At 38.6% G+C, this 72089-nt stretch overlaps 2 protein-coding genes across 3 annotated transcripts; one reads left to right on the top strand and one right to left on the bottom strand.

Annotated features, from left to right (window-relative positions):
- Positions 1-8151: 8151 nt before the first annotated feature.
- Positions 8152-25843, bottom strand: EIF2S3 (eukaryotic translation initiation factor 2 subunit gamma). Its single transcript, XM_058535584.1, has 12 exons — positions 25737-25843; positions 25095-25158; positions 24003-24130; positions 23794-23915; positions 21062-21156; positions 19649-19807; positions 18470-18604; positions 16550-16644; positions 15968-16112; positions 13242-13411; positions 12480-12652; positions 8152-8576 (listed from the first exon to the last, which is right to left on the bottom strand). The coding sequence occupies exons 1-12, from the start codon at positions 25803-25805 to the stop codon at positions 8513-8515; spliced, it is 1419 nt and encodes a 472-aa protein (XP_058391567.1). The 5' UTR covers positions 25806-25843; the 3' UTR covers positions 8152-8512.
- An 11082-nt stretch (positions 25844-36925) lies between these two features.
- On the top strand, positions 36926-71889 carry KLHL15 (kelch like family member 15). 2 transcript variants are annotated; one of them, XM_058535582.1, is made up of 4 exons: positions 36926-36966; positions 37527-37726; positions 50036-50747; positions 66560-71889. In XM_058535582.1, the coding sequence occupies exons 3-4, from the start codon at positions 50043-50045 to the stop codon at positions 67667-67669; spliced, it is 1815 nt and encodes a 604-aa protein (XP_058391565.1). In that variant the 5' UTR covers positions 36926-36966; positions 37527-37726; positions 50036-50042; the 3' UTR covers positions 67670-71889. The 2 variants fall into 2 exon arrangements, with proteins under 2 accessions (XP_058391565.1, XP_058391566.1); XM_058535583.1 differs by lacking the exon at positions 36926-36966 and adding an exon at positions 43363-43413 and having other exon boundaries at positions 37320-37726.
- Positions 71890-72089: the final 200 nt, after the last annotated feature.

Genomic DNA, 72089 nt, shown 5'->3' with positions numbered 1-72089 from the left:
GTGTTTGTCTTTCTCTTTCTGGCTTATTTCACTTAACATAATACGCTCCAGGCCCATCCATGTTGTTGCAAATGGGACGATTTTGTCTTTTTTTATGGCTGAGTAGTATTCCATTGTATATATATACCACATTTTCTTAATCCAATCGTCAGTCGAGGGACACTTAGGTTGCTTCCACTTCTTGGCTATGGTGAATAATGCTGCAATGAACATAGGGGTGCATAAGCCTCTTTGGATTGTTGATTTCAGGTGCGTTGGATAGATTCCCAGTAGTGGGATGGCTGGATCATAGGGCATCTCTATTTTTAATTCTTTGAGGAATCTCCATACCGTTTTCCATAGAGGCTGCACCAGTTTGCATTCCCACCAGCTGTGTATGAGGGTTCCTGTTTCTCCACATCCTCTCCAACATTTGTTGTTTTTTGTCTTGGTGATTATAGCCATTCTAACGGGCGTGAGGTGGTATCTTAGTGTTGTTTTGATTTGCATTTCCCTGATGATTAGTGATGTTGAGCATCTTTTCATGTGCCTATTGGCCATCTGTATATCTTCCTTGGAGAAGTGTCTGTTCATTTCCTCTGCCCATTTTTTGATCGGGTTGTTTGTTTTTTTGTTGTTCAATTGTGTGAGTTCTTTATATATTATGGAGATCAACCCCTTGTCAGATGTATGTTTTGCAAATATTCTCTCCCAGCTGGTTGGTTGTTTGTTCATCTTGATTCTGGTTTCATTTGTCTTATAAAAGCTCTTTAGTCTGATAAAGTCCCACTTGTTTATTTTTTCTTTAGTTTCCCTAGTCTGGGTAGGCATGTCATCCGAAAAGATTCCTTTAAACCCAATGTCAAATAGTGTGTTGCCTATATTTTCTTCTATGAGTTTTATAGTTTCAGGTCTCACCTTCAGGTCTTTGATCCATTTTGAGTTAATTTTTGTGAATGGCGATAGCACATGGTCCACTTTCATTCTTTTGCATGTGGATGTCCAGTTTTCCCAACACCATTTATTGAAGAGACTTTCCTTTCTCCATTGCATGTCCTTAGCACCTTTGTCGAAAATTAGCTGTCCGTATATGTGTGGTTTTATTTCTGGGCTTTCAATTCTGTTCCATTGATCTGTGTGTCTGTTTTTGTACCAGTACCATGCTGTTTTGATTACTATTGCTTTGTAGTATGTTTTGAAGTCAGGAATTGTGATGCCTCCTGCTTTGTTCTTTTTCTTTAGGATTTCTTTAGCTATTCGGGGTCTTTTGTTGCCCCATATAAATTTTAGTATTCTTTTTTCTATTTCTGTGAAGAATGTCATTGGGATTCTGATTGGGATTGCATTGAATCTGTAGATTGCTTTAGGTAATATAGACATTTTAACTATGTTTATTCTTCCAATCCACGTGCATGGGATATCTTTCCATTTCTTTATGTCATCGTAGATTTCCCTCAATAATGTCTTGTAGTTCTCATTGTATAGGTCCTTCACCTCCTTGGTAAGATTTATTCCTAGGTATTTTATTCTTTTTGATGCAATTGTAAATGGTATTATCTTTTTGAGCTCTCTTTCTGTTAGTTCATTATTAGCATATAGAAATGCAACTGATTTTTGTAGATTGATTTTGTACCCTGCAACTTTGCTGTAGTTGTTGATTGTTTCTAACAGTTTTCCAACAGATTCTTTAGGGTTTTCTATATATACAATCATGTCATCTGCAAATAGTGAGAGTTTCACTTCTTCGTTACCTATTTGGATTCCTTTTATTCCTTTTTCTTGCCTAATTGCTCTGGCCAAAACCTCCAGCACTATGTTGAACAGGAGTGGTGAGAGTGGGCAGCCCTGCCTCGTTCCTGTTCTCAGAGGAATGGCTTTCAGTCTTTCCCCGTTGAGTATGATGTTAGCTGTGGGTTTGTCATATATGGCCTTTATTATGTTGAGGTACTTTCCTTCTATTCCCATTTTATTGAGAGTTTTTATCATAAATGGATGTTGTATCTTGTCAAATGCCTTCTCTGCGTCTATTGAGATGATCATGTGGTTTTTATTCTTTGTTTTGTTGATGTGATGTATCACGTTGATTGATTTGCGGATGTTGAACCATCCCTGCGTCTCTGGTATAAATCCCACTTGATCATGGTGTATGATCTTTTTAATATATTGTTGTATTCGGTTTGCCAATATTTTGTTGAGGATTTTTGCATCAATGTTCATCAGCGATATTGGCCTGTAATTTTCTTTCTTTGTATTGTCTTTGTCTGGTTTCGGTATCAGGGTGATGTTGGCCTCATAGAATGATTCAGGAAGTGTTCCATCTTCCTCTATTTTTTGGAATAGTTTGAGGAGGATGGGTATTAAATCTTCTTTGAATGTTTGGTAAAATTCACTGGAGAAGCCATCTGGTCCTGGACTTTTATTTTTTGGGAGGTTTTTGATTACTGTTTCAATCTCTTTACTTGTGATTGGTCTATTCAGATTCTCCATTTCTTCTTGGTTCAATTTTGGGAGGTTGTATAAGTCTAAGAATTTATCCATTTCTTCTAGATTGTCCAATTTGTTGGCATATAATTTCTCATAGTATTCTCTTATAATCCTCTGTATTTCCATGGTATCCGTTGTCATTTCTCCTCTTTCATTTCTAATTTTATTTACTTGAGCCTTTTCTCTTTTTTTCTTAGTTAGCCTGGCTAAGAGTTTGTCTATTTTGTTTATCTTCTCGAAGAACCAACTCTTTGTTTCATTAATCCTTTCTACTGTTTTTTTGGTCTCAATATCATTTATTTCTGCTCTGATTTTTATTATTTCTCTCCTTCTGCTGGCTTTGGGCTTTGTTTGTTCTTCTTTTTCTAGTTCTGTTAGGTGTAATTTAAGGTTGCCTATTTGGGCTTTTTCTTGTTTGTTAAGGTGGGCTTGTATCGCTATGAGTTTCCCTCTCAGGACCGCTTTTGCTGCGTCCCATATGGTTTGATATGGCATGTTATCATTTTCGTTTGTTTCCAGATAGTTTTTGATTTCTCCTTTAATTTCATCAATGATCCATTGGTTGTTCAGTAGCATGTTGTTTAATCTCCACATTTTTGTCACTTTCCCAGTTTTTTTTTCCTGGTTCATTTCCAGTTTCATAGCCTTATGGTCTGAAAAGATGCTTGTTATGATTTCAATCTTCTTAAATTTATTGAGGCTTGCTTTGTTTCCCAACATATGGTCTATCCTAGAGAATGTTCCATGCGCGCTTGAGAAGAATGTGTAGTCAGCTGTTTTTGGGTGGAGTGCTCTGTATATGTCTACTAGGTCCATCTCGTCCAGTTTTTCATTTAAGTCTAATATTTCTTTATTAACTTTTTGTCTGGATGATCTATCCATTGCTGTAAGTGGGGTGTTAAAATCCCCTACTATTATTGTGTTGTTGTTGATTTCTCCTTTTAGGTTTGTTAATAGTTGTTTTATGTACATTGGTGCTCCTATGTTGGGTGCATATATATTTATAAGTGATATGTCTTCTTGATGGAGTGTCCCTTTTATCATTATATATTTCCCTTCTTTGTCTTTCTTAACCTGTTTTATCTTGAAGTCTACTTTGTCTGATATGAGTATGGCAACACCTGCTTTCTTTTGTTTGCCATTAGCTTGGAGTATTGTCTTCCATCCTTTCACTCTGAGCCTGTGCTTGTCTTTAGTGCTAAGATGTGTTTCCTGAAGGCAGCATATTGTTGGGTCTTGCTTTTTAATCCATCCTGCCACTCTGTATCTTTTGATTGGAGAGTTCAATCCATTTACATTTAGGGTAATTATTGAAATATGAGGGTTGAATGTTGCTGTTTTGTCACTTATTTTCTGGTTCTTTTGCATTTCCTTTGTTTCTTGTCCCATTTGTTTTGGACTGCCAATTCAGTTTGGTTGTTCTGTCTTATGATTCTTCTAGTTTTCTCTTTGTTTATCATATGTGGTTTTAATTTGATTATTTGTTTAGTGGTTACCTTGAGGTTTGGGCGAAAAATCTTCTGTATGAGATAGTCCATTATCTGATAGCCTCCTATTTCCTTATACTAAGTCAATTCAGTCACTTTCCTCTTCCCCTTCTAAGTTGCTCTTGTTATACCTTATTCTATCTTGTGTTGTGGCTGTGTGTTTACAGTGATGAGGTTAAATTTATTTTTGGTGAATTTCTTCCTTTGATCTTTGAGTTTAGTATTTAAGTGGTTGCTAACCTATTCCGGTAAAGATCTACTATTTCTCTGATTTTGTCTACCTACTTTTCTCCTTACTCCAAGCTTTGTGTTCCCTTTCTCTTCTTGTTTTCAGGCCTGAGGGCCTTCTTGAGTATTTCTTGTAGTGGCGGTCTCGTGGCCATGAACTCCCTTAGCTTTTGTTTATCTGGGAGAGTTACTATTTCTCCATCATATTTGAAGGATATTTTTGCTGGATAGAGTATTCTTGGCTGAAAGTTTTTGTCTTTTAGTATTTTGAATATATCATTCCAGTCTCTTCTAGACTGAAAAGTTTCTGTTGAGAAATCCGCTGAGAGCCTGATGGGAGTTCCTTTGTACGTTATTTTTTGTTTTTGTCTAGCTGCCCTTAATATTGTTTCTTTGTCGTTGACCCTGGCTAGCCTTACCACTAGGTGTCGTGGTGAAGGCCTTTGTCTGTTAATATATATAGGAGTCCTGTTGGCTTCGCTTACTGGTATTTCCTGCTCCTTCCCCAGATTTGGGAAATTTTCAGCTATTATTTCCTTGAATAGGCTCTCTGTTCCTCTTTCCCTCTCCTCTCCCTCAGGAATACCTATAATTCTTATGTTACATTTTCTAATAGAGTCCGATATTTCTCGGAGTCTTTCTTCATTTCTTTTTAGTCTTAGTTCTCTCTCTTCTTCCATCTGGAGTATATCTGTATTCCTATCCTCTAAAGTACTAATTCTTTCCTCCATATTGTCAGCTCTGTTCTTTAAAGATTCCAGATTCTCCTTTATCTCCTCCATTGTGTTCTTCATCTCCATCAGCCCTGATAGGTTTTTCTTTATGATTTCAATCTCTTTTGTGAAGAAACTCCTAATCTCATTTAATTGTTTGTCTTTGTTGTCTCGTATTTCGTTGAGTGTTTTTATGATAGCTATTTTGAAATCTCTGTCATTTAGTTTATGGATTTCTGTGTCTTCGGGGTTGATTTCTGGGTGCTTGTCATTTTGTTTCTGGTCTGGTGATTTCATATATTTTTGCATTGTGGTTCCTGTGTTGGTTTTGATTTTCCTCCTCCCTGACGTGGGAGGCTTCTCGTTTGCCCCTCTTTATCCGCTCTCTGGGTTGCTCAGATGTTGATGGTAGCCCTGTGGCTCCTCTGAGCCCTCTGTGCGGGAGTTTCCCACTGGCTGAGAGAGCCCGAAGAGCTACAGTTTCCCGCCGAGGGCCGCCCCTCCCCCCTCTCTGGGAGCCGCGCGGACCGGATCGCTGATCTGATGGGGAGGGAGCGGAGTTCTCCTTACCTCTCCCCACTTCCTCCAGGGGCCCAGCACGTTCCGCTCTCAGATGTGCGGCAGTGTGGATCCCTCCGCTCCAGCTTTTGACTGTCTGGGATTCCGTTGTTGGTCTGTGGCTGTTACTTTTGTTGTATTTTGTGGGGGAAGAATTCACGGGAAAGCTCACTCCGCCATGATGCTGACGTCACCAGTCCTATGTTCACAACCCCACATTTTACCCTACTGAAACTTTTCACCCCACCAATGGCATTATGGAAGGACGTTACTGTGTTCCAAGGTTTCATCGTTAAAAATGCTGCTGATAGTTCTCTGTTAAGTAAACTACATCGTTAAGTTTCCTTCTCCACATTACCTACATTTAAAAATTTTTGAATTGTATCAAATACATCTTCAAGGTATGTTTTTTTCTTTCAACCTATAAAACATCCATGTATACACAAGAATGTATTATTCCCTTAATATATCGCTGGACTTAATTTACTAATGTTTGAGTATGGATTTTATACCTTTATCTGTGAAAATGGTCTCTGGTGGTTTATTTTTTTTGTTTTTGATAGTATTCTCTCCAGGTTTGGGCAGCAGGGATATAATAATTTTGAACAATTGCGTTAGGATATCTCCTTTTTTGTCCCCTTTTCGTTTCCTATATTCTGGAACAATTTAAATAATAGGAATTCCCATGCCTTGAAATTTGGCAGAATGTGTCTTGTGAGCTTGTAGAGCAGAGGTAATATTTTAATAACCTCAGTTTCTTGATTATCAATATTTTAAGAGTATCTGCTTCATTTTTGGTAATTTTTAAAATTTTTATGTATTTCCAGAAACACATCTATTTCACTGGAAGCTTCACCATATTAAGTTTTATGGGACTTCAGAAGTTTTATGAGAGTGCAGCTATTTGTACACTCTCATTAGAAGAAAAGTTCTTTTTCCTCTGCAAAAATCAAACACACAAACATCATCTTTGGAGGTTATATACAAAGAGTGAAATAGTGAAGAGAACTTTCTGGTCACCCTGGAAATCATCTGGATGTCAGATAGACTGTCCTCACACCCTCCCCATTTCTGTGAGACTAACTTTACGATTTATTATCGTAAAGTTGTACATACCATTCTCCTACAAGAAGGGTAACTCTGGCTGTGTTGAAAACAGACTACAGTAGGGCAAGTGTGGAAGCAGGGAGGAGTTACAGGGCTATTCTAGGTGAGAGCCACTGGTGGCTTTGACTAGGATGGTAGCAGTGGAAGTGCTGAGAACTGGTCAGATTCTGAAAACATCTTGATGGGAGAGCCAACAGGATTTACATATGCAATGTACTTTTGTCAATGACCACATTACAGGCAGATTCTCAACGAGGTACAACTTCTGCTGAGAATCACTGCACTGACTTCAAGTTCTATGAAAATAAGGCCCATTGTTTTCATATTTGTGTATTCTCATTTACACTAAGCACAGTGCTTTGCCAATTTGCTGAAATTCATGTGGATATTTGAAATAGACAAGAGACTTCTGGTTTCAGTTCTGACTTGAGATTAATTACAATAAATTAGTCAACTATTGCAAAGCTGCAGGTCTTAGGCTACTCCAGAATTTCTGGTAGAAGGTGATTACAAAACACATGGGGATATGTTAGATATAAAATTAATGTCTGGATTAGAATCTTGCTTTATTTAAACACGTTCTTCACGCTATAACACAACCCTTCAAAGTCAATCAAGTATGTAACGTTAATATGCTTCCTCAAAACTTATAAACTTAAATAACAACTCATAGCCACAGCTTCTAAACTTCTACAAGGCAGGAGTTTCAAGGCCCAAAAGAGCACATATCATGACTGTAGCATCAAGTCCCATATTAAATGCAAATTTAAGAAAAGCAAACTAGGGAGTATTACATCAGACTACCAAAACTCAGCAAGTTTCTGTGTTATTTGACACAGAATCTCTACTCTACTCTCTAAACTTGTTTCTCAACACTGGGGAATTTTAAAAAATATCAATGCCTGGGCTCCACTCCAAGCCAACTAAATCAGAATCTCTGTGAGATATCTATCTTTTTTTTTTTTTTTAACTTTCTCCAGAAATTCTAATGTCAGCCAGAGTGGAGAACCAATGCTCTAACAAAATCTTATGAAACAAAAAGATAAATAAAAAAGCACAGCACAGGAAAAGTGCAGGAACATGGAGAATAAGTTAAAAATCAAAGGGCTCACCCTTTGCTTTCTAACATCTTTTACCTCTTGAAAGGTCCAAAGATTACTCATATTAGAATCTATATCATAACCATACCAATTAAGCAGTTAAGAAAAAACATAAAATAAGGCCTGCAAAGATCTTCGTTACTTATCTAGAATCATCTGGTGTAACAGTATTTTCCAATGGGCCTAACCAATGCAGAAACAATCGCAGGGCATCACAGGGAGAGGGTGAGGAGAACTTCTGGCTCTAGTTTCCTGTGTTCCAGTCCAGGAAAAGTGGAAGGGGAGAGAAAAGGGTGTCCATGGGGAATGAGCACTCATGCTCTAAAGGATAATTTTCTTTGAACCTACTAATTTCTTTTTCACTCAAAATTGCAAAGATAAAGCAACATAATATATGAGGCAAAGGGAAGCTGGTCTTCAAGAATCCGTGTCTTCAAGTTTACTGGTACAACAATCCTTCAAGCCTGAAGCTACTCAAAGATGAATCATGAAAAATAAGAAGAAAAGTTTTATTTCAAACAGGTTCAGTGATACGTGTGCTACAGCAAAGGCTGGTTGTAGCAAACAGTTTCATTTCAAACCTGCATGATGCATATATTAGACATTATTTGGGAATGATTAATTTCTGGTAAAATGTAGATTCAATCCAACATTATGCCAATTTTTACATTTACTATAGGTCCTATTTTAGTACTAGAGGTTAAATTTTCATCACCAAAAAATGAGAATAACCTTACAGCTACTACTAAGGTAATGAGCTGTGAAATTAATTCCCCAGCATTCCTTTGAAAATATACCCCTAGGTTATTAAGAGAAGTTCCGACTTCATCCAAATGTATTATTTAACTGGAATTCTTCAGTCATCATCTACTGTTGGCTTGATTGTCACTCCTCTTCTTATTTGACCCCAACCAATTAAACTGCAAAATGAAAATAAAAGAAATCGTGAATTTTACATCCATTTCATTATCATTACCGCACAATCATATAACATAACTGGTTTTACTTGCCTATCTGCTAAATTTGAATTTGTTTCCAAAACCTGCCTTTCCATAAAAAAAGCTTACACTATCTTCTTAGATTCTTATACCCTGAAAGATGGGCTCTAGCCAGAACGAATGACAGGAAAAGCAAACAAAAGTTGCTGCTATAAATATGCTCCTCTTCACTCTATCAAAATATATCTACCCCTTCAGAACTGCCGAAGAGCCTTCCAGTCTGCCTAAGGAACCATGTCGACACACAAGCCACTTCAGTCTGATTTTTTTTTTTAAAAATCTCATTCTCTATCCTTTTCTCCTTGAAAAACGCTTTCTTACCATTCACAGCACCTCAACAGATCACAATGGCTTCAGCATGACCTTAGCTGGTAAAGGAAATTAAGAGAAGAACTAGAAGAGTGGATAGTCTATAAACAGATTACTCTCAACAGCAGAGGGACCTCTGCTCCCTCCTTCGATGTCTGCTCTAATCAATGACCAGGCTGGATTGCTACCTCAACTGTAGCTTCTAGAACAAAACTCAACTAAACATGGGTTAAAACCACAATTCTAAAGAATGTAAGGATCAATCAGACACTCTCATTTCTTTTAACGATTTTAACATACTTGCTAATTTTTAAGCAAAGTCTAAAATTTCATTTCGATAGAATCTTCTTATATTAGTGGGCAGACTCAAAAAGATCCTTTGTTTTAAAATCTGTTTTAATCTAGGAAATGTACCATTCTAACTAAGTGAGAATGATACATTCCATGTTGAGAGTTTTTGAAAGTTTACTGTTTAAGCCTATTTTAAAATAGCCAACCCTGGTGGTCTAGTGGTTAAGATTTGGTGCTCTCACTGCCACGGCCTGGGTTCGTTTTCCTGTCAGGGAACCACACCACCCGCCTGTTGGTTGTCATACTTTGGTGGCTGCATGTTGCTGTGATGCTGAGTGCTATGCCACTGGTATTTCAAATACCAGCAGGATCACCCATGGTGGACAGGTGTCAGCAGAGCTTCCAGACTAAGACAGACTGGAAGGACGGATTTGGCCACTCACTTCTGAAAAAACTGGCCACGAAAACCCTATGAATAGCTGCAGAGCATTAGCTGATATAGCACTGGAAGGTGAGAGGATGGTGCAAAACACCAGGCAGGGTCCCGCTCTGCTGTACACAGGGTTGCTAGGAGTCAGAATCAACTCGATGGCACTAACAACAATTTTAAAATACACTGGAGGGCCGGCCCTGTGGCTTGGCGGTTAAGTGCGCGCGCTCCGCTGCTGGTGGCCCGGGTTCAGATCCCGGGCGCACACCGACACATCGCTTCTCCAGCCATGCTGAGGCCACGTCCCACATGCAGCAACTAGAAGGATGTGCAACTATGACATACAACTATCTACTGGGGCTTTGGGGGGAAAAAATAAATAAATAAAATCTTAAAAAAAAAAAAAATAAATAAATAAAATAAAATACACTGGAAATTAGTATGTCTATAATAGCAAATAGTATAATACACAAAAGAGTAAAATCAAGCGGGCATAAATTACCACAAAGCAGGCTTACTTAGACAATAAAAAGTTTAACTCTGTCTAAATTAGAAAGTAATAATTCAGATCTTCTGAACAATAAGGATGAGAGACCATTATAGAGCACAGTATCATGGAAGCCTTAATAAGGGAGGTAGGTAGTGAGGAAAAAAACAGAGAGCCAAGGGTGATTTGAATAATTATGGGGACAATTAGGACACGGAATAGTCTAATTTAGAAGGTTTATATAAGACAAAGCAGGAGGAAACATAAAAGGCATTGAAGCAGGCTTCCAGAAAGGTTCTGAATGTCAGAAAGTAGTGAGAAGCTACTAGAAATTATTGAGCACAGTAATAACGTTTTAGATAAAAATGTTTTAGGAAGATTAATTTTGACTGAGCTCTTAAGTAACAAAGAGGCAAACTAGGAATCTTTTCCAATAACTTTTAACTGTGAAATGATAGTGGTATAGGCTATGATGAGGTCACACAGAATAGAAAGAAAAGGGCAGATTCAGTAACTAACCAGGGAAAGAGCAAAGAGTCAGGAGTCAAAGATATGTGTATGTTTTCTAGCACTATCCACCGAAAGGGCCTAGACACAATAGTACCTTAGGAGTAATGCACATACCTAGCACCCAGATCTTCATTTCTTTTTTTGTGTGTGTGAGGAAGATTAGCCTTGAGCTAACATCTGTCGCCAATCCTCCGCTTTTTGCTGAGGAAGACTGGCCCTGGGCTAACATCCGTGCCCATCTTCCTCCACTTTATATGGGACGCCGCCACAGCATGCCTTGACAAGCAGTGCATCAGTGCGTGCCCGGGATCTGAACCCTGGGCCACAGCAGCAGAGCACGCACACTTAACTGCTACACCAGCAGGCTGGTCCCACATCTTCATTTCTAAATACCATTTCCCAGTAAAAGGAACCAGGGTTCCTTAGAGAAATGGCCAACTCTAAACCGGAGCGGGGGCGGGGGTGTACAAGATGACTCTGGAACATCTTGTGGCAGAAAATAAGGAACTGTTAAAAAAAAAAAAAAATGATGGGGACATGTCAAAAGAACACACAAGCCAGCCTGAAAGGTCTCTACTGGACGAATCCTGGACAATTTGGGCATCAAAATAAATAAGGACAGTAATGACTCATAACCTATTGAATAAAATAGGACTTCATGAGTTCATACTTTAACTAGATAAGTAAATAACGGGGAAGAAAGAATGTCAAATGATAAATGAGGAGTGGTGGAGTTGCGGGGGAGGGAGTCACCATTCTGCAATCACTATAATCAAGCTCAATTCAGTAAGAATCATCAATGGATGGATGCTAAATCCAGGGAGGGTGGGATTTGATGAGGAGCAGGTTATTTGCATAGTCTCAAAGAGTCTCTCCACAGAATGCTTCTTAGTTGCAAGGTAAAAAAAAAAGTAACTATGTAGTGGAGAAACTAGACAACACCCTGATTGCATCATCAAAATTAATCTCAAGAAGGAGGAGCAGTCAGATATCATGTGCCTCTGGCTGTGATTCCCTGAGGAGACATCATCACCTACATAAGTATTCCAGCCAAGAATACACAACCTAAATCTAATCTTAGGAAACATCAGATAAACACAAACTGAAGAACAGTCTATAAAGCAACTAGCTTGTATTCCTCGAAATTATCAATGTCAAGTAAGACAAAGAAAGGCTGTGGAAGTTCCAGATTAGAGATCAAAGAGACATGAAAACTAAATGCAATACATGATCCTAGACTGGAGGGACATAGAGGACATTACTGAAACAAGAGATAAAACTGCAATATGGACTGTAAATTTCAGTATTTTATCAATGCTAAACTTATGAAGTGGTTATATAAAACAATATCCTTGTTTTTAAAAAATATACACGGAAGTGTTAAGAGATCAAGGTGCATGATACATACAATCTACTCTTCATATGGTTCAAAAAAAATTTATATATATATATATAGACACACACAAATAAATCTGTGTATCTGGGAAAAGGGAATCTAGGAGTTCTGTGTACAATACTTGTAATTTTCCTGTTAGGTTTGAAATTATTTCCAAATAAGTTTTTAAAAGCCAAAGGCAAAAGAAATATTGAACCTAAATTCCTTAGTTTTTGCATAGGTTGTGTCTATCACAAATCAGGGCTAGAAATACAGATTTCAAAGTCATACGAATAAACAGTTGAGAGTTAAAGCCACAACAACTTCTGCAGTCAAGGAAAAGTGTGTGTGTACACCACCAAGAACTTAAGGAAACTGATTGTGTCTGTTTTATTAGACAGTGACAAAGGCTAATAAACTTACCGCCAGTGTTTCTCAACTCTTCGGCTAAGGGCAATTTTTTCTCCTACTTCTGTGCACACAGGATTAGTCAAAACAATTTTGCCCAAATCGGCCTTGACTGCACTAACTCTTCCTCCTGTCGACAGGGATCCTATATTCACCATGAGCACTTCATTCTTAGACAGCTTTTGCACCTAGGGAGACAAATTGGGAAAAATAAAGCCCAAAATGAAGAAAATGCTTTCCAAATATGACTGCTTATTTTCCTAAATCCTTCCCAACAACAGATGTCAGCAATTTTCCATCTCTGCCAATCTAATCTCACTGAGACTTTAAAAAAAATCACATGGGTAATGGAATGTCATGTCACTGTCATACGTGACATACTTTCCCATTTTGTTTTACTTTAAACTGATTGCCATATACAAGTTCTCAATTTTCAGTAAGTGAAATTTATTCACCTTTTTTTCTTTTCTTTTCTTTTTTTTTTTTTTTGGTGAGGAAGATTGGCCCTGAGCTAACATCTGTGCCAATCTTCCTCTATTTTGTATGTAGGATACCGCCACAGCATGGCTTGATGAGCAGTGTGTAGGTCCACGCCCAGGATCTGAACCCATGAACCCCGGGCCCTGAAGTGGAGTGTGTGAACTTAACCACCACACCACTGGGTCAGTCTCACAACTTTTTTCCTTAATCTGTGTTAATTGTAGAAGAATGAATGTCAAAACTGGTCTTATCATCACTGTTACTTTTTTTGAAACAGGAATTACAGAAAGCACTTACCTTTGCTGCTTTCTTGTCTCCTTCAGTGCGTACACCTAGAAGCCGTCTCAGCAGGAAATAGGAGATTTCCAACTCAGTGAAGATTTCAGGTAAAGCTCCAACTGCTCCAAGTACTTGCCCCACCATTCTGTCAGCCCGGCACAAAGTGGGGTCAATTTTTGTTCCAACTCCTGATATAAAATAAGATATATATAGTCCAACTTTTTATTTCCTATAAAGCTATTTACCCAAAAACTTAAACAAGTACAGCATATACCTATACATCTTAATACACACTTACATTTTCATACTCATGTAATAGCTACATAGGTGTGACAAAATACTTGTTTTATCTGAAGAAACAGAACTGTAAACTCATGGGTTAGTTGGGCATTTGAGAACGGAAAGAGTCTCTTGATTTAAATTCTAAATAAAGGGCAAACCGAAATAATAGCCTAACTCAAAAATGAGTCTGAATATCATTAATGAAGGTTGAAAACACACAAAATTCATAATGAGTAGTTTGCAGAATATTTGCCTGCCATTTCTCTCCTGGAAGTCTGATCAAAAAGATAGCTAAGGGGCTGGCCCCGTGGCTTAGTGGTTAAGCATGCATGCTCCGCTACTGGAGGCCCGGGTTCGGATCCCAGGCGTGCACTGACGCGCCGCTTCTCCAGCCATGCTGAGGCCACGTCCCACATACAGCAACTAGAAGGATATGCAACTATGACATACAACTATCTACTGGGGCTTTGGGGAGAAAAAGGGGAAAAAAAAAAAAAATATAGCTGAGGGGGCCAGCCAATGGCATAGTGGTTAAGTGTGCATGCTCTGCTTCAGCCGCCCCAGGATTTGCAGGTTCAGATCCTGGGCACGCACTGACACACCACTTGTCAAGCCATGCTGTGGCGGTATCCCATATAAACTAGAGGAAGACAGGCACGGATGTTAGCCCAGGGCCAATCTTCCTCAGTAAAAAGAGGAGGATTGGCATCAATATTAGCTCAGGGCTGATCTTCCTCACAAAAAAAAAAAAAAAAGATAGCTTAAAGACTTCATATATGATTCCTGGGATCCATTTCAAAATACTTTAGCTGTTGTCTTTCAATGGGGAGAAGGAAGAAGCTATAAAAATGAAGCGGGGCCGGCCCCGAGACTTAGCGGTTAAGTGCGCGCGCTCCGATACTGGCGGCCCGGGTTCAGACCCCAGGCGCTCACTGATGCACCGCTTCTCCGGCCATGCTGAGGCCGCGTCCCACATACAGTAACTAGAAGGATGTGCAACTATGACATACAACTATCTACTGGGGCCCTGGGGAAAAAAAGGAGGAGGATTGGCAATAGATGTTAGCTCAGAGCCGGTCTTCCTCAGCAAAAAGAAGAGGATTACCATGGATGTTAGCTCAGGGCTGATCTTCCTCACCAAAAAAAAAAAAAAAAAAAAAAGGAAGCAAGACTGTATTGATAATTGTTGAAGCTGGGTGGTGGCTACATGAGGGTTATCATTACACTATTCTCTCTGCTTTTATGTTTGGAAAGTTCTATAAGTCAAATTAAAAAAAAACAAACACTTCTGGGCCGGCCCCGTGGCTTAGCGGTTAAGGGCGCGCACTCCGCTGCTGGCGGCCCGGGTTCGGATCCCGGGCGCGCACCGACGCACTGCTTCTCCGGCCATGCTGAGGCCGCGTCCCACATACAGCAACTAGAAGGATGTGCAACTACGACATACAACTATCTACTGGGGCTTTGGGGAAAAAGAAATAAATAAATTAAATTAAAAAAACAAACAAACACTTCCACTTTTCCAGAGTTTCCTTATTAAAAAAAACAGATAAAATCATATACAGTAAACTCTTAATTACAAGATAGAACAGAGAAATGAATTATACAGCTGAAAACCACAGCACCAAAAGACAAACTCCCTCTTCACCACACATTTCCTTCCTTAATCCAAAAGTCCAGTACCTCTAACTCTCACTAAATCTGGCCTTGTTCTAGGTATCTGCTAAGACACTACATTGTAAGGGACCAGAAAAATCCATAAATTACCTCAGTAACTTCCTACACAATGGAAGTTATCTTCTTTTATTTCCATCTCAGTGTAAATACAATATGACATGATTCAACTGACATTTGTGGGTAACTTTCCATTTGCAAAACATACATAAAAAACAATCATTTCTACACTAAAAACCATGTAGACACACATGCACACACAAAGTATAGTTAGGTATTTTAAATGCTAGGTCATAAAACGCATTTTGTTATTACTAACAAGGAGCTATTTTATATACTAACCCAAAATGTATTCTTCTTTAACCTTAAAAATAATTTTTAGAAAACACATGAAACCATTTCATGACCTAAAATCAACAGCTTAACCACATGTATGTTCCCCTACTCCATTCAACTATTAAAATATCCAATTAAGAATCTACAATATAGGCTAGCCCTGTGGCTTAGCGGTTAAGTGCGTGCGCTCCGCTGCTGGCGGCCCAGGTTCGGATCCTGGGCACGCACCAAACACTGCTTCTCCGGCCATGCTGAGGCCGCGTCCCACATACAGCAACTAGAAGGATGTGCAACTACGACATACAACTATCTACTGGGGCTTTTGGGGGAAAATAAATAAAATCTTTAAAAAAAAAAAAAATCTACAATATATCTTTTTGGGTAATCCATTTCCCATGAAAAGTACCATGAATATCCACAAATTAAAAGCGTAGGGATGAGAGGAAAATCCTTACCAATAAGACCTCCTGGAGCAGCATACTGAAGATCATTATGTTCTGCGAAGAGGGATACAATTTTGGAAAAGATTGGCTTACACATCAGTTTTCCTTCACTATCTTTGGAAACAATACCAGGTCTGACTTCTATCTCCTGGCCCACCTGTAAAAATATAAATTAGTAATTACAACTACTGTGGGACAACACAATTTCCATTTATATAGAAAAAGTCCCAACAGGAAGACCATAAAACTAAAAAGGCAACCCTTTCTCTATTTCAAAAATCACTATCAAAAAAAAAAAAAAAAAAAAAAAAAGATGTGGAAGACATCTTCAAAACCAGAACCACCCAACTGTTTCTAACTACCTACCACACAAGGCTATCCCCATATAAAATGTGCTACATACTCATAAAGAGCCTATAAAGTTAGAGGACAGACACATTCAAAAGACATAAAAGTAAACAAAGAAATCTCTATCAAGTATAGACACCATAAAAAAAATTTTATTTTTCAATTTGGAGTGTCCATACTATTTTCCTGATTAAGACAAGGGAAAACCAAACAAAAGAAAAACCGAACAACCAAAATCCAGTTTACCTTTAATACTCCTTTTAGAATACTACCACCAGCTACACCTCCCTTAAGGTCATCAACTTCACAGCCAGGTTTGTTGACATCAAAGGATCTAATAACTAAAAGAAAACAAAACAAATCAAGCCAATTCTGTTCATTTTAACTTTAGAAAAAATATTATTCTAAGTTAACTTTTCTAAAATAGTAGACGCATAAGATTTACACCAGAGGGGTAATTTGTGACAAACTCTAGTATTGTTACTCAACTAGGTTTACTGCAGCCTTACTTATGATGGAAAAATTAGAAATAACTTAAAAGTTCATTGATAGGATTATGGTACATTCATATTATGGAGTAACATGCAGCTATTAAAAAATAATGTTAGAGTCACATGTAATGATCTAGAAGGATAACCCTCATACACGGTTAAGAAAAAAAATAAAACTAGTTACAAAAATAACATGCATAGGATGATCCCACTTCCACAAAGAAAAACTAAAACAAGAAACATGTATGTTTACACATGATATGAAGAAAAAGAAAGGTGTGGGAATACTACACACCAACTGCTAATTTTGGTTACTTCAGAGCTAAGGGGCTAGAAGTGGCAGGCAGAGAGATCATTGTTTCTTTATATACCTCTACATCATATGACTTGTAAAATAAAAATTTAGTTTTAAAACTACAAAAGAGGGCCAGCCCCGTGGCTTAGCGGTTAAGTGCGTGAGCTCCGCTACTGGCGGCCCGGGTTCGGATCCTGGGCACGCACTGATGCACTGCTTCTCCGGCCATGCTGAGGCCGCGTCCCACATGCAGCAACTACCAGGATGTGCAACTATGACATACAACTATCTACTGGGGCTTTGAGGAAAAAAAAGGAAGAGAATTGGCAATAGATGTTAGCTCAGAGCCGGTCTTCCTCAGCAAAAAGAGGAGGATTAGCATGGATGTTAGCTAAGGGCTGATCTTCCTCACACACACACAAAAAAAAACTACAAAAGAACTATAGGACTACATGACCTACACTTAGGTCCCTGAGGGCAGTGACCCTTAACAAGAGGTATGCATCACAATCACCGAGGAGAACACTTCCCACAACACACAAGGGGCGCCGAGTGAAGACTTGGAGGGGCTCAAATGTCTGTTTTGAAAAGGCTCCTACATCTCTGTGTAGGAACCACAAGCTTAGATGATCAAATTATACCAATATTGGTACTATGAACTTAAATAAAAGTGCAAGGGACTTGAAAATCTTCATTAATGGTACAATGAAATCATTTGTATGGAAGTTCTACCATCCTGTTCCTTTTTTTTTTTTTTTAATTTTTTGTTTATTGCAGTAACATTGGTTTATAACATTGTATACATTTCAGGTGTACATCATTACACTTCTATTTCTGCATGGATTACATCACGTTCACCACCCAAATACTAATTACAACCCATCACCACACACATGTGCCGAATTATCCCTTTCGCCCTCCTCCCTCCCCCCTTCCCCTCTGGTAACCACCAATCCAATCTCTGTCTCTATGTGTTTGTTTGTTGTTGTTGTTATCTACTACTTAATGAAGGAAATCATACGGTATTTGACCTTCTCCCTCTGACTTATTTCACTTTGCATAATACCACTATCCTGTTCCTGAATGAAACATTGTAATTCCATAGAGAATACTGTATTACTCCATCTTGATTATACAACACACCATATACTGAGCACAAAAAGGTTAAACGTTCCTTCTGTATTCAGGACTCCACCCCTCATCAATGCAATCTAGCAGTCAGTACAACACAGAATTAATGGATTTCAAAAAAATTTTTATGGAGATTGTAATTTATTATCACCTCTGCAGAAACAGGAAAAATTAATAAACACCCTTAAAGGGGAATCACCAATGTGGAAAAGATCAAATTAAGAGTTAAAGACAAATCTTATCACTTACCAATAAGTCGGGGTTCTGAAGTAAAGTCTCTTGGAGGTACTGGAATTTTCTTTACTATGTACTCACAGACAACTTCAATATTGTATTTCAGCTGAGCAGAAATTGGAATAATAGGAGCTCCTTCTGCTACTGTACCTATATGACAAAATTCAGAAAGATCACAATTCTTCAGTTTTACAGAACTTGCTCTATACATGTTACATGAAACAGTTACGTTTACTAAAAGAGATACCTAAACATCCCTACGCAACTGCCAACAACAGGCAGAAAGTGATAATTCTGTTTAGAAAGGTGGTAGTATTCTACGTATGTTTTTACTCCTGAAAATGAATGCTATTCCCATTAAAGAAAAAAAATGTTAAAATATATTAACATATATTTAATATACTAAAATGATAAAACTGTTTAAAGGAATAAAATACTAACACTCTTGGGAAAGAGCACTTTACTAGTTGAAAGATTTCTAATAACATGTAATTAACCTCCCAATAAATGTCAAGATAAAATTACAGACTCTTTGCTAATCAAAACTGCTGGCACATATAATATTTGATCCTTATTAAGTACATGTCAAACAGGCTGGTCAAAGAAATGGACCAGACATAATTAGATTTTAATTAAAGTGACACATTCTTTTTCATTATGATAGAACTGGGTTCATAGGAAGTCAACCTTTCTAACAAGAAAAACCAGGCTAAAAGAGATGTCAACAATACGATGCATCTTGTGTTCCCTGAAATGAGAAACACTGTGCTGTTAGAGAAAGGGACACTAGGAAGATTAAATATTTAAATCACTTTCAGTTCCAATTTTCAAAGTAGCTACCCAGTAAGAATAAATGGTGTAATACTTATTTTTTTTTTAAATATGCTTTTGTTCATTTTACCATCACTGAGAAGGATTTTTTTTTAATCTGATTGCTAGTTTCCAGAACACAAATTCAGTTCTAACTTTTGGTGAGCAAAAATGTACTTTAGTTTATCAAATTCAGAAACACAGATTTCACTAGTTCTATCAGGTGGCTAACAAGCAGTAGGTAGAGAAAAATAAGACTTAAGACCCAGAAGTTCACCCTGTTTTAGATAACCTATTATATTAAAAGTTAATTTAACATCTGATATCTGGATTAAATGCCTCTCAAAGTGATTCATAGATTTATTAGATATTATGGCTTCTTACCTTGTACAAATGCAAGGATCTGTTCATATTGTTCTTTAGCCTGGCTTTCTTTTACCAAATCAATTTTATTTTGCAGAATCAAAATATGCTTCAGTTTCATGATTTCTATAGCAGCCAGGTGTTCAGAAGTTTGAGGCTGAGGACAAGACTCATTACCAGCTAGATGATGAATAAAAAAGATGCATGAGAATTAGCTAGAAATATTTGCCAGAACAGGCAAATCCATAAGAGACAGAAAGCAGATTAGTGGTTGCCAGGGGCTGGGGGGAAGGGGAATAGAGGGACTGTTTAACGGGCACGAGGTTTCCTTTTGGAGTGATGAAAACGTTCTGGAACTAGATAGCAGTGATGCTTGTACAACACCGTGAATATATTAAATGTCACTGGATTGTACACTTTAAATGGGCTAAAATGGTAAATTTTATGTTATGTGTGTTTTACTACCAAAAAAAAAAATTAGCTGGCATATAATAAAGGAAACATTTGAATGCCCTAGCCCTATTCAAGGCAAAAGTCTTGGACATCACCAAGCATCCACCTTTTGCCCCTGCTTCACCCTCTGTGCCTGCATTCACTGGAGCCTCCCATTCCTGGTCCTAAGCAAGAAGTTTGGAATCAACAAGTCTGGCATCTCAGGGTCTGCCCTCAGGTTTTGCTCAGGCATAAGGTATAGCCCTCTGGCTCTATCTAGTGTTAGAGATGTTCTGGCCCAGTCAAGATCCTGAGGGGCAGAGAGTAATTAAGAGGGGTTTCAACTTCAACTACCATCAGAGGCTACTATCTAACAATGGGAGGGAAGAACATAACTGCCAAGATAACCGACAGTGTATTATAAAGAAATAGGCATGTTTTATTGGGCACTCCAACGATCATCCTCCCTAGGCAGTGACATTCAGGTGTCCTGTACTATGTCCACTTGGCATACTTTTAAAAATTATATCTCACAGCAACAAAATCTCTCAACAGCTCACATAAGGAAAGTAGCACAATCCTAGCCCTGAAAACCTCAATTCAAGTCTAGACTTCGGCACTTATTATGAATGAGATTTACAAGTAAATAAAACCATTATACATCAATGTTGCAGCGAACAACTCAGAGACAAAAAAAAAAAAACCATATATCTACTTTTACATGTAAATATATAACTAAAATAATAAATCATTTCATGTGATCTAAGTGGGGAAAATGCACTACTGACTTTTTAAACATACATACTACTGTAAGAATTCCCACGAGATATCAGCCCTAGGTCTATCTGGTAGGCAGGGTGTCATCCTGGATGACATGTTAGTTCCCATTAATTTGACCCTTAGGTAACGGATATGGCTCTTAAAGGCCTTAGTTTCTCCTTAAATATTTCATCTTGGATATGCTCCACACTGATTCGTCCAAACCAATTCTGATGTATTTACCTATCAACAGAAGAGCTGCATCCATCACTGCTGCACCGTTCAGCATAGTAGCCATCAAAATATCGTGGCCAGGACAGTCAACAAAGGAAACATGTCTAACAATTGAGAAACAACAATCAGTCCTAAGATCAATCTATACTTCAATGTGCAAGTTATAGATTTCTTAAAATTAAATTACTTTAGGGGCTGGCCCCGTAGCATAGCAGTTGGGTTCAGCCCACTGCGCTTCAGTGGCCCGGGTTCACAAGGTCAGATCCCATGCGCGGACATACACCGCTCGTCAGCCATGCTGTGGCGGCAACCCACATACAAAATAGAGGAGGACTGGCACAGATGTTAGCTCAGAGCTAACCTTCCTCAAGCAAAAAAAAAAAAAAGAGGAAGATTGGCAACAGATGTTAGCTCAGGACAAATCTTCCTCACACACACAAAAAAAACAAAATAAATCACTTTAAATACAGAATATGAATATTACATATGAATATGGAATCAGAATATGGAATTAATTCTTACTGCTGTAAAGTCAAGTGGTTACAGGATTTAGCATTTCTAGACTTTGGAAATAAGATTACCTACTGGCTCAGAGTAAAATCACTGCAGATCATTACAAAGCTATGAAATTAGCTATGTGTAGAAATAACTGAAGGGACAGAAACTCCCAAATCCAATCAAAGTGAATATGGTATAGAATATGATATAGAGTGTATATCGGGAATGTCATTGATTTCAAAGCTAAAACAGTGTTAACAGAATGGGCATTGCCATCTGAAAAAATAATCTGTCAAAAATTTCTCTAGCATTTTGAAAAGCTGGAACTGCCAATCTAAACCGGAGACGGCAGCACTATTTTAACAAAACTATGCTACTCATTCAGAATCATTATTTTTAAAAATTGTATGCACACACTATCCTGATCTAAAACAGGAGTCAGCAAACTGCCCACTGCCATACCCACTCATGCACATCACATCTGCTTTCATAACAAAAGAGCAGAGATAAGTAGTTGCAACAGAGAACCTATGGCCTGCAAAGCAGAAAATATTTACTATCTGGCCCTTTACAGAAAAAGTCTGCTGATCCCTGATCAGGGCCAGAACTAGAGTGAGGCAAGTGAGGTCCTTGCCTCAGGTACAAAATTCAAGGGGATGCCAAAAAACCCAGTAATCAAAATAAATATTTAAAGTTTTTTAAAAATCAAAATTAGGGGCTGGCCCCGTGGCCTAGTGGTTAAGTTTGGTGTATTCCACTTTGGTGGCCCAGGTTTGGTTCCCGGGCATGGACCTATACCACTCATCAGCGGCCATGCTGTGGCGGTGACCCACATACAAAATAGAAGAAGACTGGCACAGATGTTAGCTCAGGGAGAATCTTCCTCAGCAAGGAAAAAAAAAAGAAAGAAAGAAAGAAAGAAAAAAATGAGTAATTTGAACCTGTCTCTATTTAAAAAAATGATATTCTGTTTATGACAATTTCTTTGCATTAATTTCAAAAGAATTGCATTAAAATACTATTTAGGGCCTGCCCGGTGGCATAGTGGTTAAGTGTGCACGCTCCGCTGCTGGTGGCCCAGATTCGGATCCCGGGCGTGCACTGACACACTGCTTGTCAGGCCATGCTGTGGCGGCGTCCCATATAAAGTAGAGGAAGATGGGCACAGATGTTAGCTCAGGGCCAGTCTTCCTCAGCAAAAAGAGGATTGGCGACAGATGTTAGCTCAGAGCTGATCTTCCTCTCTCTCTCACATACTCACACACTCTCTCACACACACACTCTAAATAAATAGATATTAAAAAAATAAATAAATAAAAAATAAAATACTATTTATCTTGATTACTGAGTTTTTTTTAGCATTCCCCCCTTCTTAAATTTTGGGTCTCACTCACCTCTCCCTAGTCCCAACTCTGCCCCAGGTCTAAAATTTCCTTGTGGGGCATCCCCAAACCCCATAAACATCACTAGGCGGATGTCAGTATCCTCTGATAAAGAACCAGGATATGCAACCATACTCAGAAAACAGATGGGTAACAAGCCCATGTATTTAAGAGGAGTAATTAAGTATAGCTTTGTTCCAGGCTGGCCCTGTGGCTTAGCGGTTAAGTGCGCGCGCTCCGCTACTGGCGGTCCAGGTTCGGATCCCGGGTGCACACCGACGCACCACTTCTCCGGCCATGCTGAGGCCGAGTCCCACATATAGCAACTAGAAGGATGTGCAACTATGACATACAACTATCTACTGGGGCTTTGGGTAAAAAAAAAAAAAAAGGAGGAGGATTGGCAATAGATGTTAGCTCAGAGTCGGTCTTCCTCAGCCAAAAAAAAAAGAGGAGGATTAGCATGGATGTTAGCTCGGGGCTGATCCTCCTCACAAAAAAAAAAAAAAAAAAAGAATGGCTTTGTTCCTCCCTTATCTAAGAAACAGAAATAACATTGTTTAAAAGAAATTTAGGAAGCCTGGCAAAAAGAATCCCTTAAATTCAATGAGCTGTGTTTCCCTCCCTTTCATTCTGCTTATGTGATACTTTTCCTTTGGAGAACTAGATGTAAGTATTTTAACTTAGGTTTAAATACCTGACTGCTCAAATTATTGTCATTATAGACAATAAAATCATAAAATAATGGAAAATCAGCAATTAGGTTCACTGTTTAACATCTCAGTTAAATATTTCAAAAAACACAAATCATAAGACAATAAAATATGAAGTGTCAAGTGTTTTTAGCACGGAAGTGGTTACCTGACTAATCTGAAGTTCCCTTTGGTCCCTGGAATGTCTGTAGGAAACTCATCGGGTGTACTGCTTCCACAGGATCTATAACATTCTGGCCGAGGACAACTTGGGTCGTCAAGTTTATAAATCTGAAAGTTCCAATCAAAAAAAGATTTAGATTTACCTGCATGTTCAAAAATTAAAGCTAGGTTCTAGTTTCACAGTACACAGCTCACCTTAGCATTAGCATATCCAAGTTTGATTGTAATGTTTCTTTCCAGTTCATTTTTGAACCTGACAGTGTGAACTCCAGAAATAGCTTTTACAACTGTGGATTTCCCATGAGCTACATGACCAATTGTACCTGTAGACAAAGTACAAAAAATTAATTCATGTGTACTCAATTACACCAGATGTTTTTTCAAATAGTGTTAAGAGTGGAAAACCCAAAGCCATAACTAACTGTAAATATCAATGTAAAACCAACAATTACTTTTGATTTTTCCTGCTATACATCCTTTCCTACTAAAAACTTATTCTGATACAGGACTAAAGAGAACTTTCTATGTAACTGACAACCTCGTTTAAAAACCATACTCACCATAATAAAAACTATTCATCTTATGTTTTTAATCACAGAAAACACTACCTTCATTTAAAATGAACATTCAATAAAAAGTACTTAAAATCTTATATATTAAGAAACTTTCCAGCATTTCCAGAGTGAAGTAAATAGGTATGATGAATCCTAACATAACAAAAATGAACGCATGAAAACAACCTAGATTTAATCACGGTAATGCTGCCAAGGGTAGCATATATCTTATAACTTTTTAATAGCCTTGTGGTAGAGCCTTACCTTTAACTAGGTTTTACTGTGCTGTTTGTACAGACTCTCAAATACCAAAAATTTACAGTCAACATAACTTCTCCTCTAAAGTTCTAGATGCCAATTAAGAAAAAAAAAATATTCTACTTAACAATAGTATAAATAGCAAATAAAACTTTCACAAACTCTGCCCTTGCAATAACCCTGTGTGGTCAGTACAGCTGAATTTTCACCTCTTCCTTAAACTGTTACATATGACTACATATTGCCTTACGCTATTAAACTTTTCATGTGTCTATATCTTCTCTTCTAGTCTATAAGCCAGGCACGGGAAACATGCTTCCCAAAAAATCTAGTAGGTGCTTTGCTCACAAGGGCTCAACATCTATTTCTTGAATATCTGCATCCTCATATAATTCAGGTCATTACACAAAGAGAGAGGTTAAAATTACTTGCAGGAGATCAAGCAAGGGAGGCCTCCAACCTATTCTTAACTTACCTATATTAATGGTGGCTTGTCTGCTGATAACTTCGTGTGAAAGTGGCGTCAACTTCGTAACATCCTGTAATCAAACATATTATTTTTATTCTAAATCGCTGTACGTAACACAAATCACAACTTTTTCTTCAACCATATTTGCTACCTACAGCTCGCCACTATCTGAACAGCTAGCTCTCTTCTACTTCTAAAACGCTTTTCCTGTATAAGCAATCTGGTACTCTGAAGACTGGGAAGCCCTAAGACTCCTTCATCGTTATACAAGACTACACCTCCGCTCACTGTGGGAGATGTGGAGGCCCGAAGCCCCCCAACCTTGACAGCATTAAGCACTGAGCACAATGTAGACATTTCCTTCCCAGACTTTAAGAAGTTAAAACCTCAATGACATTTAACACTATGACTTTCCAATCGAATGCTTCGGGGTCTCGAGATCTCACGATCTCACATCCCCAGGTCCAGCTCGTGGACCTGCGGAGGTGCAGGCGGCGGCGCGAGCGCGGCTTAACCCGGCGGGCTCCGGGGCTCCCTCCTACCCCACGCTCCCGACAGCTCGGCACTGCCTCGCCTCAAAGCCTCCCGGGACGCTCGGTCATCCCCACTCCTCAGCTCACTCCCCATCCTCCCACAGCGAAACTTTACCAAGGTGGCGAGATCCTGGCGAGAAAGATGCGGCTGCCCTAGAGTCACTCCAGCCTCGCCCCCAGCCATCTTGCCCGGAGAGGAAGGAAGTCGCGCCGGCTACTGCCTGACTGTACGCAGGCCCCCTTGTGCGGGGCGGGGCAGCGGAGGCGGGAAGGCTGACTAAGGCGCCGGCCTGGGAAAGGCGGGTGATCGGTGCAGCACGGGCCTCACTGCTTGGACTTCTCTCTGCTTGGGTTTATGTAGTGCCTGCCGGCAGGCTGACTACAAATCACGAGGCAAAGTTTTGGGATCCATTCGTCGCAGACCTGTTGGCTATTTGTGCAGGCAACGCTGAGGGCAGCCCCAGAAAAAGGCCCCTTGCTAGGCGGATGATGCAACCGACGCGCGCGCTGGCGAGCGAGAAGCCATTTCCGTTTCCCGTGGGGATAGCGGAACGAGTTTCCGGGAACCTGGGAATCTTATCTCGGTGTGAGGACAGACAGTGGGAATGTCTTTCTTTTCCGATACCCATAATTTAAAAAGTGAGGTCGGCTCGGGGTCTGGCCCGCCTGTAACTGGGCTGTTGGCCGGGAAGAGGCCGCGCTTTGAGCTGGCCATGCTTACGGCGCCGCGCGTCACCTGACGGGCCGCGGGGAGGGCGCCCTCGAGCGGAGGTTTGGTGAACTGCTCAGTGACCCAGAGATTGCGAAAGCAAAGTCCTTAACTTGTTCTCAGAGAGAGGTTTCTAGAGCCAGGGAGGCCGTCCGTGGTGGCGCTAGACTGCGTTCAGAAGGGAGTTAGCATAAGATAGAAGCTAGATGTCGTAAGAGCGCCCAGAGATTTTTTAAAAAGCCGATCCAAGAAAACCCACTTGTTTAGTGTTTAATACTAAATCAGTATTTTAAAATGTAAAGATTTTCGAGACTTTCTTAACCCTTTATTCATCGTGTGTTAAAAAGAAGTCGAGCAATTTTTGTTTCTCCCCATGCATTTCTATACTTTACAAATGTTCTATCATGAACAGGTATTCATTATTTATAGCCAGAAAAAAATGTAAGGAGAGGTGAATAAGAATTTAGGCTACCTGTGTTCATTGAATACTTAAGATTAAAATGAATATATGTTTCCTATCACATAAACTTAGGTACAACAGTTTTCTTAGGAAGCTATGTTTCAATAAACGCGTTCATTGGTTAAGTGAAGGTGGAAACTACAATATATTGTATTTGGATGGAGGCATTTAGTTCCTAAATTTAGAAACTTAGAAATTTATAAGTTTATAAATTGAGAATTCATCTTACATTCTAAATATTTACACCAGCCAATTCAAAAAACCCATTGAGTTGATAAAAATGTAGAATTAGTGGTGATGGTTGCACTACTTTGTGAATATACTAAAAACCAATGAATTGTACAGTTTAAAAGTGTAAATCTTATGGTATGTGAATTATAGCTCAATAAAATAATAAAATTCATTGATAAATAGAATATAATGTGCTTCATTGTCAGAAACTTTTATTGGACGTATAAACATCACAGAAAATGTTATTAATAAGATAATAGTAGTTAACAAATACTGGCACCGACTTAACAAGTATTAACTTGAATCTTCACGACAATCTGATGAGGTATATACTATTATTCCCATTTTACAAGTGAGGAAATTGAGTCCTAAAAAGATTAGATAACATGCCCACGATTCCACAGCTAATAAGTAGCAGAGCTGGAATTCATAGGCAATTACTGTTTTATAAAAATCGGTTTTATAGAGGTAAAATTTGCACACCATAAAATTCACCTGCTTTAAGTATACAATTCAATGATTTTTAGTAAATTTACAGAGTTGTGCAACCATCACCACAATTCAGATTTTGAATATTTCCATCACCCCAAAGAGATCCCTTGTGTGCATTTGCAGTCAATCCACGTTTCCATCTCTGGACCCAGGCAACCACTAATGGTCTGTCTTTATAGATTTGCCTTTTCTGGATATTTTGTATAAATGGAATCATACAGTATGTGGTCTTTTGCATCTGGCTTCTCTCACTTAGCATAATGGTTTTGAGGTTCATCTATGTTGTAGCGTCTATCAGTAGTAGTTCATTGCTTTTTATTGCTGAATGTAATTCCGTTGTATGGACATACCACATTTTGTTGATCCATTTACCAATTGATGGGTATTTGGATTGTTTCCACTTTTTGGCTATTATGAATAATACTGTTATGAACATTCATGTACAAGTTTTTGTTATTGTGAATAATGCTATGAACATTTATGTACACATTTTTATAAAAATGTTTTCATTTCTCTTGGTAAATAGTTGTGCAATTCGTGAGTCCTATGGTAAATCTATATTTAACATTTTGAGGAACAGCCAAACTTTTCCAAAGTGGCTGCACCATTTTACATTCCCACCAGCAATGTATGAGGGCTCTAGTTTCTCCACATCCTCACCAGCGCTTGATATTGTCTCTCCTTTTTATTATAGGTATTCTAATATATGTAGTTTTAATTTGCATTTCTCTAATGACTAATGACGTTGAGCATCTTTTCATGTAGTACTTATTAGCCATTCATATCTCTTCTTCGGTAAAATATTTAAACCTATTTTTAAATTAGGTTGTTTATCTTCTTATTGTCGAGTTGCAAGAGTTCTTTATAGGGGCTGGCCCGGTGGCGTAGCAGTTAAGTTCTCATGCTCCGCTTCTATGGCCCGGGGTTTGCCGGTTCGGATCCCAGGCATGCACCGCTTGTCAAGCCATGCTGTGGCGGCATCCCATATAAAGTCGAGGGAGATGGGCACAGATGTTAGCCCAGGGACAATCTTTCTCAGCAAAAAGAGGAGGACTGGCAACAGATGTTAGCTCAGGGCTAATGTTCCTCACAAAAAAAAAAAAGAGTTCTTTATATATTTTAGATACAAGTTTTTATCAGATACATGATTTGCAAATGTTTTCTCCCAGTCTGTAGCTTATCTTTTCATTTTCTTAATGGTGTCTTTGAAAAGCAAAAGTTTTTAACTTTGATGAAGTCCAATTTATTTCTTCTTTTATGAATCATGCTTTTGGTGTCACATTTAAGAATACTTGCCTAAGTGATCCCGTCCTGGTCAATTAAACACGAGGGGTGGTCTGCTGGGAAAGCTTCTAGAAACAGCTTCTTAGCTTTTAAAAAGAAATATAGGGACCCCCTTTTCCGGGGATCTGTGGGGCCTGTTTTCATAATAAGACTATGATGTCATTTGCATTTTTCACTCGCATTCTCTCATGAACGTGCACCAGTCTTTTCCAGAGGTTACATGATGTGCGATGCCATAACAGATTGAGGACAGAAGCAGATATGAGACCCCACCTGTTCTCTATTAAGCCAGACATCACAGAGATTTGTAAAAAATGTGAAACAATGCTCCTCTTCTCACTAGACTTTTTTGTTTTGGAAAACAGCTGTTTTTCATAAAAATGTGTGATTTATGTTAACACATAAAAGTTTATTATTGTAAATGAATTAATAAATATTTTGAAAAAAAAAAAGAATACTTGCCTAACCCAAGGTCACAAAGATTTACCCCTATGTTTTCTTCTTAAAGGTTTATAGTTTTAGCTCTTAGATTTAGGTCTATGATCTATTTTGAGTTAATTTTTGTGTATAGTGTGAAGTAAGGGTTTAACTCCATCTTTTTGCATGTGGATATCCAATTGTCCCAGCACCATTTGTTGAAAAGACAATCCTTTCCCTATTGAATTGCCTTGGCACCTTTGTCAAAAATAAATTGACCATAAAAGGGTTTATTTCTGGACTCTCAATTCTGTTCCATTGATCTATATGTCTATCTTTGTGGCAGTACCACACTGTCTTGATTTCTGTAGTTTTAGTACATCTTGAAATTGGAAAGTATAAATCCTTTAACTATGTTCCTTTTCAAAATTGTGTTGGCTCTTCTAAAGCCTTTGCATTTCCATATAAATTTTAGAATCAGCTTGTCAATTTCTGCAAAAAAGCCAGCTGGATGTCTGGTAGCGATTGTTTTGAATCTGTGGATCAATTTGGGAAGAATCACCATTTAGCATCATTGAGACTTCCAATCCCAGAGGGTCATCCTGCCTCACCTATGCTTAGCATTCCAACACCGCTCACCAAATAGTGCCACTCTTCTCCCAAGCTGCTGGACAGCATGAAGCTCAGCCATCCTTTCAGCCTGGCCTGGGTCCCATTGTTCATGTGCGCTTCCCCTGCTTCCACTTCAGCGACCCCGGCCCCAAGCCGAGGCAGCCAGAACTGACTTACCTAAAGTTCCTCTCTGCCCTGTATCCACAGAGACATTTTGTCCCGAGAGAGCTATGTGATCACTGTTTTTTTAAGAACTTAGTTTTGAAACCAATAAATAACCTCAGAGCCTAGATTCAATCCCGTCTCTATCCTTAACCACAGTCCCCAAACCCTAAAGCTGTGCTTCTGGCAACCGTAATTATCAGAGGCTTTTTTTTCCCCCCGCTTCTTTCATCGAGCAAACACCATATAGCAGCTCTTCATTGCTCCCACCTACCTCAACTCTGGCGCTCACACTTAGGATGTGTGTGTGTTTTCGTGCACATCTTCTGAAATGTAGTACTTATGAATATGTGGCTTGTATCTTGAGGCTTCTAAAGTATAGTGTTGCTTTTCATTGGTTCATAAAGAACATAAAAATGATTAACTTTGGGGGGAATTTGTTCTTTTTAACATTTTCATTTACAAGGGGGCATTGTCTACATTGTGTTTCAAAGAAAATATATTCCATTAAAATGGTGACATTCATCTTTTATTGATAGTGGATGTTTAACAACTGACAGTACTTTTCTATCTGGCTTAGCATACCACACTCTTTGTTTTACTTTTATCACACTGGCTACTCCTTTTGTGTCTCCTTGACAGTTCTCTATCTTCTCCCAAATGATTCCCTAACGCTGGCATGCCCCAGTCCTTGCTCTGCTTACACTCAGCCCCTTGGTAATCTCATAAACACCTCATGAATATGTGGCTTGCATGTCGAGGCTTCTGAAGCATAGTGTTATTTTTTTTTAATTTATTTTATTTTTTTTGTGAGGAAGATCAGCCCTGAGCTAATATCTGCCAATCCTCCTCTTTTTGCTGAGGAAGACTGGCCCTGGGCTAACATCCGTGCCCATCTCCCTCCACTTTATGTGGGACGCCGCCACAGCATGGCCTGACAAGCGGTGCGACGGTGCACGCCTGGGATCCCGGCCCGGGCTGCCAGCAGCGGAGCGCGCGCACTTAACCGCTACGCCACGGGGCCGGCCCCTACATAGTGTTATTTTTCATTGGTTCATAAGGAGCACAAAAATGATTAACTTTTTAAAAATTTTCTCTTTTTAATGTTTTCATTTTAAGGGGGCATTGTTTACACTGTATTTCAAGGTAAATGTATTCAGTTAAAATAGCGACATTCACTGCATCTTTTATTGATAGTGGATATTTAGCAATTTACACTACCTGTCTCTCCAGCTGGTAGCCTACCACACTCTGGTCTCCTAGACTAGTTCCTATGTTCACCTGGACGGCTCCCTGCCCTTGGCACGCCCCAGGGCCCAGTCCTTGCACCCTCTCCTTTCTCCCCCACCCCCTTCAAACCTGCTCCTCTTGAAGTCTCCCCCATCTCCAGAAATGACATTTCCATCCTTCCAATCACTTAGGCCAGAAACTTTGGTGACATCCTTGACTCCTCTCTTTCCTTTATCCCTACATCCAGGAAATCCTGTTGGCTCTACCTTCAGAATATTTGCAGAGTCTGGCCACTTTTCACTGTCTCTACTGTAGCCTCCATTCCATTGTTGGAATAGTCTCCTTACCCATCTCCCTGCTTCCACATTTGTCCGCCTAAATTCTTTTTTTTAACAGCCCATTGTATTTTTTATTTTTTTGTGTTATCTTTCCAGCGTTTTTTCTTTCAGTTTTATTGAGATATAATTGACATACGGCACTGTATATGTTTAAGGTGTACAGCATAATGACTTGACTTACATATATCGTGAAATGATTACTGCAATAAGTTTAAACATCCATCATCTCATACAGATACAAAAAAAAGAGAGAAAAAAAGAAAAAGTGTTTTTTTCCTTGTGATGAGAATTCTTAGGATTTACTCTCTTAGCAAATTTCAAATATACCATACAGCAGTGTTAACTATAGTCGTCATGTTGCACATTACATTATGCCTAAATTCTATTATTTACACAGCAGCCTGAGTGTTAATCATATTGCTCCTCTTCTCAAAAGCTTCCAGTGGTTCCCAATTTCTCCAAGGCCAAAGACCTTACAATGGCCTACAGGGCTTTACACACTCTAGTCCGTCATCTCCTTCAAGTCAAGGCTCAAATGACACTTCCTACCCTGATTATCCCAGTTAAAACTGGAAGACCCCTCCCCCTCGACACTCCTAATCTCTTTACCCTGCTCTATTACTTCCTGTAGCACTCGTCACATTCTAACAGATCATATAATTTGCTTATTTATTTTATTACCTAACTTATGTAATCCATAAGAGGGCAAGTATTTTGATATGTTTTGGTCACTGATAGATCCCCAGTGCTTAGAACAGGACTTGGCACATAGTGGGCACTCATGTTTATGGCATGAATAACTAAATTAGTATAGTAGATTACAAATGAACAATTTATGGAATTAAGTAGGAGTAAAAAATGCAACAATGTTAAGATCATTTACTATGTTAATCAGTATAATAACATGGTAAAGTGGAAAGAACATGGGGTGAGAGGCAGCACAGCAGGGGAGAAGGCCTGACTGCCATGGCCTATACTCTGCGGCCTTCCTGATTTTTGCTTCTTTTCCTTCTCCCCTTCTTGTGTCCTACACTGTAACCCTACTAAATGATCAGCGGTTCTCTAAAGGTGCATTGCTGCCTCTCCCAGGCCTGGAAAGCACTGCCCTGTGGGTGTCCTTTATTCTCTTCCTTTTTCCTTCTCCTTCTTCTCTTTGGACTGAATTTAGAGATCACTGCCTCTGAGAAGCCTTGCTTGACCCTCCCAAGCCCAGATTACATCCCCCCTTTTGTGCTTGCTCACATAGCACCCCATGTTGTCTAAACCTGTCACAATGTGTTGGGGACTCTGAGACCAAACCTGAATGTTTCTGAACCCTTGTTGGCTGGCTGCAGGCACAAAGCAGTTATTCTAACAACTGCCAGCAGAGAATTGCTTGCTAGGGCTTTAAGGATGGAGATGAAATATGAAGAAGGATTTGGTTCCAGGAAGAATCACATTATTGAGTCCTCTTGGTCATAAACCTATAAGTCAAGTTATCAATTCATTTTCCTTGAGGTAGCTTCCCATACTGGCGAAATAACACAAATGTAATAACACAAATGTAAATACGTCAGACACGCTCTGTTTCCTGGGGGGAGTGCCCTTTGAAGGTTGTTTGTTTTTGCGCCCACATCCCTTTTGGATGTTTAGGGATTTGGTATTCTCTTAGCTGGGCCCAGGGGAGGGGTTTGGGGGCTCATGAGATTGGGGAAGAGAGGGGATGGGAGAAACAATTGATATGCTTAGGAAAGCATCCCCACCAAAAGACTACAGATCTGACTTAGAGATGACTACAGTGGACATCCCTGTGTAGGGATCTCTAGAAGCCGTGACCTGTTTAAAGAGATTGAAGTTTCCTTGTGACAGCTTTAGTTTTTTGCTTTACTAGGGAAGTGGAAGGAGAGTCAAGTTTTTGAGTCAGGAAGTGCAGAGAGAGAGCTGGAGAAGTGTGGAGGGGTGGCGACAGACCAGAACGCCAGAGGTAACAGGAGAGAAGCTAAGAGGAGCCATTCCAAGTGACAGGTGACCGACAATGACCAAGATGTGTAAGCATTGGCCAGGAATCCTCCAACATTCATGAAGACACCGATGTCCTATTAGTCATGCCACATAAAGGCTCAAGTTATTCTATTTGGCTCTTAAAACAATGAAATTGAAAGGCTGGAAAATTTGGGGACCCTCAGATTGCATTTTTTTTTTTTGTGAGGAAGATCAGCCCTGAGCTAACATCCATGCCAATCCTCCTCTTTTTGCCGAGAAAGACTGGCCCTGGGCTAACATCTGTGCCCATCTTCCTCCACTTTATATGGGACGCCGCCACAGCATGGCCTGACAAGCAGTGCATCAGTGTGGGCCCAGGATCAGAACCTGGGCCGCTGCAGCGGAGCGAGCACGCTTAACTGCTATGCCACGGAGCCAGCCCCTCAGATTGCATTTTGAAGACTCCATCTGTGATAGGGACCAGAAAGTAATGCTTAGGATGACAGCCACCATCCTGTTAGAATGTGTCAGTGGACTGGCAGAAGTTGGTATTGATTTAGGGGATACTGGTGGACCCTGAGGGACTGAGATGGACTGGATCCCACAAGATGCCCTAAAAATCCTGAACAACTACAGAGCGATTGGCAAAACAGTTTTCAAGAGGAAAGAGAATGCATATGCAGCTTTATCAGAGTTTGCTTGAAGATAAAACTCTTTGAGGGGCCAGCCCCGTGGCTTAGCGGTTAAGTGCACGCACTCCACTACTGGTGGCCTGGGTTCGGATCCAGGGCGCGCACCGATGCACCGCTTCTCCGGCCATGCTGAGGCCACGTCCCACATACAGCAACTAGAAGGATGTGCAACTATGACATACAACTATCTACTGGGGCTTTGGGGAAAAAAAAGGAGGAGGATTAGCAATAGATGTTAGCTCAGAGCCAGTCCTCCTCAGCAAAAAGAGGAGGATTAGCACAGATGTTAGCTCAGGGCTGATCTTCCTCACCAAAAAAAACAAAACAAAACTCCTCTTTGATTCCCAGAGATTGGGGTGGGGACTAGTTACATGAAAAGTGATTACCAAGATGATTACTGCATGGGGCCCACCGTGGTGTGGCGTAGTGGTTAAATTCAGCAGTGCACTTCCCTTATGGTTGGGATCCCAGGGGCAGACCTACACCACTCATCAGCCATGCTGTGGCAGTGACCCACATATAAAGTGGAGGAAGACTGGGCACAGATGTTAGCTCAGGGCTAATCTTCCTCAAGCAAAAAAAATAGGAGGATTGGCAACAGATGTTAGTCCAGGGCTAATCTTCCTCAGCACACACACCCAAAAAAGATAATTATTGCAGACTCTGATTTCCGAAAAGCCTCTACTTCTTTTAAAAAATAAAAGGGGGTGGGGGTATACAGTATCCTAAATTCTCAGAACCCCTCGGTAGGAACTTCCTTCCAACTCCACTTCACTCCCAGTCCCAAGCCTCTAGCATGCCTCCGGACATCTCGGACTGCTATCTTATGGATTTGAGGACTGTATTCTCAAATACTTAAGCTAGAGGGCTTGGAAAAGACAGCTTCCATTTGCTCTGTGGGGCTCTGCCAGTGTGAAAAGATGCCCTCAAGGTATTTAGCAGCTCCTGCTACTTTCTAGGAATTGGTAGGAAAACTAATTGAAGACAGGAATGACCCGGAAGAGTTAGTTTATTTAAATGATGTGGTTTTACTTTGCTTGGTCTTGGAGAAGCAGAATGCTTCTTACTGTACTAGGCCCTTCTATAGACCTCTTTTTTAAAAATGAGAGTGAAAGAGGCATCAATGATAAAAGATAACTTCTTCTTCAAGGGTGGGCTCTACAGAGTAAATATGCCGATTGGCGAAAAGGGCCCAATTTCAGAAACAGTAAAGCTTCCAAAAGAAAAGTACATTTTGGTCATAATGAAATGTCACAACGAGACCATGTAATGTCATGCAAGGGGTGTAATAATCACAGTGGCTCATGACATCCCTCACAGTAGGAATATACCTGCTACACAGAACACAGACACATTTCAGTTCCTGCTTGAATCAGGAACAGAAGTCTCTCTCCGGACAGGTCAGTACCACACTATGTAATGTATTGCTCAAAATATATGTCAGCTAATGTACAAAAATCAAAATTTAGCGCTTTTAGATGCTCAGGAATAATGTATGAAAACTCAAATGTTCAAAGTCAAATGTACCATTTTTAAAGTTTATTTGATGGCTTATAGTTTTTTAAAGCTTGTTTTACAGTTTAAATCAGAAAGAAAGGGGAAACTTATTTCGCTATTTCCAAAAGATTAAGGTGATTCTCTATTTTTTTCCCACGAAGTAGTCTACGTCAGCAAAAGAGTACACTGTGTGCTATTTTGGCCTCTTGGGAAACATGACATGTTCAGGTTTACTAGAAAGAGATAATGATCGCTTTTAGCCACACATCTCCCTAAATTCATTGGGATATTAGTCTAGAGAGAAAATGGCGGCGGGGGAGGGGGTAGGGGTAGGAGAAATTCCTCAGTTTAGGATCAGAAATGGGTAATGGATGACAATTTAAGGTTAGTTGTAGAACCACTGGCCTCCAACTGTGTATTTCTGTCACTTACACTTTTCCCACAAAGAGATTTCACAATAAATTCACAAAACAGTCCCATAGTGTAGTTTTATATTCTTAAATCAAGAAAAGGCGATATTTTAAAAGCATTAGCTAGAATTCTATAGCTGATTTGTTAAAAACGAACAACCACTCAAAAAATCACTGCCCTGTGAACGTTCGTTCTTGCCATTTATTTTGACGCAAATAGAAATAGAACAGCGTTTTTACATCCGGCATTTCTGTGTGGTGCAGACATGCCGTTTTCTATGAATTTTCCCACTTCTGGAAAATGTATCTCTGAAACGTGTCGTGCAATAAGCCAGGTAGAACTATGACGCAATAACCCCCTGAAAGTTGCCTTACAAAAATGATGTCATTTGGCGCAGATGTAGTCATTTTTGTAACACAGGTAGATAAGCAAGCTCCCTCCACGTCGTCTCTGATTCCCCCACCCCCACCGTGTGCAAGATGCAAAAAGACATTTTCCAGGCTTCCTAATTCTCAACTTGTCAAGGTGCGCGCACCGCAGCGGCTCGAGCCCACCGCTCGTGCAGACGAAGAGGTACCACTGCGAAGGGACTAGCACAGCCGAGCGTTTCCAGCCCCGACGGCGACGCCGCGGGGGAAGCCACGTCGGGCCCGGCCGGCGGCCGCGACGCCGGACCGCCTTAATCCCTCCGTGGGGCCCGCTGGCGTGGCCGGCCGGAACGTGGGGCCCCGCGGGCGTGGGACAGCCCTGCCCCCACCCCGCTCCCACACCCGCTCCCGCTCCCGCGGCGCCGGAAGTGACGCGCGCTGGCTGAAAGATGGCGGCATTGGCGTGCGACCAGGGGGAAGGTAAACACCCTCCGGGCCGCGGCCCGCCCGCGGGGCCCCTCGAGGCGCCGGTGGGGGCCTAGGGTGCCTCCCGAGCCTGCTCCCCAGCTCTCGGCTTCCCACCCATCGCCCTCCCTACCCGTGTGGCAGCCCTCTGCGTTGCGACGACGGCGCACGTGGGCCCCGCCTCCCTGGGCGGGCCCCGGGCGGCTCCCGCGGCCCGCAGGGGGCGCGCGGCCCGGAGCGGCCCCTGGCTCGTGGCCCCGTACGCTCCGCCCCTTGCCCGCCCCTTTCCCGCCTTCCTCCACCCCCGGCGTGGGTGATCCCGAGGCTCGGCGGGCTTCGGGGCAGAAGCTCGGAGACGCCGTCGTCGACGCCACCGCCGCCGGCGCTTCTCCTGGTGCCCGCGGCCCCCCGGCCCCTTCCCCCGCCCGCGGCCCCGAGTCGGTCCTCCCGCCGAGCCCCGCCGGGCGCCGCGAGGCCCCTGGCGTTGGCAAGGCCGGGCCCAGCCCCGACGCCGCGCCGCCTCGCGCCGAGCCCGACTGTCTCGACTCGCGACTCAGCGCTGTCTTCTTTCCCAGGACTGGTTCCGAGGGGGCCGCAGGCGCGCAGACTCGCCCCCCGCCGGAGGGCCCCGGCCCGGCCCGAGAGCGGCCCCTTGTAGACGTTCGAGGAGCCTGCCGAGTGCCGTCCCGGCGCCCGACCGCCCACCGCCCGGCCCGCCGGCCCGCTTCTTCCTGATGCAGACTGCCGTCCACTAGAGGCTGGACAGACCCCCGAGGTGCGTAGCCGCCCCTGGCCCTCCGGCCTCCGGGAGCCCGGGCTTCGTCTGCGGCCCCGCGCTAGGCACGGGTTCCGTAGCCCTTTCTGCACAGCCCCGAGTCCAGCATTCGGGAGACGTCGGCACCTAATTTGTCTTTGAGTTTACTTAAATTGTTTGAAATTTAATTTTTTTCAAGGAGAGGGGAAAAAAAAAAAGGAAGAAGCATAATTCAGCCATTTTTTGCAGCACACAGCTGCAGGTACCATGATTATTTTCTCCCTAACCCCTTCCTTCCCTTTAAAAATTATATTTATGCCTGAAATAGAACTATGCGAAATGCGAGGCTTAAAACGTGGAATCAGAAGGTCTGGGTTCGAGTGGGTGACTCGGAGAAAATCGCTTACCGAGCCTCGGTTTCTTATCTATGAAATCTAGTCAGTAATAGCCACATCACAGGGTAGGGAGGACTATATGAGGTCATATACGTGAAAATAATCTATAGCTGTAAAGTGTTGTAAAAATGCAAGGAAATTTTTAAAGTAACCTTTGCTAGACTGGTTAATGTTGTAGTGGCTAACTGTTGCTGCCTCTTTATTTCTATATTATCAGTATAAGCAATAAGTACCGAATAGCAAAGCAGTGTCGTGAATCGACTAGATATATAATAGTCACGTTGCTTGGCCTTCTTCCTACGAAATGCTAACTGCTTATTTAAATAACGGTATTTAATTCAAATTTAACGTTACTGTAGTGCTTTGCTTTTCATTTTTCTAGGCCGCTTATGCCCCTTTTCTTACTCGGAATATTTACTTAACACCTTACATTTGTTTAGTCTTTTATATTTTCTGAATTGGTGTTTTCTTTTGTTAATCTGATTAAATTGTAATTTAGAAAATGCCTTTAAGATATGCACCCTAATTTTAATGCCTGTTTTTCCTATCTAGGGAACAGGATGCCTGAATATCTCTAATTTGGAAATTGCTTTTGAAGAGCTTATAAATGCATTCAAATTTTTGTAATTCTTAATAGATCTAGAAATGTGTAGGAAATGTCAACTTTTTGACACTGAATGTAATTTCTCTTTTTTAATCATCACAACACTTAGTAGGTGCTTAGAACCAGTTTTTCAGTGGTAAAGGATGTTAATTTGCACTTTTGCTGATTAACTTGGGGGTATAGTAGGATAGGAAATATTTGTGGTTTGAAAATTGGACTTATTTGTCAGAATTTATGTGTAACATCAGTATGGAATCATTCTTGGCACATCAAAAATTAGTATAGTTTGGCTTAAAAATGGTCCACAAAAAGTGAGAGCAGCTTTTTTTTTTAGTATATTGTTATTTCTAGCTAACAAATGGTTTTCTGAGGTTTTTTTCTGAGATGTTTTATTAAATTTATAATCCAATACCAGTTGTCTTTCGGAGTATGCTTTTGTGTTTTGTAAAAAGGCAGGATAATATAAGGCGAGCAAGATTAAATTAGCAAAAGGAAGAGCCTACTTTTATGTGCTAGCTTTTGTACATTGGGTTTATCACTTATTCTGAAGTGAAAATTTTGGCAAATAACTGCTTTATCAGTAATTTCAAGGTTTGACCTTCCCTCTGCCTTGATTTGGCTTTTCTGGGGCTAAGACCTTGGAACCAGGGCTGGCTTGGCCTCATGGGTGTTCAGAGGGGCACCAAACTTGGTTTAATAATCTGCGCGTAAAACTAGCATTGTACGATGTAAAGGTGAACGGGAAAATTCATGCTAATAATTTAAAATTTGAATTTTTTTTACATAGGACACATTAAACAGCAAATAAAAAAATACCATGAAAAGTCAAGAGAGACCTCAGAAGAAAGGAGAAAGCTTTATATTTTAGTACCTTTAACGACACTCTTTTCCTCCTTTTCAACAAGGGGCCCCGCATTTTTCATTTTGCCCTGGGCCCCAAAAATCATGTAGCTGGCCTTTCCCATTGTGAATGTTTTGAGAGGGAATAACATTAACTGTGAGCAAAATGACTCTTTAGGTTCTGAGGGGTTGGACTAATTTATTGGAATATATTTTCTCTGAATTGGAGTGCTGGAGCTCGGGTGAGGGTTTTTATTGACGAGAAATGAGAGTCATTGGTGAAGTGTTGTAGACTCTGAAGTCAGGCGGCCCCCAACTCCACTACTGATTACCACCTGTAGCCTTGGGCAAGTTACTTAACCTCTGTGAGCTTTGATTTTTCTCATCTTTAATTCGGGGTTGGTTACAGAACACAGAGTTGTGAGGATTAAATTTATCTAGTCATCCAACAAATATTTATTAAGCACTTATCACGTGCCAAGTGCTGTTCTTCCTAGGTTCTGGGGATACAACAGTCAATGAAACCAAACCAAAATAAAAGAAGAAACAAACAAACAAAAAAGTAAACTAAATAAGGAAAATAGTCTATATCTCTATTTAGTATACTACAGAGAAAAATAAAGCCGAAAAGGAAAGTAGGGATTTTCTGGTTGATGGGGTGGGTGAGGAGTTTTCAATTTTAAAGAGGGGGTTTGAGGAAGGCCTCACTGAGATGACCCTGGAGTAGAGACCTGAAGGGAGCCATATATATCTGGAAATCAGTAGGCAGAGGGAACGGCAAGTGCAGAGGCCTTAAGGTGGGCAAGTGGCTGGTTTTCAAGAAACAGCAAAGAAGCCAGTGTATCTGGGGCAGCCTGAACAAGGGGGAGAGTAATAGGAGAGGGTGATTATTGCCGATCTAGGGATCACTGGAGGAGCTCTTATAGTTCATCTTTCTGTGGGTATATGTCGTACTGCTGCTGGCCCAAGTGTGGAAGACCTTTTCAGAATTAGAAATTTTAACTTTGGAATAAAGAAACTAGAAAAGGCAAGATATTTTTCTCAGATTTTGTTTTGAATATAAGACCTTTGAAGCTCATCTGGCTGAATCATTGAAGCAAATAAGGATAGGAAATTTATTCTTTGTCTCTGATAAGATCATTGAATTTAGTTAATGATTCTGCACCATTTAAAGATTTGCAGGAAATCTGTATCCTAACATCAGGACCTTCCAAAATATTTAGTTTAGCTGTATAATTCTTTAGGAGAACTCAAACGTTAACATTACAGTGTTGATGATGTCACGTTAGGATGTAACTTAGAAGATTTGGGGTTCTATTCCCCAATAGAGGCTTTTCCTAGAATTCTCACTGGATCCAATCTCTAAAGGCTAGGAAAGCTGTTTTCCATGACATCACTCTTGGACTACTTCTACTTGTAGTGAGGAATAAGCAGAGGAGCATTAAATTAAAATCTTCTGATGAAAAAATAGCATTGAAGCAGGAGTGTTTTTTTTCTTATAAGGTTTCTTGTATCATAGGATGACTAAATACTAAACATACCTGAAAAGTGAAGTAATTTGGATAATAGGTGCCAGCCTGGAGGCTGGAGGACCCAGAGCCTTCCTAAAAGCTTAGTTAAACGGTCATTTGCAATTTAGTACTGAGTTATAAAAACGTTTTGATGGACAAGAAAGAATTTCCAGTATTAAACAAATTAAAGTTAACTTATGCAGCCTTTCCTTCCATATTAAACTAAGTTTCTCAATTTGAGTAGTGTATCTGAGGGTAAAATGACTGCTAATAGAGCTAATAAAGGTAGTCTGTTTTCAAATTTTTCTTTCCTTTTAGATTGAGAAGTTGGCCGCTTTGAGATTGTTGAATTTAAAATTTGTACTTCAGGGGCCAGCCTGGGTGGCGCACCAGTTAGGTGCGCGCGCTCCGCTGCGGCGGCCGGGGATTCGCATGTTCGGATCCCGGGCGCACACTGACGCACCGCTTGTCAAACCATGCTGTGGCAGCGTCCCATACAAAGTAGAGGAAGATGGGCACGGATGTTAGCCCAGGGCCAGTCTTCCTCAGCAAAAAGAAGAGGATTGGCATCGGATGTTAGCTCAGGGCTGATCTTCCTCACAAAAAAAAATAAAAATAAATAAAATTTGTACTTCATAGGTTACAGAAATTGTGCGAAATTTTGTGACTCAGAAATTAATTCTATTTTTATCCGTAGTAAGCCTTGCATTTTCTTTTTACTATGCGCAAGTATGGCATTTTCTGCATGGGCATCAACTTTGGTAGGCTAACGGTTTGAGGATGAAGGTAGCATGAAATAATTTAAATTTTTCGTTGAAGATAAGTATATCAACCTCTGAGAATCTAGTTTTTGTACTGAATAACAGGATTTTGTATGAATTTTCAAGCAGCTGTGGGAGGGATGTGAAAGCATTAAATTATTGCTTATGGCATAAACACGGAGGTTAGTTAATTTTGAAACATCTTCTGTTTAATTGCCTAGAATTTTGCCTTCAAATCAGAATGGCAGCCTCCTAACTGAAAAGGAAGCATTTAATTTCTTTGCCTTTAATTTCCTGTCCAATTTTACCCCCACCAGACTTCTTTCTTTGCTGGTCACTAGAGAGTTTGAACTGTTAGAAATTTCTGTGATATAGATAGCAGTAATAGTCTTCCAGGGCAGAGGTAGGAAGAGGTTGTTTTGTGTGTGTGTGTTGTCATTTATCTCTTATTGTACCGTCAGTGGTGCTCAAACCTTTTGGTCTCGGGGCCTTGTTATACTGTTAAAAATTATTGGGATCCCAAAGAGCTTTTGTTTATGTGGGTTGTATCTATTTATATTTACCATAATAGAAATTAAAACTGGGAAACCTAAAAAATACTTGCTTGTACTTCGTTTTTAAAAACCCATTACACATTAATCTAAATAACATTTTTTAATGAAAAATAACTATTTTCTAAAACAATGAAAGTCTTAGAAGAGTGGCATCGTTTTACATTTTTGCAAATCTCTTTAATGTCTGGCTTAATAAAAGACAATGGGTTTCTTATTGGTGTCTGCGTTCAGTCTGTTAAGATATCACACATGTAGCCCCTGGAAAACACTGAGCGAATGAAAGTGAAAAAGACAAATAACTTTTTAAATTATTATTATGAGAATAGTTTTGACCTGGCGAAGTCCTTTTAGGGAACTAGGACCCCAGTTGTTCCTGGACCACACTTTGAGAATTGCTGTACTAATCATTCTTAAGCACAGAAATGTGAGCCTTTCTTTTTTCTTTAGTCATTGCCAAGTTTATGAAACAAGACAAACTCTTCAGTTTTTCTTTCCTAGTAGTGTAAGTTGCCTTGTCATTTAGTTTATGTTGGTTCCCCTTTTGAAAAAAATCTACCATTTGAAATTCTGAAAGCCAAGTGTAGAATACATACCTATACAGGTTTATAAACCATGATTTCCCTTAATCTGATGGTCCATTTTGAAAAGTGAGGATACAGAATTTCTGTACATTGAATGTTTTGTATGTAAGTAAATATCTTTTTTCAAAGCCCTTTAACAGGTTTTTCCCCCAGCCATCATTGATTTTTAGAGTTCTTGAGTTTCATTTAGTTTTACAATGATTAGTCCTTATAGTTACTAATTTATTCCTTAAATTGCTATAATTCTTTAGGGCATTTTTATGCATGAGATTTTGTATATTTTTCTTTTTGTATTCTTACACTTTCCTTTTATCTAGTTATTTATTATTTTTTATTTGCTTATATGTGTGTTTTTGTGTTGTTTTTGTTTTATTTTAATTTAAGCCTCATGTCTTTTTCTTTTCTTTGTAGCTTCCAGGGTATGGATTGTGAACAAGTTGATTTTGTTTCACGTGTTCATTTGTAAGTTTGGTTGTTTGATACCGTAAACGCTTATGTTATAAATCCGTGCTGTCCAATAGAATGTAATACAAGCCATATATGTAATTTTAAATTTTTTCATAGCCAGTTTAAAGAAAAAGTAACAAAAAAGGTGAGATTAATTTTAATGCATTCTATTTAACCCAATATATCCAAAATATTATTTCAGCATATAATCAGTATAAAAATTCGTATGAGATATCTTACATTTTTTTTGTCCTAAGTCTTCAAAATCTGGTGTTCATTTTACACTTACAGCACATCTCAATTTGGACTAGCCACATTTCAAGTGCTTAATAGCCCCGTGGCTAGTGACTTCCACATTGAACAGCACAGTTACAGAAAGTAGCTACTCTGGTTAGGGCAGAAAAGCCTAAGGAGCCGAGAAAAGCTAGAAAATTATACTTGAGTGATGAGAAAAAAATGAAAAATAACACCATTGCAAAACGAGGTCCAGTGTTTTGACTAACAGTGTGTCTCCTCATCTTTTATAAACTTGCATTGTGATAAACCCTAGGGAGATGTGGGGTCTGTAGAAGGGAGTTTGAGGGGTGTCAAGTTCCTGTGGTCTTGTGGATGATAAGGAACATTAGACAAGAATTGGACAAGGCAAGCCAGCATTGATTGACCTCTGGTGGCGGCCTTGCTCTAGGCTAGACATTTAATTTATGTTAATTCGTTTATTCACCACCCCAACTCAATAATAAGATGGTGTGATTATTATTCCTAATATATGGATGGAAACTGGGGTCAGAAAGTTACCTAAATTTCTCCAGGTCATACAGGTGGTAAGTACTAGTAAGCACTCTGATTTCAAAGGTTTTGCTCTTTCTAACCACACTATTTTGTATTTTTTGGAAATCAGATTATAGTCTTAACTGTATTTCTTTTTTTGTGTGTATGTGAGGAAGATCAGCCCTGAGCTAACATCCATGCCAGTCCTCCTCTTTTTGCCGAGGAAGACTGGCCCTGGGCTAACATCTGTGCCCATCTTCCTCCACTTTATATGGGACCCCGCCACAGCATGGCCTGACAAGCAGTGCATCGGTGCACGCCCGGGATCTGAACCCGGGCCGCCGCAGTGGAGCGCGCGCACTTAACTGCTACGCCACGGGGCCAGCTCCTTAACTGTATTTCTAACTATTTGTATGACCTTGAAGAAAAATTTCACCTGTGGACCTCAGTGTCTTCATCTATCAAGTTAGAGTTGGTCTGGATCTTGAGAGACTTTACTGAAAAGATGGGCTGGGGTTGCTAGGGAGAAGGATTTCTCCAGAGTTAACTGGACTGTTAAAGGGTCAGGTGTATTATATTGGTTATATCCAGTAGCACCAAGTGAAGGGGCATCATAATCAGCGCTAATGTTATGGTGTACTTAAGGGCTGTATACTCTTCTAAGTCTTTACATGTGTTAACTCATTTAATCCTCACAGCGACCTATGAGATAGGTTCTATTAATATTAGTATCCTCTTTCTACAGATGAGAACATTAGAGCCCAGAGAAGCCTAAGTAGCTTGCCCCAAGGTCGCAGAGCTAATAGATAAATCTAGGGTTCAAACATAGGCATCTGACTCCAGACCTGTACTCCTAATTCACTACTTCTATTTAGAGACTGTGTCATGTTGATCAGTTAATAACCACTGAGTATTTTATGATTTCTACTTATATACGTGCTTCCCATAAAAATGTGAAATAACTGCTGCCACTGTCAGGCAGTTAGTCTTATTGGTAGATGCACCAAGCTTTTTCATGTAGAAAAGAAGTTACTGCATGTGTCCCAGCTATCACAAATTAGTTTTAGAAGTCAGTTTAGATCAGATAAACGTCACAGATGCATTGCTAAGTCTTGAAAGATAGCTATAGCTTATTTACTTTGCATATCTATATAAGTGCATTACGCTTCTGTAAAATCATATAAAACATAGAATAATAAATGAGAATTTTATGACTAAAATTTTTTAGAGATCATCATATTGAATGCTCTCATTTTACAGATGCAGAGATAAGACCAAGAAAGTTTGAGTAACTTACTCAAAGTATAGCTATTTCTGTTCTAAAACTGTGTATTAGTTTGGGACCTTAGTTATATATAAGAGAAATCCACCTGAAGTAGTAAAAAGGGGGAATTTATTCTAAAAAATGTAAGAATTTCTCTTAGAACCCAAGGGCAGGAGTAGAACTGGGCCTAGGAACTGGAAAATGAAGGTGTTGGGGAGCACTCCGTGTTCTCTCGTCTTGGCTTTATTCTTCTTTCTCAGTTGACTGGCTTTCTCTGATACTCAGCCCACATGGCAGAAGTTGGTGCCCACAGCTGCTCTTTGACATGTTCCAGTTCCAGTCATACACAGTCAGTGCACGTCTCTCTCTCTCTTTCTTTCTCTCCTCTTCTCTTTTCTAAATTCTTGACAAAAGAGTGTTCATCTTGATTCATATTTCCCACCCCAGTCTGACCATATGTGACTGGGGGCAGGATCACAGAGTGGAAGCCTGCCTGCTAGGAATCCCCTGTGGTGGGCTGGGTGCCCAGAGGAGAGCCGGTGCTGTCCTTACATCCTTGGGGTCTTTTGACTCCCAGTCCTCCTCCTCTCCTTTTTTTTTTTCTTGCTTCTTTGCCCTATGATGTTTCCACCGTAGTAAGTATCTGGAACCTAGACTGCTTTTTCGTGAGAAAGCATAGTATCTCCTTTTAAACATTTCCTTTAGATGGAACCTTTTTCAGAAGAGTGAATATTAGCTGTTTGAGACTTTATCAGATAGTGATAATTGTTGAATAGAGAGGGTTACTTTGATAAGAAGTGAAATATATGATATTTTAGGCACTGTCAAAATAACAGATTAATGAAACACAAAGCAGTCTACTCTCAAGTATACGAACGCTGATGTCCAGCCTTCTATTATTAAATCTCCATTAAATGTGACCAGTACATCTTGATGAGTCACAGTGGTAATTGGTGTCCATAATGATCCTGAGAAAGATAATGAAATATCAGATTTTTCATCCAGTTTAATTTGTTGTATTTTTTTATTCTAATTATTTTGAAAATTGATAATTACTGTGATGTTGATAGCCCTCTACTAACCAGAATATTTGATTATTCAGACACCACACTGTGGGAGGTTCCTTTTGTTCCCAGTATGCATTTGTGTACATATGCCTTATATCACTTGGAAAATTCTAAGCTCATTAATTTACCTTTAAAAATAATTCAGGAAAAAAAACCTGATAGCTTACTTTAATCTTGAATGTGAAAGCAATTCTGCCAAGCATTGATTACAGTGTCTAAAATATTTTATATCTATTTTTCAAATTATAGACAGCCCTTTTGTATTCCACCTTTCCAAAATGAAAGTATATAGTTTTTGGATTAATGTAGTACTAATAAAAAATTTGATATTAATTTAATTTTGTGCATACTTTGCTGTCTTAGGTAAGTGAACATATATGGTATCATCAGTAAAACATAAAGGTAAGTTAGGGACAAATGGGGAGAAAGAGGTCTCTTGATCAGATGAGGAATACAAAAGAAAAAACTGATTGAGGAGAGGGTAAAATTATGATTCTGTTTAGATGATGATTTTGAGATCCCTGTGGGACACAGAAAAAGTGTCTAACAGGTGGTTTGCTATATACAGTACTACTGTAAGGATAGAGATTCGGACAGAGATGGTCAAGGTGTTGGTACAGGTAGGTTTTAGTAGAAGCCATGGATTTAGATGAGATCATTTAGGGAGACACAGTGTTTAGATGAGAAGCGAAAAAGTACGAGAACAGAATCCTGGGAGCACCAATGTTTGAAGGGTAGTTCAAGAAAAATGAGCCCAGGAAGGAGATTGAAAAATAAGCAGCCCAAGAATAGGAAGAGAATCAGGAAAATAGTGTCATGAAGCTGAGAGAGAGATGAGCCGAGAGAGTAAGTCATGCTGCCAAAGGATCCTGAGAAATAGGGACTAGGATATAACCATTGGATTTGGCAATTAGGGATTTTTTAAAGATTTTTTTAATGAAATTTTTTAAAACAATAATACACTTTCATTGGAGATAGATTAGAAAACACAGATTGGCAAAAAGGGGGAAAAAAAAGTAGAACTGCCTCATACTCTACCATCCCAAGATAACCATTTTTAACATTTTGGTATATTATCCTTTCAGAAGTTTTCTTATTTAACAAAGGTTTTTTTTGAGATGACCTCAGACTGGGATAACTACTGAATAAATGGGTTAATATGTCAAGAAGTTAAATATAGGGTGTTATAGACAACATATTGATGAAACAAAGCAGTAAAATCTAGTGTAGCCTACTCACAAGAGTGAAGTAGTGCCTTCAGCATGTCCGTGGAAGCTGCCTTTTCACTCTCAGCAACTGAAGGCTTGGCCAAGCCCAGGGTGCAGCGGGGATTCCTGGAAGGCACACACCTCCATACCCAACATAAGGCCTGGCACACAGAAGTGCTCTTCCTTTTAGTAAATAAAGAGGGAGGCACTGGTAATAGAGTGGTGCGATCTGCAGTCTCAGCCTCTCTGAAGAAGGAGGTGTAGAGCAGGTGACAGCAGTGACTGTGCTGCCAGTTGCTTCACTGGAGGGCTCATGGTCCATCCAGACACCCAACAAGGAAAGGAAAGAGCTTGGGAGATTGGGTCTGATACCAGAAGATCTGAGCGGGAAAAGGACAGAGGTAAAGTTCAGAGATGGTAGACCGACTGAAAAGAGAGGAGAAAGTTAAGCCCGAGAATGGGAAGTTGACAGTTAAGATTTCAGATGTGGATGAGTTCTGGATTGTGGCAAGATCCAACAGGCTTGAGAATAAGGTTTTAAAATGGAGGAAGGTGGGGGCCAGCCTGGTGGCGCAAGCGGTTAAGTGCGCGCCTTCCGCTGCGGTGGTCTGGGTCCGCCGGTTCGGATCCCGGGCGGGCACCCACACACCGCTTGTGAGGCCATGTTGTGGTAGCGTCCCATATAAAGTAGAGGAAGATGGGCATGGATGTCAGCCCAGGGCCAGTCTTCCTCAACAAAAAAAGAGAAGGATTGGCAGATGTTAGCTCAGGGCCAATCTTCCTCACAAAAATAAAAATAAAAAAAATAAAATGGAGGAAGGGGGGAGGTTCTAGGAGTTGAGGTGGTCAGGGAACTTTGACTCTTGGTTTTTGGAGGAGTGACCTTATGTGAACATTGAAGAGATGGAGAAGATGACTCTCAGCCAGGTGCCAGTGTCGTCAGTGAATGTGGGAGAGCGATTGGTAAGGATGTGTGTATATAATAAGTGACAAGGAGCAATAGAAGATGGATTTTTATCTGAGCGAAAGGCAATATTTTAGAAAAAGGACAGAAGAGAGCTAAGAGAAGTCTTAGAAGGTAGGTTTGTAAGCTATAGAAGAGTATTTTGTTCCAAGAAGACTATAGAAGGGTATTTTTTCTTATTTAAATCAGACTGCAGAGAAAACTTTCTGTGACCAGCATGAGCCTGTAGAGGGGTTTGTTTACAATGAAGCAAAGTTCCACAGGGCACATTGGAAAGGGTTGGGAGGGAATTCTGGACAGGAAGATGGGTCATTGGGGAGGAAGCTGGGAGCTGTGTGAGGATGAGAGTTAAGGAGAGGATAGATGGCCTGGGTGGGTTGCATGAAAAGGAGAAAATTACTTTGCTTCGTAAACAGTCTAATAGACTGAATTAGTTTATTCTGCTTTATTTAGATCTAATTATAATTCTACTATCTTGGCTTCATTTCTCTGATATGCAAAAATGTGGTTTAATTTCCTTTAAAAATTATATATTTATATTTTAAATATATAAGCAATACATGATCATTGTTTTTTAAAATAAGGTTAATGAGGTAAGTAAAAAGGAAAAGATAAACCTCGAAATTTCTTGAAATCCCACTACCCAGGGACATCATTTTGGTATATATTCCTCCAGGCTTTTTCTCATCTAAACATACACATAAGTATTTAATTTTTGAAAATATGCTGAGTATACTGCAGTTGCCTGTTTTTTTTCACATAACAATACCTAATAAATATCCTTTGTCAGAATAGGTAGATTGCTGCCATCATTTTTAGTTGTTATAGTAATCCATTATAGGACTGCACCATATTTATTTAATAATCTATTGTTAGGCTTTTGAATACTTTCCAATTTTTTATTATAAATAAGGCTAGAAAGAAAAGCCTTGTGTGCACAACTTGGCATATTTATCTGATTATTTCCTTTGGGTAAGTTTCTAAGAGTTCAGGGTCAACAGTGTACTTTTTCGTTTAATTTCTTTTTTGTCTCTTTTTCTCATAATTGAGTATTTGACTGAGGAATCCTTTTTGTGTTGATAATTTGGTGAACAATGTAAAATCAATGGGATAGGCATATATTGTTTGTAAGTTAACAATTTACCATTATTTGATGCATGTTTAATAGATTTTTTCCCCCCAGGTAGGGAAACCAAAAACATTAGCCTGCAAACCTTTAGGTTGTCTTCTCCCAAAGGGCCTGTACATTCAGGATTTAGGCAGTGGAATTGAGATAATTATAAAAATTGTTTAAGCTCTAAGTTAATAACGTCTTCAGAATGCATGGAAATGATTAACACAGTTTTTTTTATTACTTCTTTTCCAGGTGATTCATGGCAGGGGACGTGGAAGGATTCTGTTCCTCCATCCATGATACCAGTGTCTCTGCTGGGTTCAGAGCACTGTATGAGGAGGGATTGCTTCTTGATGTCACTCTGGTTATTGAAGATCATCAGTTCCAGGCCCATAAAGCACTCTTGGCCACCCAGAGTGATTACTTCAGAATTATGTTTACTGCAGACATGAGGGAGCGAGATCAGGACAAAATTCATTTAAAAGGTCTAACTGCTACTGGTTTCAGCCACGTCCTTCAATTTATGTACTATGGAACTATAGAACTGAGTATGAATACTGTTCATGAGATTCTTCAGGCTGCCATGTATGTTCAACTTATAGAAGTGGTGAAGTTCTGCTGCTCTTTTCTATTAGCGAAAATCTGCTTAGAAAACTGTGCAGAAATTATGAGACTCTTAGATGATTTCGGTGTAAACATCGAGGGAGTCAGGGAGAAGTTGGACGCCTTTCTGCTAGACAACTTTGTGCCACTCATGTCGAGGCCTGACTTCTTGTCTTATCTGAGCTTTGAGAAGCTCATGTCTTATTTGGATAATGATCATCTGAGCAGGTTCCCAGAGATAGAGCTGTACGAGGCTGTGCAGTCTTGGCTGCGGCATGATAGAAGACGCTGGAGACATACCGATACCATCATTCAGAACATCAGGTTTTGTTTGATGACCCCATCCAGTGTTTTTGAGAAGGTTGGTGCATTTGAAAGCAATAGACAGGACTCATCATTTAGTTAAGGCAGTATGTCTTTGTAGATAAGATTTCCAGGCTTGGCCAGGAGCCAAAAAGAGAATGCATAGTTTATAAGAATAGTTTATGTATAAGAAGTCTAATTTGTTGTAGCTTGTGCATTTAGGTTTTTTAAAACACATTTTGTGGGTAAAAGATGAACCAGGTAGGTAGTAGAGTAGTTTCATTTTAAAAGTACTTTTAAAGTTGAAGCTTAATTATTTAACTCAAAATATTACAGGTTTGCTTTAGCTTTTCTTTTCACAAAGTAATTAAATCTGAACTGGGTCAGGCTAGCTCTCTTTTTAAACATTAACTTAAGTAATACATGCTGAAATTAGAGTTGGGAGGAGTTTTGTAGATCTGAAAGGTATACATTAATACAGTTTTGTAGTCCTCTAAGATGTAGTAAGGAAACATGAAATAGCTGTTGAAAACCAATAGGCCCTAGTGGTGATTTTCTTCCCTACTCTTACCTAGTTCTGTTTGTCCCCCTGTTTCAGTGTGAATACTAACTAAATTTAACCATGAAAACATGGTTATGTCTAAAACCGTCGTTTTGGCATTTCTAAACAAATAGACTATAAATCCTCTACCTACATTGATCAGACACCCCTGTGCACATTTTACCACGGAATACTTCTGCTATCTTAAAAATAGTCTTTTCTCCAAAACAGCCTTGGCTTTTTTGCATGTAAGCATTTTTCATTTTTATATTAGAGTCTCACTTGTGATCCTTTCTTGCCCAAAGGAGAGAAAGCCGTTTCAGTAATTGCTTAACTTAATTGGTTTCTAATCACATGGTTACCTCTGGGGTGCTGTTTACCTCTTGCATTTTTTCTTCTTTCGAGAAAGCACACTTAAAGCTCTGGTCGACACCCTTCATGTTAAATAGTTCCTCAGCTTTAGTTACCAGACTTGGTGATAAAAATATAATATTTGCAAAGGAGAGTTGTTTACACCATTTGAAAAATAAACAAATTTGCACCTTTGAATAACACTCATGTTTTTTTTCCCTCTAAAATGCTATAAAATGTCATTAACTTATACTTTTAATAGAGAACTCATTTTTATCAGATTTTATCTGTCTTCTCAGAACGTACTGATATGGCAGAAATAATTGAAACTAAAGAATACATTTCTCAATTATTTTTTGTTCAGTGATAATAAGGCCCACATCAACTATGTAAATCATTTGTCTCTGATGTTTTGAGTTTCTTTCTCACTATTGTTTTTATTGCTCTCTTTCCCTGGGGAATCCTGTTTTGTCTTTATACATTACATGCAAATGCTTTCCCACTACTAAAACAAATAGCCCTCCAACTTCAGTCTAGATAAAAGTAGTTGTGAAATAGAAAATAAAATTTCCCCTCTTAGGGACAATATGGATAATTGATAGCAGTAAATAATTGTTCAGTGCTGAGCTGCAGAGCCTTTTTATATTCCAGTTATCAGTTCAGGGTGGTCAATAGTGACAGTGGCTGAAAGTTAATACCACTGGGTAATTTTATAAATCATACAGAACATCAGTTGTACCTTCTGATGGATTCTTTTTGCATATACAGCATAGGAGGTGGTTATTACTCATTGGCCAGGTATTGAGAATCGCATCAGAATAAAAATGTCGTTAAGGCTTCCTTCTTGAGTTTATTTCTTAGGAAAACTTAATAAGGCCCTGGCCACAGAGAAATCTTTCAGTTTTTTGTAGTATAATATAAATCAGTGTTATTTTAGTAATACTGGTAAGATAAATGAAAGGTAGTCAGTGATTCTTGTCTTAGTGGTATGTGAGAGTTAATGTTTATCAAAGGAATCTATGGCTTTCTAAATGTTGAGAACACTATGTTAGGCAGATTTGAGACCTTATTTCTAGAAATAAAACTTCAGAAACCAAAGTAAAATGGAAAATTTGGTTGGGAAATAAGAATTTGGACTATTTTACACTGTACTATTTTGAGCTCCTTGAAAATAGAGCCCATCTCTTTTTCCTGTACTCAGCACACTGAAGATCTCAAACAAGGCCATTTTAATATCTATTATATATGCACGGCACCAGAAAGGGCGCAGAAAGAAAGGCATGTTACATCTGTGCTGGTCCTTTTTTAGTATGAGAATCTACATGGGGAAAAGTGTAGGCAGTTTTGATTTGTGGTTTTATCCTATTTGCTGAAATTTAGAAAAATGCAAATTTTTTTTTGAGGAATATTGGCCCTGAGCTAACATCTGTTGTCAGTCTTCCTCTTTTTTTCTCCTTTTTTTTTTTCTCCCCAAAGCCCCAGCACATAGTTGTATATCCTAGCTGTAGGTACTTCTAGTTCTTCTGTGTGGGACGCCACCTCCGCATGGCTTGATGAGTGGTGTGTAGGTCCGTGCCCAGGATCCAAACTGGCAAACCCCGGGCCGCCAAAGTGGAGTGCATGAACTTAACTGCTACACCACTGGGCTGGCCTCAGAAAAATGAAATATTGATGTGTACCTTTTATTTTTAGCTTTAAATTTTTTTAATCTTTCTATTATGAGACTTTCTATACATAAAAAAAGCTGAAAGAATAGTAAAATGATCACCCATAAACGTATCTTGTAGGTTAATCGTTATCATTTTGTCACATTGGCTTTAGCTAGCTGGACAGGAAGAGGTGTGTGTGCCTTTGTGTAAAATTTTTGGTTTTTGCTAAACCATTTTAAAGAAAGTTGTAGACTTTCATCCCTCACTACTTAAGCAAGCGTCTCATCTCCCAAGAGTGAGGATATTCTCCTACATAACCATAATACCATTGTTGAAATTATCATTCCTTAATATCATGTAATATCCACTCCATTTTCTGATTTTCTTAGTTGTCCCCAAAAAGTCTTTTTTCACTTGTTTTTTAGGATTGAATCAAGGTTCGTACAGCACATTTGGTTATCATCTCTCTCTTTTAATCTGGAATTCTCTCTCCTTTTTCCCGTTTATGATGAGGATGTTCAAACACACAAAAAGTTGAAAGAGTAGTGTAATGAATCCCGTGTAGCTATCACCTAGATTCAAGAACTGTTAACATTTTACCGTATTTGCTTTATCTAGATTTTTTTTTCTGTGCTGAACCTCTGAAAATAAGTTGCAAATATCGTGACACCTCATCCCTAAATACTTAGCATGCCTCTCCTGAGAATAAGGACTTTTTCCTACCCAAGTTCAATGCCATTCCACTTGGGAAAATGAACAATAAGACCCTAATATCATCTAATAGCTAATCCATATTAAAATTTTCCCAGTTGTCCCCAAAATGCCCTAGAATCCAATCATGGTTTATGCATTGCTTTTGGTTATCATGTCTGTCTAATCTGTCTTAATCTATAACAGTCCCCCACTTTTTTTTTTTTTTGAGAATGATCAGATTACCGATTGTCTCAGTGTGTCCCACATTCTGGATTTATCAGACTATTTCCTTGTGTTGGTGTTAACTTAGTTTCTTTATTCCTTATATTTCCTATTAACATATCTACTGTTTAGCATCGTGTTTTTTTCAGGAACAATTACAAGAAAATATTGTTGTAATGCCAGAGAAAGTCTTGGAAAACCACTTAGCAACTCTGCTCAGATGTAGAATTTACCATTCTTTTCTGTATTAGGAGGCTAAGTAGTCACATCCTATGATTAAAATCATCAAGAATTTTATTCACACCAATCTGTGTTAGGTTTCTTTTAGATTCATAAAATTTCCTTCCTTTTTTTTTAAATTTATAGCCCTTTTATTCAGTTTATTGGGATTAAAATTAAAATGTCAATATTAAAAGACTATTCTTTCTCATAAAAAAATAGTGTATACTTATGACTCTAGAACTGCGCTGTTCAATACGGTTGCTGCTTGTGGTTGTTGAATACTTGAAATGTGACAAGTCTGAATTGAGATTTCAAAGATGACAAAAAGGGTGTAAATTTCCTCATTACTAATTTTTATATTGATTACATGTTGAAATGATATTTTGGATATATTGAGTTAAATAAAATATATAATTAAAATCAATTTCACCTTTTTACTTTTTTAAATATGGCTACCAGAAAGTATCAAATTACATCTTTGGCTTGCATTTGTGGCTCAAATTATATTTCTGTTGCACAGCGCTGCTCTAGAAGTTCAAGGAATGAGTTGTTCATTAGAAACTCTCTGAATATGCATACAATAAACAGCTTTTCTCACATATTTAACCCCTCTCCTGGATCCCCAGCCTTTAGAAATGTTCTGTACAGTTTAATGTTAAAAGAACTTACCTACCTAACTATTCTGTGGAGTGGCTGATGAAGATAACCTGAGTATAGCATCTCTTTGTCAGGGACCTTTCCCTGGCCTCAGGAAAATAAAAAGCAATTGAACAAAGCTTGGTGAAGGAACCCATGGAGATTTTAATTCTTCCTTTGGTAGTAATGATCAGATTTAAGCAGTGGCTTCACAGTGAGGGAAGGGGGCATTCTGCCTCTCCCCAAGGAGTAGCCCCCACTGATTCCAGGGACCTGTGTCATGCCCTGTAGCTGTGCTGAAGTCTTTGGGTTTATTCTTCTGCAGTATCTTTTCTCCTAGTCCTCTACCGGATTTTCTCCCCAGCTGGAAAAAGACTGTCTTAACTTTCGTGCTGAATACTCTGGGGCCATCACCAAAGAGACCAAGACTTCCAAATTTCCTCACCGAGTTCCTTAGAGGCAGTGATCCTACTTATCTGAAGATCTTATATATGCCAGGCCACACACCGAGTGCTCTACACATAGGTATACCTGAGTCTACAGGGCATCGCCAGTTTATAGATCAGAAAACAGGCTCAGGTTAGGAATCTTATCCCAGAACAAGTGATACTGCCCACTGGAACGCGGGTCCCCGGGTCTGCTTGCTTCCCAGTCCAAGGGCTTCCTATTACAGCTGCTAGAGTAGGGAGAGGACCCTGAGGTGCAGGAAGCATGCAGTTAACCCAGCTTGGGTCATTTAGAAGTTGTTATAGAGTTGTGAAAATTCTAATGTGTTTGCATGAACGAAACATAGCCTGAGAAATTTAATGGCGCTGAAAAAAGTATAAGATGTGGAAAAACTTTAAGATGTGAAAGCACAATTCTGGGGTTTTCACTGTATAATCAAAGCTGAAAATAAATTTAAGGATCTTGTCCTTTTGACATAATTGTTTAAGAGTTTTTATAATTCATTTTATCTATAGTGGATTCCCAGTTTTAAAACTAGACTTTAATTTCAGTTTTTACTTATGCAAATGTCTATGGCGTGTATTTTTTACCAGCTCTGATGGTCTTTGCATCTGTTAACAGAGATAAGGCCTGACATTTGTCATTCTGAATTTCAGTGATGTGAAGATTTAAATAGTTTAAACTTTGCTCCCTTTGGTCTTTTGGTTTTTAAAAAACAATTATTGCTTTATTGAAAACATTTTATGAAGTAAATGTATATTTGGCAAAATGCGTATTATACTTGACTTTTTTTGTACAGAAAAGATCTTTTTAGCAAAATTGTTAAATTATTCATTAAAATACCCATATGTTGATTCTTTAGTACAGTGACATTTTAATATTTTTGAACTCAGGGCATCTTCAGTATCATAAATATGCATAAGGTAAGATTCAGCATACCAATGATCCTTAACTTAGAAATTGTATTAATCATAAAATCAATTTTTCAAAAGGAAAGAGAATCTATTTTAAATCCTATAAAGATAAAACACATTTGTTCAGCTTGTATTTAGGATTTTACAGTTGATTTTTCATTGGCTATTTATTAAGGAAGCAGATTATATAGAAGTATTGTGCTTTATTCTGAATATTTTGTTGTATAAACTAGCTCATGATATTCAGACTCCTAGTGTGCTTAATTCACCATATCACCCCCAAATTGGATTTATATAACTTTTAAAGAGCAAAGCTAATGTTTTAATGAGAAAAGAATGTTAATTCCCTTTACTGAGAATATATTTGGATTTAACAAATCATATCTGCGTTTTATAAAAGTTTATTGTTATAAGAATATTTACAACTTTGAGATAGTTTTGTTAGTCTGCTGAAAAAAGATAACTTCATTACTAGTGAAAATTAATCCTAGGATCAGAGTAAGAATTAATGCTTCAGAAAAGCTTTCTAACACTTTTTAAAAAATGTCTTTTAGTTAAGGAGCAGAATTTGTGGCTTTAAAAGCTGCATTTTCAAATGGGGATAATGTGTCCTGGACTCACTGTGACACTGATAGAACGTAGTAGCTCTCAGAACTGGTCTTCACAAAACACTGAATATCTTCCAAATATTTTCTCTATTAGCATAGTTGGTTTACATAGCATTACCCATGGACTAAGACACATAAGGAAATTTATTGTTCTTAATATAATGTCATGCTTGGGTGGTGTGATATTCTGGTTACTTGAGGCACAACCCACTTCGTAATGAAGTTGTTTGGGCAGGGACGCATCCACGTATAGTGTAGGTGCTGTAAACCCTCCCGAGTTCCTTCCCTTAGGCATTATAACATGTTTTGACTAATCAAGCACTTGACCAATGCAAAATTTCTGTCCAGCAACCAAACCATTAACTGTAGTGTTACCACAGTTTAGCCAAAAACTCAAAAAAAGTTTATTTTTAATGACTTCAGCTACAGCCAGACAAGTCTAGAGGAAAAATCAGAAATTTCCCTCTAACCCTCACAGTTTTAGAAGTACAGGAGAAACATAAGCAGTGCTGTATTTGACAACAGAAATATTTTTTAAAAAGACGGTAACCAGGATTTCAAATGTGAAATTTGATTAGAATTTATAATAAGCTTGAGTTGTTTTTGAAAAAGTTTAAAATCCCCTTTGTGTATTAAACAGTACTTCTACAGCTATGAACTTGAAATTGCTTAAATTAACAATCAGTTCACTTGCCCCTTGGAGTGAAAGCACAGAGATTATCAGGTTTTCTGTTGGAAACTAGGTCAATGGGTTAAGCGTACTTTCTCAGTTAACTTAATGTCTTTTTCTGCATCAGTTTCCTTTTTGCTGACCCCTCCTCCTCAGCCCCGTGGACTTGGATGATTGTAATTAACACATGTGCAGTTCTTTAAACATCAGTCAGGTGTTTTTCCCCTCTCAAGCCTTCTGTCTTTTATGTATAGATGGAGAGTGCTCTTATTTTCTACCTTTGATTTGCATTCATCCCGAGCTCACGGGTTCTTGGAGAGTGCCGGTAATCTAGCGTGTTGACTGCTGTTAGAGCCCCTGGGAAAGAGATTATTTTACTGGGTATATTTACTGGGTATATAAGCAGGCAGCAACCTATTGAAACTGGGAGTTTAAAAATTCAATCTTGCTGATTTTCCTTTTAAATAAAAGGAGATGAAAGCAAAGGTGTGGAATTGGAAATTAACTGTGGAGTAAAAGGAAAGGCAGACATGAAATGGGGACAGCTATGTTGACTTGTCAAAGGAGAAAACCTTTTTAATAAATTGGGGGAGAAAGAGAAACCAAATGATAAGCAGAAATCGAAAAGGATCAGAGAAGTCAGAAAATGACTGGAGAAAAGGTTAGCAGGAAAGGAACAAGGGGAGATACTAAGATTTTAGGCTTTAAAGTGTTAATTCCCAAATTTAATATTTACCTAGGAAATGTTACATGTGTCATAGGTAAGCCTTGCTCATTCAGAAGCTAGTTTTAGGATTAAATCTTTTATTTGGCCTTTCTGCTCTACCATGTTTAAAAATAAAATTAAAATATTTACATAGTTGAGAGTATTTTCATAAATAGGAAAAAATTCCTAAGTTGTGAATTCTAGAACTTAGTTGTACTGTCTAAGTATTAGTATAATCAGATAATAAGATGGTCTTAACTCTTTTTAACAATTACATTATTTTCTACCTTTTAGGCTCGTGCACTCTTGTTTAATTTCTAGTGGTGCTCTGTTACTATTGGAAGGAAATTAGACTTTCTAAGCACATTTATTTGGAATTAATATTTTTCACTATAGAAAAGTTGAAGAGATAGAGGACTAACCAAATTGTGCTGAAGCTCTTAGTAGAATATTGTCCTGAGGGGTCCTCTCCCTCACCTCCATTTACCCTGGTCACTTGACTTCTGAAGTTCTCTTTAATACTTTAGACTCTTGCCTGCTTGGAGAAGAGAGGATGGGTAAATCCTTATTAAAATTTGTCTTTACCATTTGGTGTTTAACTGCAATTATAGTATTACTGAGAGGATTTGTGCTTAGCAGGAAATGATTTTCTTATAGCCTTATCCCTGGTCATTAACTTAGTTTTTCAGGACAGAGGGATTAATTAAAGGCATTTTGCACCTAGCTTTTTTGTGGTGATTTTGTTTCACGTAAATCAATATAAGCTTCAGTTCTGAGCATGATTTTATAAATAGACTTCTCATACCAGGGTAGATGCTTTGCAATACAACATATAAAGGCTGCTCCACGTTTTAGTGAGTATCAAAATTATATCAAATGTAGCTGTGGTTCCCAGAGATATAATTTGTTTTAGTACTAAAGCCTCATGGTAGTAACTGCTTTGTTTCTGGATATTTCTTTTGAGAAGATTGGATCATGGAGAAGGGATAATAAAACTGACAGCCAGGACTCAGTCTTCCTTCCACGTGATACCGTATACTCATCATTCTGAAAATTAGGTTAGCATTTTTGGTTGTAGGAAGGGCCAGAGAGGTGTCTGTTCATGCAGCTAACTCATTTTACAAGGGGAAAATGTCTAAACTGAAGGCTTGTCCATGGTCGCACAGTGACTTGGGGACAGTGTCGAGCCTAAAACCTGAGATCTTGAGTTTAGGGATTATTCCAGCCCCAGAGCCCCACCCCCCCGCCCCCCCAATGGATAAAGCAATAAAAGGCATTTTGTTCCTTTGGTTTAGTATAAGTATATTGGACATTGAAGAAATCATTTTGAAAGGTGAAACCAGCTGATGATATCTTAAATTGGCTGAAAGCCTAAAATAATTTTAGACTGTAGCCAGTTTTAGTAGACTTTTAAAATTGCAGATTTTTAATCAAATAAAGGTAGCAAGCTCTGTGGAAATGCCTGTTTTAATTATATTGCCAGTTCTGTTTTAATTCTCTCAAAATTAAGAGTGGTATATATAAATTACCTTTAAAAGTTAAAAATTTAATAAACTGATTATGTAGTAGCATTTTGACAGTAAAGGGAGAAACATGGGATTTTTGCCCAGTGATAATGGCTAGCTATTATTTCTTCGACTTAATATATATTTACAGGAACCACGTTCAAAATTAATAATTTCTCACATTTTCTCCTTTAACTACATGCATAGGTGCACATACTATTATATTAAACTAAAAAGATTAGAGGAGGAAATGACCAATTTAAAATTTTCAGATCGCTGTTTTTAAGAGGTAATATATACTTTCATTTTGTATTCAGAATATGACAAAATGCTTTTCATAATATAATTTTTTTAAATAGCAAAGCAAGAAAAGTGATAAAGAATATTCTTTCCAAGTTTTAAAACAAAAATGCTTTTTTAATCCTATGAAAGGATAAGGAAAGTAGTTTAGAACATGAAAGAAATGTCATTCTTTCTATATCTTTCTTTTGAGAGCACCTGATATACAGATAAAGTGTTATATAAAGTGTTATATAAAGTGTTATATATGATGGGAGAAATGCTTTCTCTATGAAAAGATGAGCCACACATTTCTTTTTGGATCGCTCCCTTCATTAATGCCTTTTAAATAATTCCATTCATGGGGCCGGCCCGGTGGCGCAAGCAGTTAAGTGCGTGTGCTCCGCTGCCGCGGCCCAGGGTTCGCCGGTTCGGATCCCGGGTGCGCACCGACACACTACTTGTCAAGCCATGCTGTGGCAGCATCCCATATAAAGTGGAGGAGGATGGGCACAGATGTTAGCCTAGGGCCAGTCTTCCTCAGCAAAAAAAAAAAAAAAAGGAGGACTGGCAGGTGTTAGCACAGGGCTGATCTCACACACACAAAAAAGTCTTTAAATGATTCCATTCACATAGAAGGTTTCAGCCCTACACTTATTGTTTTAAAGCAGAGTATATCTTTAATTACTTTGTCCAGGATTATCAGAGAGGTATTAATTCCCCATTTCTATAATGAAGGAAGAAACTAATTATGCTTATTGGTATTGTGTGGTTTTAGAGGAAAATTAAAACAGAAAGTAGCTCTGGGACATGGGTAAGGTAGATCTAGAACTAGCCTTGGCAGAGAGAAGTAGGAGCTAAATTTCTTTGGTTAGAAGATCTTTTATGGTGTAATCAACTGTCTCAAAAGGCACAACTTCCAATTTGGGGGGCTTAGAGGTAGAACAAATTGGATAAAGATATGTCACTTTGATTTGGACTTGAACATAGAGTTGAAGTGACTCTTGTAAACTCTGGAACCCAGGTTTCAAAGGAGCACAATAGAATGAATGGAGAAGAGGACAAGGGGACCAGAAGATTTGGTATAAAACAAAAGAGAGGAAAATGACTCTAGGAAGCAGTTACACTGGCCCAGTTTGGTGGAATCTGCAAGAGCCTGGGGTTGGCAAGTGGAGGGCTGTTACAGGCCATTCTGCCTAGTCCTCATGTGACACTGGTATCCCTCTCCAGCCCTCCTGATAGGTGGTCACACCTGGACTACCTCCAATGGCAGGATGCTCACTGACTCCAGAGGTAGACAGTCCCTGACTTTGGGAAAATATGTACCCATACCCTTTTTACTGTAGTCCCTGTAAAAAAGCCAAATACACACCTATATAGAACCTAAAAAGGGCAAGTCTCCCAAAAGCTCACTGGTAACCGTGTGTTATACATGTATGTATATGTTTTGCCCCGCTTATACTGCTGACTGTGTAAAACAGTCCATTTTTATTTCTTGAGAATATTATATATACTGTTCTGCAGTTTTTGTTACTTGACATTTTGAACGTCCGTGTTAGTGCATACGGATTAGCCTCATTCTTTTTGATGACTGCGTATGGTATATACCAGAGTTTATCCAACCAATGTCTTTTTGATAGATATTTGAGTTGTTCCCAGTTTTTGTGCTCTTATGAATAATAATGCGATGAACATCTGTTATCTTAATAGTTCTAATTTTTTCCTTTTATTGGCCTAAAAGCTTCCTCCTAACTTCCATCATTGGCCCTGAAAACAGTGGCCATCTTTCTCCTGAGTCTTCTCTCAGGTTGAAACATCCCTCATCTATTGACCATTCTTCCTATGATTTGGATCCCTTCACCGTCTTCCGGACATGGTCCACTTTGTCCAAGTCTCAAGTGTAGTGATGAAACTGAACACTGTCTTGGTTGTGGTTTCACCCAAATGGAGATGGTGGGATAGTCTGTTCTTTTAATTCAGTCCACAATTTTATTAGCTCTTAAGGCTGTCATATCACATTGTTAGTTCATAATCAGGATAGAATCAGTTAAAGCTTTACATTTGGAGTTCCTGGATCACTGGAGCATCTGATAACAGCTATGGACTTCCCACCACCTCACCCTACCTCCAAAATGCAGTAACACAATTATTGCTGCAATTTCAGGTGGTTCAAGGGTCCTCAGTGTTTCTCTTTTCTTTATGATCAGACTTTGTTGATTACTTTGAGGAAGTCATATGTTCTCTCATTCTCTACCAGTGCTGTTACATCATCAAAAATTAAGCCAGAAATGGTCAGTCTTGGCATTACTTGATGAGTCCGTGCTGCCTCCTAGTGTACAGCACTTGTTTATTTGCAAGTGCTGTTTTTTAACAATCCAGGATCACCCTCAAGCTAACCAGTCTGTAGTTGGGAAGTCTGTCTGGCTTCTAGTCCTCTGCCATTCTTCACGATTCCACACAGATTACAGAAAGCAATTAAGCAGCCTCATCTGTGAACCCTCTCAGGATCCCAGGATGTGATTTGTGAGATCGAATGACTTGAACTCAGTGAGAATATCTAGCTGGTTTGTTTTTTTTCTCAGCCATCTTGGATTTAAGTTTCTTCTTAGTCATTGTATTTGATCTTCAGATTGGAAAGGATAAAACATTCTTAGCCAAGAATGGAAATAAAATAGGAGTAAGGCTATTTCTCTTTGTCTCTGTTAATATTACATTAACCACCCCATCCAGGGGAGGCTTCACTTTTTCCTCTAGTTTTTACTTTAACTTCTAAAATTTATTCAATATCCAGCACTTTGTAAAGTCACAGTTCATCCTGAGGCTTTCACCTTGTTCAGAATATTCTTACAGCTCCACTTCACTCTTTATAACACTTGTTTTATGTGCTTGTTTTTTACCATCTGTTATAAATGGTTTTTTAACATCTGAATTCCAGAAAGCTCTGTGCAGCACATCAGATTTTTTAGATACTTTTCCCTTTTCTTCCCCTCCTCAGTGTGTTTTGCAATTATGCAGTCAGCATTATGCCTTTGAGAGCCTTCAGGCCTTCTCAAGCTTTTTTACACAGTTTCTGATCTTGGAATTGATCCTAATTTTCCTTTGAAAAACTTGAAATCTGCCTATCCAATATGTGCAGCCTTCCCCTTCCTTTCTTTCTTGATCTCCAAACAACACGGCTGCTTTCTCTAAAGCTTCCTCCTCTTCGCATGTTACCACTCATGTTTTACTGGTGAAGATTAGGTCCAAAGTAACAGTTTCTCTCATTTCTCCTCTGCTTTCTGAAAGACTGAGTTTTTACGTAGACCGAGAGCACATCATCAGATGCATTGACTTAAGCTGAGTGACACTTCCACAGCTGTCCCCTGGTCAGTAATAATAGCTAGCAGCTATTATTTTTTGTACACTGCCATATGACAGGCACCATACTAAGTCCGTTTCACGTGGATTATCTTGCTTGTCTCCTACCTTAGGGTTAGGAGGTGTAGGTGCTGTTGTTATCCCAATAATACAGATGAGGAAACAGGCTTAAGGATGTTGAGTTACTTGCCCAAGATTGCACAGTTTGTGAGTGCCAGAGTTGGATATTTCCTAAATCAGATTTTTAATCACCATACTGGGCTGCTTGACATGGTGCTTAATTACTATGCTGGACAAGATTCTATTACTTCAAAACCTGTGTAGCTCTCAGACCACTGGCTGTGCACAGTAGGCACTTAAATATTTAATTTGAGGTTTATGTTTCTTGTTGATTTCCAAGGTATTTCCTTTTAGCTCTTAAAAATCAATAAGAAAAAGATGAGAAAAATGGGTGAGGCACACTATTAGTCAATTCATAGAAGAAATGAATAGAAAATGAAAAGATGCTCATTTTTACTATCAAATATATTTTTGATGGTTTTATGAAACCCATTTTTTTAAATGGCAAGACTCTTTCTGTTTATAAATAATGATACATGAAAAGCAAAGAATGCAAAAATGCTTGTGAAATTCCAGAGATAATCACTGTTTTTTTTTTAAAGATTTTATTTATTTATTTTCCCCCCAAAGCCCCAGTAGATAATTGTATGTCATAGCTGCACATCCTTCTAGTTGCTGTATGTGGGACGCGACCTCAGCATGGCCAGAGAAGTGGTGCATCAGTGCGCGCCCGGGATCCGAACCCGGGCCGCCAGCAGCGGAGCGCACGCACTTAACCACTAAGCCACGGGGCCGGCCCAGAGATAATCACTATTAACACAACAAGCGTACACAAAATTTTATTTAATTGAGATAGCAGAGTACTGTTGCTTTTTAGAAACTGAATATATTGTGAACATCATTCCATGTTAATAAATACTCAATGATGTGATCCTTAATGGCTATATAATATTCCATTGTTTCTCATAAGAGATTGAAGCTCAGTTTCCTTAGTTCTTTATTTTAACTTTTTATATGTGAAGTAAAAGTAGTAAAGGATAAGACCTCAGATCTTACATATTTTTTATTATATCATTATTCCCTTTATTGAAATTATTTGTTTACCGTTATTCATTTTTGCTGTGATTTCTTCCACAGTTATTATTTGCTAGGAAGAGTTGGGTTGGATGCCCAGTCATTGTGATTCATATGATTTATTCTTTGTATTAAGGACAATTATACTATCTTTTCTTTGAGAGGGGTCATTAGGCTAATGTATTGAACATGTTAAGTGTTTTAATAAATGAGTATGTCATTTAAAGTGTTTTCTAAAGAGTAATGGAAGCTGTCTTGTAACATAGTCATGTAAACAAGTTGGGCAAGTCACTTAACATTCTAAGCCTCAGTTCTCCCATCAGGAAAATAGGGATGGTTATTGCTCTCTCACGGGAGGAATAATTTAACATGTGATGTTACACTTAAAGCACTCAATGCAGTGATAATGTCTCTTTTCTCTTTTATGTAGTTAGACAAGGAATTCTCAACCTTTTTTGTGCTAGTCTGGCAAAACCCATGGAAGGACCCCTTCTCAGAATAATGGTTTTAAATGCATATAATAAAATGCTTGGGATTACAAAGGAAACCAATTATATTGAAATACAGTTATCAAAATATTTCAAAGAAACAAATTTGTGGTACTTTCTGTTTCAAATACTTTTTTTGGACTAAGGTGGGGAGTGAATGAGAAAGATAGGAAGAAGGGAAGAAAAAAGAGAGAGGAGAGAAAGGAAAGAAAGCTCATCAATATATATGCCTGGTTTTGACTCCCTCCCAAGCTGTCATCCCATATTTGCAATAGGCTCCTAGACATTTCCACCTCAGCATCCTACTAGCAATTCAGATTCATCACCGCTTAAGTTGAATGCCCTTCCCAAACGAGCTTCCCTGTTTCCCTCATTAGCACCCTTCTCCCTACACCTCAAGTCTGAATCCTCAGATCACATTTGAGTCCTCACTCTTTCACCCTCTCCCTACTTCAAATCAGTCATGCACTTCTGTTGATTTTATCTCTATAATATCTAATTCTACCATCCAAATGTAAGACCCTCTTATCTCATCCTTGTCATTATGATACAGGCTTTTTCTGCTTAGTCTCCAACTTCCTGCCTCTTCACAAAGTATCCCTTGAGTGTTTCGGGCCTGTTTGATATGTTCTATATCTCAAGTTGTACAGCATTCACAGATGTGCTGTACAGCTTCAGACCTAATTGTCACTGCCTCATTTACATACTGGTAAATGTGTATTTGTTTTAATTTCCCCAAAAATAGTCTAAGTTCTTTGAGGATATGGACCACATCTTATACTTTTTTTTGTCCCCATAGCACTTAGCACAATACTTAAAAGTGCTTCCTAAGATCTTAGTAATCATCATAATTAGGTAGTTCCAGCTCCAAAAACAAAAAGGAAAAAATTTGACCTCTTCTTGTCAACTGAATTATTACTGTAGCAGTTGATGATATCAGACCAAGTCTGTATGTCAAAAACCTACTGAGAATTTTGTGTATATTTAAATTTTTACTAACTCACTAACTTAATTCCCCAAACTATTCAGTCATGGTTGTTCTTACAATGTTCCTTGTGGTTAAGAATTAAGAAAACCATGGCCACTGTTTCCTCTACTGTAAAACCTTTATTTGTCCTAATAGCCCCCACTTGTAGCCCAGAGCCTGATGTATAATAGGTGATTAATACATTTTGTTAGAGGAATTTAGCTTGTGTCTGGAAAATAACTTGTTTACTTTAAAAAGCCTTGGAATGTGCATAGATTATTACAAATACAAATTACAAAAACAAATATGATAAAAGCTTTGTAAAAAAAATAAATAAAAAGGAAATATGTGATCTTAACAGGAAAAGCAATTTTAGTAAAGTAAGCCTAAAATCATACACTAAGCATCTTAGTGGGCTTTGATATTTTGTTTGCCATTGATGTTCTTTCTTTTGGTTAAATTCTTTTACTTGTATTCTTAGGTTAAGACATCAGAATTTTATAGATACTCCCGACAGCTGCGCTATGAAGTTGACCAAGCATTGAGTTACTTTCAGAACGTTCACCAGCAGCCTTTGTTGGACATGAAATCAAGCCGTATCCGCTCTGCCAAACCCCAAACTACAGTATTCCGAGGAATGATTGGACATAGCATGGTGAACAGTAAAATACTTCTCTTAAAGAAACCAAGAGTCTGGTGGGAACTGGAGGGCCCACAAGTACCTCTGCGCCCGGACTGCCTTGCTATTGTCAATAACTTCGTGTTCTTGTTGGGCGGGGAAGAACTGGGCCCTGATGGTGAATTCCATGCTTCTTCCAAAGTGTTCAGGTATGACCCGAGACAAAACTCTTGGCTCCGGATGGCAGACATGTCTGTCCCACGTTCAGAATTTGCAGTTGGTGTTATTGGGAAGTTTATTTACGCTGTAGCAGGCAGAACCAGAGATGAGACTTTCTATTCAACAGAGAGATATGACATCACCAACGACAGATGGGAATTTGTAGATCCTTATCCAGTTAACAAATATGGACATGAGGGGACAGTGCTCAATAATAAGTTGTTTATCACCGGTGGAATCACCTCATCTTCCACCTCCAAACAAGTGTGCGTGTTTGACCCCAGTAAAGAAGGGACCATAGAACAACGGACCAGGAGAACTCAAGTAGTTACCAACTGTTGGGAGAATAAGAGCAAAATGAATTACGCAAGATGCTTTCACAAGATGATTTCTTACAACGGCAAGCTTTATGTCTTCGGTGGTGTCTGTGTGATCTTGAGGGCCTCTTTTGAATCTCAGGGATGCCCTTCCACAGAAGTGTACAACCCAGAGACTGACCAGTGGACCATCTTGGCATCCATGCCAATTGGTAGAAGTGGCCATGGTGTGACTGTGCTGGACAAACAAATAATGGTTCTTGGAGGCCTTTGCTACAACGGTCATTACAGCGATTCCATTCTCACTTTTGATCCGGAAGAAAACAAATGGAAGGAAGATGAGTACCCGAGGATGCCCTGCAAGCTGGATGGTTTACAAGTATGCAACCTGCATTTTCCGGAATATATACTGGACGAGGTCAGACGTTGCAACTAATGACATCTTTCTCCCTTAAAAAAAGCCAAACAAAAAATTTGTTTGTGACAAAGTAGTTAATTAAAAAACATAAAGAAAAACCTCACCAGTTTTACTATCAAAGCCATTGGTCTAATATCGTAAAAATTTTTCATTCTGTGCTAGCATCCTTGTTTTTCTTTTTAGTGGCCTCAAACTCATGCAATAAGTTAATTCTAAGCGCTAGCTCTTGAAAATACTTCCAGAAGCAGTTTAATAGAATGATCCACTTATCTGGGAAGTTGATTTTATGCTTTAAACATTTCTTTCAGATGTCAGCATAGGAGTCATGCATCTTCTAAGAGAAGACCTGATAAGTGTCACTGGATGTAATTTCAGTTCCTATCTCTATCTGGAATCCTTTTGAACATTTATGTCAGTGTAGTTCAGTCTGTTAGACCTTTTGGTTTTATTCTTTAAATTTAAAACTCTTGACCTTTTTGCATGGCTTTTTGCTGAAAATGCAAAAATATAAATTTTCTACAAAATTAACTTTTTTATATTCAAAACACTATTTCTAAGCTGCCTTCTCTTGTCTGCATTGTGTTAGTGAAAGCATATCCATACTTGCATACATCTTATGAATATGTAAGGCACATCCCCTTTTATGCGTGGTTAGGATTCTATATTTTTAAGCTAGTGCACTTGCACACACGGTTTGCCATACTTGTTGACTTTTAGATGTAACGTCTTTTCATGTATTAACGTTTTTAGAAAGTTAAAATAACTGGAGTCCTCGTTTGGTATCAAAGTAGCCTATCTTCACTCCATACTGATTCAGTAATATTTGAGTTCCTTTTATTTCTGAAACATGTATGGATTTATGAAAACTAACATTTTATATTTTATTTTCAAAAGTATACGTTAGTGTTCCTTATCGATGTATGTCTTCTTTTTGAAAATGTTTTTCTTTGCAGTCTGTTTAACGTTACCCTGTTTTTAGTGAGAATCGGAGTGGTATATGACAAGCCCTGGCCCTGCAGCGTGCAAGCACTTTTAAAGAGAATTTAGGTAATACCAGACTCCTAAATAATGGCCCCTTAAAAGTAAGTGCAACTCCCATTCTTTACATTCAATAAGGCTGCTGCATCTGTTATTGAATGGAAAGTAGCAACTTGTGGAAAATTCGAGCTCAGTTTTGACTTAGAGGTAAGGAATAGAATTATAATCTTACCGGTCATATCTACTTGTTTAATTAGTACAAAATACATAGCGGCACTGGGGATGTAAGCCCTCAGCTTTTGTTTTATTTACTGAAAGCTACTAGCATGAAGGATGGTAACTTCAAAATTCAGAATGGATCAAGAAGAACTGTTTAAAAGCATTTATAATAAGTGTTTTAGGATCAGCCGCACCTTTCAACTCTTTAAAATCGAAGGAAAAACAGATAGTTGACAAAATTAAGCAAGAATAACCAGGGAGTGGATCATTCAAATTGATGCCATTTTCTCCCGAGTAGAGTCTATCTGATACAGACTAGATCTACACTGGCAAAACTTGCCAGATCTTAGGATATTGGTGCAATATTGCAATGCCTTGTATATGGCTGTTGTATAAATTTTCTAGCTTCACTTTTTTTTTTTTTTTTTTTTTTTTTTTGCTGCTGCCACCACTGAACATAAAATGGAAGAGTGAAGTCATGGAAATGTGAAGACTTTTGTTTTGTTTTGTTTTTTGCAATTAAATTAGACAACTATGAAAAAAACCTGATTTTAAAACTCTAAAACTGGAGGCATTTGAGTTTAAGAAACAGTCAGGTACACAAGTAGTTTTTGAAAAAGAAAAACATTGGCATTGGTTTTAGAAATCAAGTTAATGATATTCTTTTGTATATGAGACTTAAATTTTTATTAAATGGTCCTGTCATTTACTTTCAGTTTCTAAAAATGAAATTTGATGTCTTGTTTCCCGTGGTAATATGGGTGTAAAAACCTTTTTCTACATTTTGAAAATCATTTTTAATCATTTTACTTTTGAAAACTAGGAATTAGGTTAGCCATTTAATTCTTTTTTCTAATATATTAGTTCGTTTAGTGTTTTGTATTTGTCCTGTCTTGCTTTAAAGAAAATAACAATAACGTCTTCATTATTTTCCTCGTTGTTGTCTTTTGCTGGAAAAGACCGAGACAGGGTACCCCTATCAGGCTTTTACACTCCAGTGGTGGTTCTCTTTAATTGCTTAGATATGACTTCATAGCCCTAGTTAGGGTAAGATCTGGGCAAACAATTGAATATTCTTGGTCTTCCATTCTAAAGACACAAGGCCAAGGTCAAAGTTCACGTTTTGGAAAATTTGTGAAATCTTAACTTGAAGTAACTCTGGGTTCAGCTTCCCACGTAAGTCATGTCTGACCTGATGTTAGCTGTAATCAGTTTTGAGCTTTAAGAATAGTTGCTATTGCTTGGGTTCTGAATGTATGAGAAAACTCTTCTGTTTATATGTAGTGCTAATTTAGGTTATTTTAAATCCATGATTAACTTACATTCCCTTTTAAAATTATGGTTTAATTGCTGAAAGAGATTTATTTTTGTTATACTAAACTATGGAAAATTTTTCATAGAATTTTTTTTCAAGTTTATTTTTTGTGTGCTTCATTTGGAACCATTTTTGTTTATATACATTGTATGTGCTCAAAATAGTAGTTTTTTAAAAATTCAGTAAGAGATTTGAAACTATACAGTGTAACTGTTGTGATCTTTGTGTGTTAATTTTCACTTTACATTTTAAATGCCAGACTTTACAAAAATAGCTAATCTTCATTAATTGCATCTTAATAAGAAACGTTTATTCTCTTCAATGTCTTTCACCTTCTAAGTTTTGATTTTAATCTGCTTGAAGAAAATCCTTGCACTACACCTTTTCATAAAACTCAAGATTCTCACATTGAAGGTTTTGTATTGGAAGAAATACTACTGGTTTTTAAAAAGCAAAGCTTAACTAATCGAATTCTTAGCTTTTCTTGAGACAGCTTTCTCTGTCCTCATTACTCTGCTCTGTGTGAGTGTTACTATAATTTGTGAAATATTGACTGAGCCCTTCACTTATCTTTTCTAAAGCAGCACCTTTGGACACCTCATTCTGGGAAGCCTGCTCGAGTCATAGTAAAGGATACACACCTTTGTGTGGGGAGAAGTGGTAAAAATGGAGAGTTTTGTCTTAATTACATGAAACTAAGCTTTAAAATATTTTATAACAAATTATTTGAGCTGCATAATCTAAACATGTCAAACGTTCAGTGGGACTATTTTTATATATGTATATGTGGTTGTAGGTCATAACATTTCAGTTTATAATATAAATTGTTATTTCAGTTTATAAGCTATCTCTCAGAAAAGACTAGCTCTTTTGAGAATACATAATTTAAAGTTTTAGACTGAAGTAAAACACAACATAGATAATAGTGTAAATTAGGTATAATTGAGGGCTGTACGGCAGTAAAACTGCTAGTGCCATTTTCCTTGTTTGCCTATTATACAATTTTGTTTGCTTTTTTTTTGTTGTTCTCTGACCATTTTTAGGGATCATACGTTCGTTCAGTCAGATTAGAGTTGGTTTGGGAATAAAATATCTTCTAAAAAGAGATTTATCTTAAAAATGAAAATCCTGAAAAATTAGTTTATCAAGAGTTTATAAAGTCAAAATATTCAATAGACATAGACCGGAATAGGTAAACTCATGGAAGTCATATCCTTTCAGTATACAGTATAACTTCAATATTACACAAGTAACAGTGAGAGAATGCCATCAGCTTTGTTTGTTCCCCCTTAATATTCTTGGATTTTCTTTTTACAGCTTTGGGAACAACTACATTAAAAACCTTATTAATCAGTATATCAGTAAGGATTAGGTGTTTGCTTTCTGAAGGAATGTTCCAGTGAGGTGATCGGAGAGGTTATTTTCTACCTAACTTGTATATGCCCTATACCTCTTGGGCATACTTTGTCTATAGAAAAATATTTTGACCTTTAGGTACATTTTGGGCCAGTAGTCAAATAATCCTAGGGCCGATTTAAAAATCTTAGAATAATTTAAGGTTTGCCTTTTATACCTGTTTTGAAAGCCTTTACATTTTTGTCAGGTAATTTTTCCCAAGCCGTGAATATAATCTATTCAAACATGTTTATGCTATCCATTCTGTTTTTAAATTGAAAAAAAATGTTAAAAGTGTTTATGAAGAAAAGTTTAAATAAAATATTTTTAATCTTTAAAATATACTTCTTTATCTCTTATTATTTGCTATCTTTATATAATCCATCACTTTCAAAGTCACTAGTGACTTGATTAGCAGTATACATTTTGTTTTCCTTCACTGTGCCAAGAAGCGCCACAAAAATGTGATTTCTACCCATGCTTTCAGCCACAAATTCAAATGAGAGCATTAGAGTGAAGTTATTTACACTT

The sequence above is a fragment of the Diceros bicornis genome, chromosome X (genome assembly GCF_020826845.1).
Source record: "Diceros bicornis minor isolate mBicDic1 chromosome X, mDicBic1.mat.cur, whole genome shotgun sequence".
Taxonomy (NCBI): Eukaryota; Metazoa; Chordata; class Mammalia; order Perissodactyla; family Rhinocerotidae; genus Diceros; species Diceros bicornis.
This window is presented reverse-complemented; position numbering and strand designations above follow the sequence as displayed.

What these genes read in the sequence shown, in the direction of transcription:
- KLHL15 (XM_058535582.1), top strand. Translation starts at nt 50,043, where the DNA reads ATGGCAGGGGACGTGGAAGGATTCTGTTCCTCCATCCATGATACCAGT. An exon ending in CATCCAGTGTTTTTGAGAAG is followed by an intron (nt 50,748 to 66,559) that starts GTTGGTGCATTT and finishes TTGTATTCTTAG; the next exon opens with GTTAAGACATCAGAATTTTA.
- EIF2S3 (XM_058535584.1), bottom strand. Translation starts at nt 25,805, where the DNA reads ATGGCTGGGGGCGAGGCTGGAGTGACTCTAGGGCAGCCGCATCTTTCT. An exon ending in GCCAGGATCTCGCCACCTTG is followed by an intron (nt 25,159 to 25,736) that starts GTAAAGTTTCGC and finishes GTTTGATTACAG; the next exon opens with GATGTTACGAAGTTGACGCC. An exon ending in TGCTCCAGGAGGTCTTATTG is followed by an intron (nt 13,412 to 15,967) that starts GTAAGGATTTTC and finishes ATTTTATATCAG; the next exon opens with GAGTTGGAACAAAAATTGAC.